The sequence below is a fragment of the Bufo gargarizans genome, chromosome 3 (genome assembly GCF_014858855.1).
Source record: "Bufo gargarizans isolate SCDJY-AF-19 chromosome 3, ASM1485885v1, whole genome shotgun sequence".
Lineage (NCBI taxonomy): Eukaryota > Metazoa > Chordata > Amphibia > Anura > Bufonidae > Bufo > Bufo gargarizans.
The window spans coordinates 20,191,615-20,252,562 of record NC_058082.1 but is presented as its reverse complement, the minus strand read 5'-3'; the positions used below and the strand labels follow the sequence as shown (position 1 = coordinate 20,252,562).

The 60,948-nt window shown below is 47.2% G+C and overlaps 1 protein-coding gene across 1 annotated transcript; it reads left to right on the top strand.

Moving 5' to 3' along the window:
- The first annotated feature begins 3,053 nt into the window (after window positions 1-3,053).
- On the top strand, window positions 3,054-59,023 carry CFAP300 (cilia and flagella associated protein 300). Its single transcript, XM_044287933.1, has 7 exons — window positions 3,054-3,181; window positions 12,245-12,326; window positions 15,394-15,469; window positions 23,981-24,147; window positions 27,561-27,733; window positions 53,321-53,387; window positions 58,651-59,023. The coding sequence occupies exons 1-7, from the start codon at window positions 3,081-3,083 to the stop codon at window positions 58,774-58,776; spliced, it is 792 nt and encodes a 263-aa protein (XP_044143868.1). The 5' UTR covers window positions 3,054-3,080; the 3' UTR covers window positions 58,777-59,023.
- Window positions 59,024-60,948: the final 1,925 nt, after the last annotated feature.

Genomic DNA, 60,948 nt, shown 5'->3' with positions numbered 1-60,948 from the left:
GGGCCCCACAAAAGCCTCCACACAGCCCTGGCGTCCAAACACACTGCGGGGGCAGGGAGTGCTTCATTGCAAAAAAGTGTTGGGGTCTGAGAAAAGAGGCAAGCCAATCCCAAAAGAAAAAGTTATTCTATCTACCCTCAAAGATCCCACTATTGAAAAGTTGGCAAATATGGGCATAATGCAACCTTAGTCTGGTCGTGCAACCTTCTCTTGCTTTGAATAGTCCTTTATGCAGAGGACTTACTAATGTTTCATTTTTTGCAGAAGTCCCATTGCATGCACCTCTGCTGCCCCTGTCTACATGTTATATTAGAACACATGGGTGTAATACGTGGAGGTGGGGGGGTCTTGTCATCCTCCCTTTTAGTCAGGGGCATTTTCCATCTGGAGGAACCCCCTCTCTCGGGGGATATACACATACGTAACTCATTTTTGAAGAGGTCGGGGTTTAATGAACCATAACATCAGGTTGGAACCATTTTATAATATGGTCACATAAGTTGACGATGGAAGACAAGTTGCTTCGGCCTGGTCATAGGACTTATGGGAAGACTTCTCACCACGTTACAAACATTTTATAGCTATATATATATTTTTTTTCTATTTTCAAAAGGTTTTTAAGGTCTTTTTTCTAGATGTAATTGCTAGAGAATAAGGTTTATTCAGACAACAGTATATTTGTGTCCGTATCCATTCCGCAATTTTGCAGAATGGATATGGACCCATTCTTTTCAATGCGGACAGCATACCATGTGCTGTCCACATCTGTACTTCCATTTCGTGGCCTCGCAAAAAAGATACAATATGTCCTATTCTTAGGGCTGGCCGTTCCATTCTGCAAAATGTGGAATGCACACGGCCGGTATCCATGTTTCGCGGATCCGCCATTTGCGGACTGCAAAACAGATATGGCCATTTGAGTGAGCCCTAAAGTTGCATGAAGGTGCAGTGTGCTGGCAGCTCACTGCTAAAAGGGGTTAATACTGTTTCTGCTTTATGTATCTGGGGAGCCACATACAGGGTTAACAGGACTTGGTGATAGTAGCTAGATGGGGCTGTTCCACCCTTCCCATAGGGACTGGTAAGTTAAAGGGGTTGTCTGCTTTTTACTATTGATGACCTATCCTTAGGACCGCCTCCATGAGTACTACTACTCCTATCCTCTCCACTCCCGTGTCTCTCCTGTGGGTCGCCGCAAAGGTCTTTATTATCTAAACAATAACTGGGCTTTAATGCTAATGACTATACACAAATGCACCCAGCACCATGGCTGTCCCCACCACATGATGTGCACCCAGCACCATGGCTATCCCCACCACATGATGTGCACCCAGCACCATGGCTGTACCCACCACATGAAATGCACCCAGCACCACAGCTGTCCCCACCACATAAGTGACACGGAAGGTGTACAGAAAACTAGAAGACACAAAATGAAGATCCGACTGACTGGATCCAAAACTAATGAACAAAAGGGAGAGCCCTGCAACAGACCTGGCTCTCTCCCTAACTGCTCAGCCTATGCAAAAATCTCAATGGTAGATGATCGCATATCCTCGTTCCTCGACTGTATAACACCTGAACACCCTATAATAGTGAGGGGACACGACCACCGGCTCCCTACACTTGATACGGAGGGAGTCAGGGTCACCTGGGATCCAGCAAACAGGAAAACACAAATGAATGAACAAAACTTATCTGTAGAAGACTCAGTAGTAGCATCCAGCATGCACACACTCCAGGAAGCTGTATAAACCGCAAAGTGATGCAGTATGGGAAGGGATTTAAAGGGATGCAATCAGTGCAACTACATGACAGCTGAGAGAGGCTAACGAGATGAGAAAACGAAATTTACCAACATAAAAGGAACCTCAAGGAGGAGGTTCTGAAGGACGTCTGTCAGAGCTTCTCAGATGTCTGGTGGTGACAATAAGATGCACGCAGCACCACGGCTGTCCCCACCACATGAAATGCACCCAGCACCATGGCTGTACCCACCACATGATGTGCACCCAGCACCATGGCTGTCCCCACCACATGAAATGCACCCAGCTCCATGGCTGTCCCCACCACATGAAATGCACCCAGCACTAAGGCTGTCCCCACCACATGAAATGCACCCAGCACCATGGCTGTCCCCACCACATGAAATGTACCCAGCACCATGGCTGTCCCCACCACATGAAATGCACCCAGCACCATGGCTGTCCCCACCACATGAAATGCACCCAGCACCATGGCTGTCCCCACCACATGAAATGCACCCAGCACCATGGCTGTACCCACCACATGATGTGCACCCAGCACCATGGCTGTCCCCACCACATGAAATGCACCCAGCTCCATGGCTGTCCCCACCACATGAAATGCACCCAGCACTAAGGCTGTCCCCACCACATGAAATGCACCCAGCACCATGGCTGTCCCCACCACATGAAATGTACCCAGCACCATGGCTGTCCCCACCACATGAAATGCACCCAGCACCATGGCTGTCCCCACCACATGAAATGCACCCAGCACCATGGCTGTCCCCACCACATGAAATGCACCCAGCTCCATGGCTGTCCCCACCACATGAAATGCACCCAGCACTAAGGCTGTCCCCACCACATGAAATGCACCCAGCACCATGGCTGTCCCCACCACATGAAATGCACCCAGCTCCATGGCTGTCCCCACCACATGAAATGCACCCAGCACTAAGGCTGTCCCCACCACATGAAATGCACCCAGCACCATGGCTGTCCCCACCACATAAAATGCACCCAGCACCATGGCTGTCCCCATCACATGAAATGCACCCAGCACCATGGCTGTCCCCACCACATGAAATGCACCCAGCACCATGGCTGTCCCCACCACATAAAATGCACCCAGCACCATGGCTGTCCCCATCACAGGAAATGCACCCAGCACCACGGCTGTCTCCACCACATGAGATATCTGTGCATAGACGGCGGAACGTTTAGAACTGTAGAACATTTCCGGGAGGAAACCTTTTGCCAGCGCACCGCCTGGTGTTTGTTGCTATGGAGACACAGACGCGGCAGAATACAAGTTGCTAGTGAAGCAGGAAGATGGCGCAGGGAGACGCAGCGAAATTTACATTTAATCACCTCCCGAATCGAACATTCAGCTTCCTGGAGAACAGAGACACCCGGGAGCTGCTGACCAAGTGGTAACTGACCCTCCTCACCCATCTGTGTCACCTGCTGCTGGTGTTATGTGTACATTACCTGCTGTACTGGATGATGGGAGTTATAGTACTACCACTGCCATCATCTGTTGTGGTGACCCCTGCTCTGTATTGTCCTGTCCTCTGGCCACTATGGGGTCTGCGCTGTGTATAAATTATAGGCAGATTCGCACTTAACCCTTTAATGACCAGCGCCGTCTGTCAGCCCTTTGATTCTAGGGGGTCAGATTGAGGCTGATGGATTCCTATGGACTCGGTGTAATGCTTTGTTTTCCCTTGTGGTGGCGCTGCGGGGTCACTGACCCGTATAGTCACACAGCACATTTTTCCTGGTAGGGCCATGTTCACACGGCAGATTTACCGGACTGACCATTGGGTTTCTGCCATTGTACATCCTGTGGATCCGCACAATGATTTTGCCCCACTTTAAGGGGGGGGGGGGGGGCAGCGGCGTGTCCCCACCATAATAGTCCCCCAACCGCCCCATGTGCCTCACAGCTCTGGTCATCCTGATGTTTTTTTAGGTAGGTCATCCGATGGATAACTTTGCTGCGATCCACTTTATTCCCCTCGCGCACCGTATGCCGTGGACTGTTTGAATGTGTGGACGCTCCGTGTCACGGTCACTGCGCCCCCATCCCGGCTCCTGACTCATGATGGACGTTATGGCGGTGACAGATATCCCTTTAAAGGGGCTCACCCCCATGTGGCCGCCTGCTGTGGTGTCTGCATGGAATGAGCGTACTACTTGTTTTCATGTAAATGATGTAGTAATCCACGCCGCGTCACTGACGGCGCAAATCCTCATTGATTGGAATGGGAGGCAGGTCTAAGTACGCCCACCTGGGTCACCCCTGGAAGCAGACAGGCCTAGAGGCTGCCCATACACAAGGGGGGTCATTTACTAAGACTGGTATGTTACACTGGTCTTTTACTCCCCTTTTGCGCTGGCTTTGCGCCTAATTTATGAGGGGGGCGTGCGCCCCTTCACTGATTAGGTGCGCGTTCAGCAGTCATTGGGGCACATTTACTAAGACCGGCTTTTTACTCCGGTGTTACTTTCGCCCCCTGCGCTGCCGTTAGATTCATGTGATTTATGAAGAAGTGCATCTGTGGCAGTCCTTGCTCCTGGCGTAAAAACGACGCCAGTCTCCTTGTCGCACGGCCGGTTGCAAAAAGGGACTTGTGACTATTTTATGCCTAGTCCGATAGTAAATGTGCCCCATATTGCCTGGCAGAAAAGCTGTGCCAGCCCCACGCTGGAGTGGTTTTTCTCCAACACGTACACCTGTTTCCAGGCGTAGATGTTGGTAAATTTGTCGGGGTCGATGTCCCTGCCCTGGCACACCCCTGCCACAACGCCATCACTCCTACATGTTGAACGCCATGCCAAAATGGGCATTTAAAAATTTGCTAAAAGGTTAGTTAAAAAAACTGGCCTAAAAAAGTTCATAAATGACCCCCAATGAATCCCTGCTGATTTTTCAGGATACTTTCACACTTGCGTTCTTTGATTCCGCTGTTCTGTCAGAATACTATACCTTATCAGAATGCTATACCCTCGTCACTTCCGATGACGCGGCTGCACCGGAAGTGACGAGAATCAGCCGGAGGAGGGGGTGTGCGGCGCTGCTCAAGCACAGATCCCACGGGTGAGTCAAAATGATAGCACCACCGTGGGAGAAGTGCCCACTTAATGCGCATGCGAGAAACCAGCAGGGACACACTACGCCCGGAGCCACGACTGGGTAGGAGAGGGTGCGCACGCGCGGCTATATACTCCCGTAGGCCACACACATCAGGATTACACCGCGCGTGCGCATTCAGCGGTAGGGAGATCTGATGGAACATTTTGCACTGACAAATCTACCTACCCCTGAGTGTGCACGCGCGGTGTAATCCTGATGTGTGTGGCCGACGGGAATAAATAGCTGCGCGTACGCACCCTCTCCTACCCAGCCGTGGCTTTGGGCGCAGGCGCAGTGTGTCCCGGACGGTTTCACGCATGCGCATTAAGTGGGTGCTTCTCCCGCGGCGTGCTATAATCTTGACTCACCTGTGGATCTGCACTTGCGCAGCGCCGCACCCCCCCCCCCCCCTCCAGCTGATTCTCGTTACTTCCAGGGCGGCCGCGTCTCGTTACGATCCTGATAAGTCAGAAAAATGTATTGCAATACCTGATCTGTTTTTTCGGTGTCATCCGGCAAAACGTATCCAGTATTTATTTTTTTCACATTTTTAAAGGTCTGCGCATGCGCAGACCGGAATACCGGATCTGTCAATACGGCAATTTGACTGCCTGATCCAGCACTAATCCATTCCTATGGAAAAAAATTGCATTCATTCAAGTGTTCATTTTTTGGGGGCTGGAGATAAAACTGTAGCATGCTGTGGTATTATCTCCGTCCTGATCAGTCAAAAAGACTGAACTGAAGACATCCTGATGCATCCTGAACGGATTGCTCTCCATTCAGAATGCATTAGGATAAAACTGATCAGTTATTTTCCGTTATTGAGCCGCTAGGACGAAACTCTAGTGCCGGAAAAGAAAAACGCCAGTGTGAAAGTAATTAGTCAGTGCAATCTGAATGACCCCCGACAGGAGAAACAGACCGGGGCACGTTTACTAAGGACGGCTTTTTACGCCGGTCTTAGTTTCCCCCCTGCGCTGCCATTAGATTAGTCTCGTTTATGACGAGGCGCATCTGTGGCATCTGTGCCAGTCCTTGCGGTTGGTGTAATAACGACTCCAGCCCCTGTTTCCAGGCATAAATGTTAGTAAATTCGCCAGGGCTGGAGTCCCAGGCCCAGCCCCTGACACGTCCCCATCCAGCCCCCGTCACACCCAAATGGCGGACAAGACGTAAAACCGGGCCTGTGACTAAATATCGTCGCACGGCCGGTTAGAAAATAGGATTTGCATCTATTTTGCGATATCTTTGGCGGCAGCTTGTCTCCCTTTCCACCGCTGAAATAGACGTGCACGCTTCATCAGTCGGTGTGTGCAGGTTTAGGAGTTGGGGCTCATGCACACTGCCTTGTTTTACGGTCTGCAAATCGCGGATCCCAGCCAAGGGCAACGTACCATTATTTTATTTTTTTGGAAAAATGTCCTATTCTTGTCTTCAAAACGGACAAGAATTGGACATGTTCTACTTTTTTGCCGGGCCACGGAATGGACCTGCGGATGTGGACGCATGCTTGTGCTGTCTGCATCTTTTGTGGCCCCATTGAGATGAAGCACGGATCGGATGCCGACCGATACTACAGCCGTGTGCATGAGCCCTAATTTACACAGGGCAGTTCATTGCTGTCCTGACGTGTCCTTATATTCCCCATGACATAACCGTTCTGGAGCGTCTTTCCTGCGTTGTGCCGTTCCTCTGTTAATCCTCCATAACATATGTGAATGAATAGACAGCCGGGTGTTGCGATTCTCCTTGCGATTTGTCCCTACTCAGCAGTGTTGCTAGCGCTGATTGGGCTGCGTCAGACTGTGCGCGGCCATACCCCCTTCTGGTAACACCCAACTGTCAAGGTATTCATAGTTTCCAGGAGGAGTAACAGAGGAAGGACACAATACAGAATTCTAAGAAAAGATGCTCCAATATTTAGACGGCCGTATGAATGAGTCTGCATCCGTTCCACAATTTTTACGTCCCCGTTCATTTCAATGGGGCGCCAAAGATGCGGACTGCACACGGTTCCACGGAAAAGATACAGCATGTCCTATTGTCCGCAATTGCAGACAAGAATAGGCATTTTCTATTATGGTTGCGGCTGTGTATGGTCTGCAAATTGCAGAACGATTGTGTCCGGTATCCGTTTTTTGTGGATCCGCAAATCGCTATGGCCGTCTGAATGAGCCCTAACAGTCCAAATATATGATCAGGAAAATCCAGGTCTGCGTGGGTTAATAGACCGGCGGTTCACATAGAGCTCTGAGGTGCTGGGTGAGATATTCTGCAGCTGATGGAAGGTAACACAGACTTGTCTGTTCCTCGCAGGCTCCTCTCACCCGTCACTTCAATCGCCCTGTTATGTGCTCGCTAATGACAAGTAAATAACATCACGCCGCTCGCCCCGCACTCGCAGTAAACACGGTAAATAGCGGGAACGCTCTGGGCCACTTCACGCTGGTCTCCGTTTTGCAGAGGTGTAATGAGAGACCCTGTAAATAGAGGATATGGCCACTGAGTAATTCCTACATTATTAAAGGGCATCTGTCAGCAGTTTTGCACCTATGAAACTGACCTGTTACATGTGCGCTTGGCAGCTGAAGGCAGCTGTGTTGGTCCCATGTTCATATGTGCCCGCATTGCCGAGAAAAATTATGTTTTCATATTCATATATGCAAATGAGCCTCTAGGAGCAGTGGGGGCGTTACCATTACACCTAGAGGCTCTGCTCTCTCTGCCACTGCTGCGCCCTCTGCACTTTGATTGACAGGGCCAGGTGTGATGTTTTCCTTGCCTGGTCCTGTCAAGTGCAGAGGATGCAGCAGTGGCAGAGAGAGCTGCGCCTCTAGGTGTAACGGCAACGCCCCCATTGCTCTTAGAGGCTCATTTGCATATATAAAAAAATCCTTTTTCTCAGCAATGCGGGGACATATGAACATGGGACCAACACAGATGCCTTCAGCTGCCAAGCGCACATGTAACAGGTCAGCCAGTGTCATAGGGACAGAACTGCTGACAGATGCTGTTTTAAAGAGGTTTTCCAGGCTCCTGAAATTGATGACTTCTTCTCAGGATAGGCCATCAATATCTGATTGGTGGGGGTACAACACGCTGCACCCTTAGGCCTTTTTTCACAAGTCCTTGATGACGTCAGTGATTTGTGAAGAATCCGTGTTTGGTCCACGTGTCCGTTTTTTTTTTTCCCCCTCCGTGTGTCATCCATATTCCACAGACCCTGCTAGGCCAAAAATACATATGGTCGTGTGCATGAGCCCTTATAGACTAAAATGTGCCAGAAAGGTCCATAATTAGAGACAAAAATAGAACTTGCTTCTGTGGTGTCACCGTGGACCCGCAGGCCGTGGAAAACCACTGATGTCATTGGGGCACATTTATTAACGGACTTGCAACTATTCTAGGAGTAAATAGTTGCAAGTCTCCCTTTTTAACTGGCAGTGCGACAATATGTAGTCACGCGGCTGGTTTTACGTTGTGTCCACAAGATGGGTGTGATGGGGCGTGTGGGGAGCCGTGGTGGGTCTCCAGGATCTGCAAATTTACTCCTGGAAATGGCTGCAAAGGCTAGCGAACAACAGCGCCATCCAGGGCTGGTGAGTTTTTGCACAAGGACTGCCACAGATGTGCCTCATTATAAATAAGACGAATCTTACGGCAGCGGGGGGGAGGCGAAAAAATCCAGTGTTAGTAAATGTGCCCCATTAAAGTCAGTGGAGCACATTTACTAAGACCGGCATTTTACGCTGGTAAACAGAGGCTGCAGAGCAATGGTGCCTTCCAACAGCTGCTTGGTGGTGATAGCGGAAGTTGGACCCCCACGATCAGATATTGATGACCTATCCTGGAGCCAGGTCATCAATATTTAACCCCTCTAAGGGATCGCTCTCTCTCAGGGAGTTGCAATTACAGATTTCTCCTCTGACAACGGGGTTCAAGTCCAAAATATGCTTTATTTTGGCACCTCAGCACCATCACACAAATAAACACCTGCCCGTCCGGGCTCTACCTAATACACGTGTTGTCTCTACCTCACCTATAGAGCGCCGTTCACACACTGGATTAGATCCGGCTTCCTCAGCCATATACAGTCCAGCAGCCTCCAGGCTGTGACCACAGCAGCACCTTTGGGAGGCGGGGAGATGGTCCAGAAGTCCTTCCGACTCTGACCGTGCGACCCTCTTTCCGTAGGCGTCGCTGAGCCCCCCAAACTTCAGGCTTTACACTGGTACTCCTAGCTGAGACCCCGCAGAGCCTCTAAGGCTTCCCCTCTCTCAGGCTTCCTCAGCCTTTCTCCCTCTAAGGCCTCATGCCTGCAAACGTATTTTCTTTCCGTGTCCGTTCCGTTTTTTGCAGACCACATGCGGAAACATTTATTTCAATGGGTCCGCAAAAAAAAAGTTACTCCGTGTGCATTCTGTTTCCGTATGTCTGTATTTCCGTTCTGCAAAAAAATAGAACATGCCCTATTATTGTCCACATAACGGACAAGGACAGGACTGTTCTATTAGGGTCCAGCTGTTCCGTTCCGCAAAATACAGAATGTACACGGATGTCATCCTTATTTTTTGCAGATCTGTTTTTTTGCAGACCGCAAAATACATACGGTCGTGTACATGAGCCCTAAGTCCTACACAGAGGGTTGTTTTATCCCTCTGTGATTACAGCAGCAGGCCTCACCTGCGCTCACCTCCGTCAAAAGACAATACATGTAGTAGAAGGGTGTGGACTGGCAGATCCCACTACCAAACCTATCCCCCAGTCCACATGAAATCCAGCCCAGAACAACATCCAGACAAAACTATCTCAGCAAACTATACTTTACTAAAACCACTGCAGCTTTCTGGATTTCAGTTCTCTCACCCAGCGGAGGTACCTGGGTGGGATATGCACACCTCGCAGCACTTATACTGTACACATCACCACACCCCTTTAAACATATCGAACATATCCATGGGTATGCTGAACTGTAAATGCCTGATAGCTGCGGGGCCGACCTCTGGGCTAGTTTTTTGTCGGCCTCACTGAGGTGGTCGCACTCTCTGTTTAAATCTGCAGCTGCCTCCAGCCGTATCTTCTGTTAGAAGAGAGCTGCAGCACAAAGGACCCGCCCCCCCCCCGAGTGGCAGCACAAAGGCCCCCCCCCCCGAGTGGCAGCACAAAGGCCCCCCCCCCGAGTGGCAGCACAAAGGCCCCCCCCCCCGAGTGGCAGCACAAAGGCCCCCCCCCCCCCCGAGTGGCAGCACAAAGGCCCCCCCCCCCCGAGTGGCAGCACAAAGGCCCCCCCCCCCGAGTGGCAGCACAAAGGCCCCCCCCCCCCCCCCCGAGTGGCAGCACAAAGGCCCCCCCCCCCCCCCGAGTGGCAGCACAAAGGCCCCCCCCCCCCCCGAGTGGCAGCACAAAGCCCCCCCCCCCCCCCCCGAGTGGCAGCACAAAGGCCCCCCCCCCGAGTGGCAGCACAAAGGCCCCCCCCCCCGAGTGGCAGCACAAAGGCCCCCCCCCCCGAGTGGCAGCACAAAGGCCCCCCCCCCCCCGAGTGGCAGCACAAAGGCCCCCCCCCCCCGAGTGGCAGCACAAAGGCCCCCCCCCCCCCTCCCGAGTGGCAGCACAAAGGCCCCCCCCCCCAGTGGCAGCACAAAGGCCCCCCCCCCCCCCCCGAGTGGCAGCACAAAGGCCCCCCCCCCCCCCGAGTGGCAGCACAAAGGATGGCCCCCCCCCCCCGAGTGGCAGCACAAAAGACCCCCCCCCCCCCCGAGTGGCAGCAGAAAGGACCCGCCCCCGAGTGGCAGCACAAAGGACCCACCCCCACCCCCCCTGAAAGGCAGCACAAAGGACCCACCGCCCTCTGCCCCCCCCCACCAGGAGTGGCAGTACAAAGGACAAGATAATCTAGCAGAGCAATGAATAGGGAGATCTCTGGATCCATGTGAGGTACAGGGCTGGTTCTAGCTGTGTTAGGCCCCATGCACACGGCCGTTGTTCACAGCCGTGTGCGGGCCGTGGAACCGCGGCCTGGATCCCTCCTGAGAGCAGGAGCGCACGGCGTCACTGGTTGCTATGACGCCGTGCGCCCCCTGCTGCCGCCGCAATACAGTAATACACTGGTATAGATCGTACCAGTGTATTACTGTACTGTGCCGGCAGCAGGGAGCGCACGGTGTCATAGCAACCAGTGACGCCGTGCGCTCCTGCTCTCAGGAGGGATCCAGGCCGCGGTTCCACGGCCCGCACACGGCTGTGAACAACGGCCGTGTGCATGGGGCCTTAGAAAGAGATTGTCATGTCCTATATGATGCCTGATTTTCATTTATTACATTGATCATTGCATAACCCCTTTAATGATAAGACCTTTTTTTAAATAAAAAAGGGTTTCTTGAAGTCGGCATATTGTGCATTAAGAGGGAATATGAGAAATAAAACATTTTTTAAGAAGTAGTACAATCCGCTTCAATTCACTGATTAAGGGGTGCATACACACGACCTGCAAATTGCAGATCTGCAAAACATGGACACTGGCCATGTGCTTTCCACATTTTGCGGAACACACAGGGCCGGTGCCATATAGAAAATGCCTATTCTTGTCTGCGATTGCGGACAAGAATAGGACCCACTTTATATTTTTTGTGGGGTAGCAGAACAGAACTCCAGATGCGGACAGCACATGGTGTGCTATTTGCATAATTTGTGGCTGCATTGAAATGAATATTTTGGAACGAATGTAGCCCATTCATTTGGTTGTGTGAATGAGCCCTAACATGTTCCATTAAAGGGGTTGAGTCACTTCAGCGAATAGCATTTATCGTGTAGAGGAAGTTATTACAAGGCACTTATTAATGTACTGTGATTGTCCATATTGCTTCCTTTGCTGGCTGGATTTATTTTTCCATCACATTATACACTGCTTGTTTCCATAGTTACAACCACCCTGTAATCCAGCATTGGTGGCCGTGCTTGCACAATATAGGAAAAAGCACTAGCCTATGTGCGCTCCCATGGCCCCGGCTACCAGAGAGGCTGGCGCTTTTTTCATATATTGTGCAAGCATGGCCACCACTGATGGATTGCAGGGTGGTTGTAACTATGGAAACAGGCAGTGTATAATGTGATGGAAAAATGAATCCAGCCAGCAAAGGAGGCAATATGGACAATCACAATACATTAGTAAGTGCCTTGTACTAACTCTCTCTACATGATAAATGACATTTGCTGAAGTGAGACGACCCCTTTTAATATCTGAAATCTGTATTTTATAGGCAGAACGGATCCAGAAACCGCTCCAGGTCGCAGGCTGTCAGCAGATGACGTATGCATTTAATTCTGAACTGAACCGGTATTCTTCTCTCCATATCAGGTCCATGAATGGCAGAATCACGGCCCAGGCCTTCCGCTATGACCAGTACTTCCAGTCCTTTCAGAAAGATGACTTTGTTCTGGTAAGTTAACAGATGAACGTGTGCCGGCCGTGCCAGTATTGCGGCCCGCAAACAATGGGTCCACAATATACGGGCACCATATCACGGAGGCAAATCCATTCACTGGAAGATTCACAGGAATAGAAGGCCGTGGAAGCGCTACGGAGAACTTCTGTGCCATTTTGTTTTTTGCCTCTGCACCGCATAAAAAATAGAACATGCGCTATTTTTTCACAGTGCGAACGGATCGCGGACCCATTCAAGTTGAATGGTTCTGCATTAGTCAGCACACAGATGGTGCCTGTGCATTGGGAACCGCAATTTGCGGTCCGCAATGCACGTCACAGGCAGCACGCGTTTGTGTGAATGAGCCCTCAGAGCACCTCCTTTTAGACGGTGGCCTAAAGGGAACCTCCACCTGCTGCAAGGTCTTAGTGCATACAAACAGAACAATGCTGGAGCCATGAAGTTTATGGCCATTTTCCTGGGCGGACTGATAAGACATTTATTAGACTAGCTCTCTGCGTGTTATCGAAGCTAAAGGCTATGGACACCTTCAGGGCAATTTTTTTTTAAGGATTGTATTTCTACTCATTTTGGGCTACAAATGATTTTTTCAGCTTCAGTCTTTGTTAAAAAATGTCAGCTGTTTCTGAGATACAAGGGTTAGAAATCAGTGTTTACCAGCTGTCACAGTCTGTTTTCTTTGAATTCCGTCATCTGATGGCTCATGTGTAGCCTTTATCTCTGACAGCTCAGAAACACTGTTTATAGCTCAAATCTTATCAAACTGATGAGAATATGACTTAAATAATTGTTTATGAGCTCAGGGGATCAGAGATAAGAGTCGTCAGATAACGGGATTAAACAAAAGCAGACTGTGACAGCCTGGAAACAGACAGATTATTATTTTTTTAACCCTTGTAACTCAGAAACAGCTGAACATTTTTAATGAAGGGCAAAATGAGTTAAAGGCAATCATAAAAACGCCCCCAGAAGGCATACACCGCCTTTAAACTGGCCGCAGTAAATGAAATGTAATGAAAATGATAATTTCCCTGCCTTTCCAGCGCTGATCCTGTGGGGGTGGAGTACTGATATGGTATGTCATTGGTCCAGACAAAAAAAACAAAACAAAAAAAAACTGTTATGGACAATCGGAGTTTTAGCATCTGCAAATGAGCTTCTAGGAGCAACTGGGGCGTTGCCGTTACACTGAGAGGCTCTGCTCTCTCTGCAGCTGCTGCGTCCTCTGCACTTTGAAAGGACCAGGCAGTGTAAACGTCCTCACACCTGGCCCTGTCAATCAAAGAGCAGAGGGTGCGGCAGTTGCAAAGAGCAGAGTCTCTAGGAGTAACGGCAACGCCCCCCATTGCTATATTAAAGCATCATATTTCTTTGCAATGCGGGCCATATGAACATGGGACCAACACAGATGCCTTCAGCTGCCAAGCGCATATGTAACAGGTCAGCCAGTGTCATAGGGACAAAACTGCTGACAGATGCCCTTTCAGCCTCCAGCAGTACAATCAATAAATCTTCTACCTTCTAATAAAAATGAAATGACTCTGCTAAACCTGTCACTGTCTATATAGCAAAGCAGAAAAGGGAGCGGAAAATCAGAAATGTATTTTCCACTGGGCATATTTTAAATGGATAATCACATAACGAAATATGTTTTAAAAATGGTTGTAAAATGGGATTGAACCCAAAGTAACTTTCGGATGATACGTCCTGTAATACCCCATTCAGGTGGAGGCCGGCATCAGGGTGAAGAGGAGGTGAACTGATATTAATCCGCAGATCTGTGGATGTAATTAGCGGCTGACTTACTACCCCTGACTATGAAATTTCATGTCAATGACTTTATCAGATGCCGCCGCTCGCGTCCAGCAGACATAACGTATGCTAATGACATTTCCATATATACTTGTGCCACTGTAAAGTATCTGGCTTTTAGTAAGAAAATGGAAAGGTTTGTCTACTGTAGGCCGTCAGACTGATCTGTTTAGCATGTTACAGTATGAAGACGCATAAAAAACTAAAATCATTTTCAATAAATGAATCGGTATTGTCCTTGTAAAGAATTTTCACCATTGGGCGTAAGAACTAGACGGGTGCATCGGAGCCATCCGCAGCGTGATGTGAGATAATCCAGATTTTGTAAGATCCCTCATTTTTATGATAAGACTTCATGGACACGACCGTGTGTTTTTTGCAGTGCGCAATTTGCAGATACAGACCGTGTTGCTTCAGCATTCATTTTAATTTTTTTGCAGAAGCTTTGGCTTCAATGGGTCCATGGTCCACGTTTTGCGGCCAAGTATAGGACATGTACTATTGGGGTCACTTATCAAACTGGTGTAAAGTAGAACTGGATTGGTTGCTATGGGCAACTAAGCCAGTTCTTCTTTACACCAGTTTGATAAATGACCCCATATCTGTTTGCTGAATGGACATACAAGCACACGGATTGTGCTTTCCGCATACGTATGTCCAGTCCGCAAAAAAAGATATAAAATGCGGACGGCACACAGAAAGCATCTGTATTTTGCGGATCTGACCCCACCCAAAATGGGGAAAAAAAGGCCATTGGTGAGTTTGGGTAAATATATAACATTTTGTCTAGTACTGAATACAATTTTTGAAGCTGTTAAGGTACGCAGCTCCTATGCAGTTTGACCCCATCTCTGTGGCCATGTCTACATGCAGAAGCCTCTGCCGTCAATATGACTTCATCACATCCACCATCTCTATAAACCTTTGTATATGTACGGGCTGGGCTGCGTCTCTGTGAAACGGTGCAGATGGCGGCCAGAAGGTCTGCATTGTGACAACTGACAACCCTTCATAAATCACTACGCACTGACGTCGGTGATGATGTCAGTATCCGATAATCCAGAAATTCTTTTAGTCTGGCAGTTGTTTCTAGCACTGCGCGGCCACTATAACCTAGAACAGAACATTAATCTGAAATATTTGATGTCTGGTTCTGAAGTTTCATGAAATAGATGGAGTTTACATTTTGGATCCAGCATGTACCTAAAGCCCATGTAGATAATGCATCGCGGCGTGTCCTTATTTACAGGCCTTCTTCCAAGATCCCAGCGTCGCCTCCCACCTGAAAGTACTGTCTGGCTCCTCGGGACAATGGACAACACTGGGTAAACTTATCATTTTTTTTCAATTTTAATGAAAAATACGAATGTTAGGCAGTGGCTCATGTAGATGTTCTTGAGATTGAAGGCAGATTCAGTACTTTTCCATTATGGAAAGAGCTAAAAAATAATACATTTTTATATAACTATTTTATATCTGTATTATTGTGTGCATTTTCTCTGTCCATTACTTCACTATGTGCATTCCCCCAGTTCTGTGACATCACTGTAGGCATTATCCATGTACTGTGACATCACTGTGTGTATTATCCATGTACTGTGACATCACTGTGTGTATTATCCCTGTACTGTGACATCACTGTGTGTATTATCCCTGTACTGTGACATCACTGTGTTTATTATCCCTGTACTGTGACATCACTGTGTTTATTATCCCTGTACTGTGACATCACTGTGTTTATTATACCTGTACTGTGACATCACTGTGGTTATTATCCATGTACTGTGACATCACTGTGTGTATTATCCATGTATTGTGACATCACTGTGTGTATTATCTCTGTACTGTGACATCACTGTGTGTATTATCCCTGTACTGTGACATCACTGTGTTTATTATCCCTGTACTGTGACATCACTGTGTGTGGTATCCTTGTGCTGTAATGTCTCTCTTTACTATGACATCACCACGATTATTATCTATATAGTGTAACACCACCTTGTTACTGTGACATCATTGTGAATAATCCATCTGTATTAACAAAATTCACAGGTGGAGAAAAAAAATAATCATTAACTTTACATGTTCTGAACCCTTTTTGGAAAGTGGAGAATTATTATTATTATTATTATTATTATTATTAATATTATTATTATTTTCTCATGGTTACTTATCCTGCCATTTATTTAACAATATAAAACAAGTGATACACAATCAGGAACTCAATCTATATTATGTGCATTTCTGGCTGAGGCGCAAAAGTTATTTACACCGCAATCTGTGACTTTTCTGCGCTGACCTCAAGTCTAAAAAAGTGGCCGGGGAAGGGGATCGGCCATCAGACCCATCTCATTCATCATTTTCTACGACTGTTTTAGGCGTAGAAAATGGTCTACATGTAAGCTTGGAAGTTACATGTAGAACTGGCGCTGGATGTGCCGAGGTTGTGTAGAGGCCGGCGCCTCTTCATAACTTCGGCGATCCACCGCCAAATATCGGGCTTATTAAGACCGGTGTCTAAAACGTCGGTCTTAATAAATGACCCCCAAAATATCCATTTCCTGCTGTGGTTTAATTTGTGCCTCTCTTGAGAGAATGCTCTCGGATTAACCATTTACAACTGCGGTAATTCATGAGAGATTTGCAGGGAGGGGAGGGACAGATAAGAATAGCAAACATTTCACTAAAACATCTATAAAAATGGTCCCTTGTTCAGAAGATGACATTTACGATTCGGTTATTTGCTGCAGAGCTTTTGCAGCGGCCATGACTTACGGCCGATCAGATTTCCCTTCGGAAACGTCCAAGGGTGTATCCGGCAGCCCCTTCATATCCATGAGATCAATATCGGATCCCAGCGGAAACAACAAACCTCAGACTCCATGTATTCAGTCGGGTTTAGTCTTTTTTCACACTTGAGCCAGTTGACTGCATTGCAGCTCCCCGCTTTATCATTTAAAGGGGTTGTCCAGGATTAGAAAACCTGCCGCTCCGGTCCGTAAGTTGTGCGTGGTATTGCCCTTCTCCATTCACTTCAGTGGCGTTCAGCTGCAGTACCAGAGACGGGCCAGGTGTGGTGCTGTTTCTGGAAGCCAGGTTTTTCTAGGGATTATCAGCCATGACAGGAATGACAATACTAAGCAGATAAATTGCACATGGAGCAAACCTTGAAGAAAGAGCTGGTATTTCACCTCCTGGACCAGTAGAAGGCATGAGGCTTGTTCTCCATTGTGACCGAGCAGGGGCGGGTCCTTTCTGCTGCAGCAAGCAGTGGAGCATCCTTAGCCTGTTGCCCTCCATGGAACCATGGAGCAGGAGTTGTTGCATTGGAGGAAGGTGAAAAAAGTGAAGACAGACTGGGGCATATTTACTAAGACCGGCTTTTGACACCAGTCTTAGTTTCCCCCTCTGCGCTGCCGCTCGATACCTCTAATTTATGATGAGACATGCGCCTCGTCCTAAATTAGGCGCATCTGTGGCAGTCTGTGCATTTGGAGTAAAAACTACGCCAGCCCCTGGCCTGTTTTGAGACGTAAATGTAAGAACATTTGCCGGGGACCCCCGGCGTGCCCCTGCCCTACCCTTGTCACGCCCAACTGGCATACAAGGCGCAAAACCGACAGTGCGCCAAAATTTTGTTGCATGGTCAGACAGAAAAGGGGACTTGCGACACTTTTTAATTCTAAAAGTGTCACAAGTCCATTAGTAAATGTTCCCTACTGAGTTAGGGTTCATAAACGCCAAACGTATTTTTTTTTTCCATGTCTGTGCCCTTTTTTTTTATTTATTTTTTTTTTTATTTTGCAGCCCGTATGCCGAACCATTCACTTCGATGGGAGCGCAAAAAATTGGAAATGACTACGTGTGCATTCCGTGTCCGTATGTCTGCATGGCCGTTCCGTAAAAAAAAATAGAACATGTCCTATTATTGTCCACTTTCCGGACAAGTATAGGACTGTTCTATTGGGGGCCGGCCGTTTTGTTCCGCAAATTTAGCGGTAAGCCCACGGCTGGTATCTGTGTTTTTGCGGATCCGCAATTTGCTGGACCACAAAACATCCAGCGTTCGCGTGCATGAGCCCTTATACCTAGTCCAGGAGGTTGTGCATGTCACAAGATTTCTAAAAGCACCATAAATCATGCTCGGCCCCCTCAGGCACTGGGCTGTGGATCACAGTGTATTACCTAGAGTGTTTTTTTTAATTAAGAGGCAGGTGTTGCCAAAAATGCAACAGGTCTGTGTGTCCCATAACCTCAGCTGTCTTTCTGGTCAGAGGCAATCAGTTTGTGCAGCTAGTACAAAAACGTTCATTCCCAATCATTGCCCGATCGTTGAACAGGTGATAACTGGATTTACCCGGGGATGGGGATCAACGATCACTAGTTCATTGTTCATCCCCATATTTATTGTTCGATAGCAGCAGGGCAATGTGCTGCCAGCAAATAATGAGTTATATATGCCGCACAAAAAGTGCAATCATGTTGGCTCGTTTCTCTGGTGATCAGTGGCCAATTTACACGGGGCCCTTATTGGAAACGAGCGTTTCTACAGACTGCCCTGACAGATCTGCCCATAAGTTATTATCACGCTTTATCATCTGCACCTCTAACTATCCACCACACTGTTTCCAAAATCTGACAAAATAATTTTTGTAACCCCCGTAGAAGGCAGCTACCTTCACAACCACCATAGAGAAGTAGTGTGAGGTCTGTAGTCCTAAACTGAGCTTAAAGGGGGTTCTCTGGGAATTAAGAAAATAAAATTACTGAAAATACTTTAAATATTACTTTATGATAAATATATTCCCAAATTTCTTTCATTATTTATAATGGCTCATTTTGTCTGGGGAGCAATCATTAGGAGAAATAAAATGGCCGCTGTCCTATTAGTACACACAAAACCTGTCCTAATCACACACGGGACAAGTTACTTCACAGCACTGAGGTAAAGAGCTGCCTCATCCTCCTCTCTGCTCTGCTTGTCAGGGATTATAATCCTGAATACAGATGATGAGATATTCTGCTGAATCTCTGTAGGAATGGAGTTTATGAGAAGACATGAGGTACAGAGAGGAGGTGTGGATGTGGTAATGAGCAGCATCTCTTGTACGCAGTCTCCATTACCACAGCCTGTCCTCTCTGTACTTCATGTCTCCTCATGAACTCCATTCCTACAGAGATTCAGCAGAAATTCTTATCAGTTGTATTGAGGATCATAATCCCCGACAAGCAGAGCAGAGAGGAGGCTGAGGCAGCTCTTTAGCTCAGTGTTGTGAAGTAACTTGTCCTGCTGTGTGATTAGGACAGGTTTTGTGTGTACTAATAAGATGGCGGCCATTTTGTTTTCTCCTTTTAAATATTAAATATATATATTAATTAAATGGAACCTGTCAATGATAGACCAGGCACAATGCCTTTAGGGCTAGATCAGCTGAATGTAATGATACCTTTCACGTTGCTTTATTCTGGAGAAAAAGTATTAATCCATCCTTAATTTATATGCAAATGAGCAGTTAAGTGAAAGCTATTATACATTCAGATGAACTAGCCCTACAAGGCACCATGCCCTAATGAATAGAAGTGATACATTCATGATATTAAAGTGGGTAAAGCTCAGTCGTCTTTTTTTTATGAGCACATCAGGGCTCATGCACATGGTACCAACCGCGTGCGTTTAGGCATTTTGGAGATCAGTACATCCTACCCTCTGTTAGAACTGCCTCTACTTGTCCACAAAACGGACAAGAATGGGACTTGTTCTATTTTTTTTTTTATTTTGCGGGGCCAAAGAACGGACATATGCATGCAGACGGCACATGGTTGCCCCATTAAAATGAATGGGTCCGCATCCCATGAGCTAAAAACGCAGATCGGATGTGGACCAAAACTACGGTTGTGTGCATGAGCCCTAAATGTGTGATGTCATTCTCAAAAACAAAACATCTCTTAAAGGGGATTTCCATATTCTAAATGTTGATGACCATCGATATTTGAGCAGTGACGATCTGAGGCGAAACCGTACAGTCACCACCATATATATAGTAGCGGCTGTTCTGGGTATTGGAGGTTTGTCCCACTCAATTGTCCCAGCTCCTCGTTTTTCATGGCCATCTTGCATTGCAGCTCCTCTTAAAGGGGTTGTCCGCTGTTTACTGTTGATGGCCTATCCTCACGATTAGTTACAGATCAGCACCCCTGCCGATCAGCTGTGCGGTGCTCGTATGAGCGCTACCTTCTCTCCTCTGTTTACCTGGCGCTGCAGCAATTGCACTGTAACTACAAGTATGGCGCCCCCTTCACTTCGATGGGAGGGCTCTGTAGTATTCACTTGAACAGACACAGCCGGCCCATAGAAGTGAATGGGAACTCCACATTTTTAATCACCCCTGCTCACTGCTGGCAGGCAGGTAAACAGAGGAGAGAAGGCAGCGCTCCTATGAACACTGCCTTCTCTTCAAACCGCTGATCGGCAGGGGCGCTGGGTGCCGGACCCCCGCCGATCTCATAATGATGACCTATCCTGAAGATAGATCATTGACGATAAAAAAAAAAAAAAAAGGCAAATAAAGGTGAGCTGTGCAATAGCCAAGAGTGCCGCTGTTTCTGGGGAAAAAAAAGGTGATTTATTTTTTATTTATTTTTGTTTAAATCCTGCACAACCACATCTTTGACCCATGATGACTGTTCCCATAGGCACAGGCTTGTTCCCCATAGGTCAGTATATGTATTTTTTCTGACTATCCGGTGATCCCCTCCACTGTTGGAGGTCCTCCCCCTCATTCTGTGCGGTCTCCTATTACTAACCTTAGACCGGGAGCACCTGTCGCTGTACCTGCAGGTTTATAGCTGAGCCCACACCTTGCAGATCCGGTGATTGATGAGTCACATTGACAGCCGCTCTCCCCACCCGTGTGATGAAACCCTGCAGTGGGTGTAATTCTGCCCCAGGACAGGCCCAGCCTTTCAGACACAATAGATAAAGATTATCAGCCAAGTCCCATTTTCTGGGTCAGCACTTTCAGAGATGTTAGGAAGCCGGCCATGATGTGTTTTGGTTTGGACACAGAGGATCCGGGGGATCCAGGCCAGCGCCTAACGGAAGGGGTTTCCATCTTGCAGCGGTTTTCTATTTCGTTGATTCCTGGGTGTTGTAGTAGTCTGTCCTGAATACATCTTATTTCATGAGTCCTATAATAAATATGGGTTTCCACGTTGTAGCCGAGAACCACTTGGTAAAACCGCAATGGTTTACCGCTAAATGCATGTACAGCAGAAGCAGATGGTTTTTATGTGCTTCACCCGTATATACCATGATACTGAGCGGTACAGCGTTCTACCGCTCCGCAGCTGCAGTGTGGAACCCCAGCTTCATAGGCTAAGGACCCCTTCACAAAATCCGCCGAGTGTCCCATGGAGGAAAACCTTACAGTTCCTGCTGCTGTTTTCCAATGTTAATGCTACAGACCTGCTCGCGGTTTATCCCCACTGAATGGAGCTAACGTGCAAGCTGCATCCGTCGGGACGCCGTGGCCGAAATGAGAGGTCCTCTCTATAAGGCCTCTTTCACACCTCCGTTTTTTTTTCCGTTTTGCGGGCCGTTTTATGCGTTTCGTATACGGTCCGTATAAAAAAATGAATGTACTCCATATGCATTCCGTTTCCATGTTTCCGTATCTCCGTTCCGTGCAAAGATAGAACATGTCCTATATTTGGCCGCAAATCACGTTCCGTGGCTCCATTAAAGTCAATGGGTCCGCAAAAAAAAAAAAAAAACGAATGCATCCGTATGTCTTCCGTATCCCTTCCGTTTTTTGCAGAATCATCTATTGAAATTGTTATGCCCAGCCCAATTTGTTCTATGTAATTACTGTATATGGCATACAGAAAAACGGAACAGAAACACAACGGAAACAAAAAACGGAACAACGGATCCGTGAAAAACAGACCGCAAAACACTGAAATGGCCATACGGTAGTGTGAAAGAGGCCTAAACCGCGGCCACAAGAAGTTCAGTGTGGGAGCCAGATTTAGTGTGACTGCCAGCGGCTTTTTGGTGTAAAATTTGCTACAGATTCTGCTGGCAAAAAGCGCCACGTAAACGGGGCCTCAGACCGGGTTTCCATGTTCAGGTTTTTGATGCAGTTTTTAAAGCCAAAGCGCAGACATGATAGTAAATGGAGGGAAGATTTACCACGACTGGTGTCAAAAGTCCATTGGCGTAAATTTTGGCTTGTGCGGGCGCCGCAGGAGCTGCCGTAGATTCGAGCTACCATTTATGCTGATTTTCTGGTGGAAATTATGATGCATCTGTTGGGTCAAGGAAGACAAACCCGTCCCGCTAAGTCACGCTCACAAGAATGGCAAGACATAGACCTTTCCGCTACAGAATCGAAGTCTTTCTGAGTTTATTGCATATATAACCGCAAAGCCATTCCCATCAGTGACACCCACCTGTAGCCTGCGTGGCCCAGGGTCCCAACAGGCAGACGGCTGTATAGGTCCACAGCCGGTTCCAGAGTGGAGCACTCTCCCTGTTGTCTGATGGCTTCTTTGCGCCAGTAATGGAACTTGTCCCTTCCCTCTGCTGCCTTAGGGCTCATGCACTCAAGCGTATTTTATTTCGTGTCCGTTCCATTTTTGTTTTATTTTTTTGCGGAACCATTATTTTCAGAAGTTACTCTGTGTGCGTTCCGTTTCCGTATGTCCATTACACAAAAAATTAGAACATATCCTATTATCGTCCCCATTACAGACAAGGATAGGACTGTTCTATTAGGGGCCAGCTGTTAAATACAGAATGCACACGGCCGTCATCCGTGTTTTGCAGACTTTAAAATACATACGGTCATGTGCATGAGCCCTTATGGGACTAATTCCCACTGCTCTTCCTTTTTTTTCCCCCCCAGTCTCTGTGTAATATCTGAATCTAAAATGAGCGCAATACCACCGCGTGCGGACACACGGATTCTATAATAGGAAAAAAGCGCCAAATTATCTGCAGCCAAGAATTCCCCATAAAAGTCAATGGAGACCCAAAATAATGGTATCGGGTATGCTCATCTGAAAAACGGATGGAGAGTGAAGGGTTTGACTGTCGGCCCTGATATGGGGGGGGGTCTGTGCCCGGCTATCCTTATGATCTGTCCTGACACTGTATAAAGGTACATTCACAATATGGATTTTGATAATCCAACTACAAAATTCAGTGTGGAATCCACGTTTAGTGGTTTTTCAACGCCCTTTTTATTTCACTCATGGGTGTTTACTTCAGTACAAAACTGCATTTTCAGCTTGTGGGTTTTGGCGCATATTCTCTCCAAAAAGCCCTGACACGTGTGGAACATTTTTTTTTTTTTTTTTTTTTCTCTATTCTTCCCATTCATTTCATTGGGAGATTCAGCGCGTATTCCGCTTACGATAGGGCATGTTGCTTTGATTTTTCCACATGGAAAAAAAAATGCTATTTATTGAAATGAATGCTGTTTAGAGGTGTTTTTGGAGCCGTTTTTGAGGCTGAAACGTGCCAAAAGCTGAGTGTGAAGTAGGCCTAAGTAGGAAACGCCCAGTATGTGCCCAATATGCATTATGCCCCCTCCTGTACTGGCCAAGGGCATCATATGATGTCACCCATGATGTGGTAGATTGACCACCTCTGGGTTTAAACAGGTTGTCCAGGTTCTAGATATGAACCCCTTTGAGGAACAGAAGCAATCATGGGACATTAGCGTGTAGTATGTGAAATAACCGTAAAAACACGTGTGTGCTTCGGGTTGGTGGATGCTAATTCTTCGGGTATTTTACACTTGTGATTGCGGTGATGATACGTATTCTTGCAGGGACCAACATTAAGAAAATTGAAGCCAGAGAAATCCCGTGCTCCCACGTGTCCATGTCGCTGTTTGACTGTTTGCACAAGGAGAACATTGTCAAGGAAAGCGGATACATCGCCAAATGCCTCGATGAATACGTCGACGAATTTGTGGTTTCAGATGAACTTCGTAAGGTAGGTGCTGCACCGGGCTGAAAACCTTTTGAAATCACAGGGGTTCCTATGAGCAGTCTTTCACCGGTCTCTGTAAAAGGGCCCTTGGGCCCTGTTCATATCATGTAGATCCTTCCGTCAGACGTATGTCAGGACGTATACCTCTCACAGAGCTTCTGATGTATGACGTTGCGTAGTCCTACAATAGCTTTCCCAGGATTTTTTAGCATGACAATAGCACAGTCGATTAGAAGAAAAAAGTATGTCAACGTAGACTGGTGTGTACAGGGCCCTACAGGTATTGGGGCCCTATGGTACGTTAGGCCTACAACGAGGGAGCTCTTCTCTATGTGAAGGGAGAGGGTAACCTGGGGCGATAAGAGGCTGATTGATTTGGGGGGGGGGGGGGGGGAGTCTTACCTCTACTGATCACTAGAATTAAATGCTTACAGCACTAGTGAAGCTCATTGGCACCTTGGGGTATGTTTAGACGGAGCATTTTGGGCGCAGGTTTTAGTGCAGAAAACTGGGCCAAATCTGCGCTAAAACCATCTCCCATTGTTTTCAATAGGAGGCCACGCACTGCAGTTTTTTGCTTGGTTTTCAGGACCACACCAAGAATGTTCAGGTCTATTCTTGGAGTGCTTACCACGTGGACCCACGCTCCGAGGAGCTAAACCTAGAGCAGGTCAACGTAAAAACCCATGGTAGCGGTTTCTGCAGTGGATTAGATCGCGTTTGACGAAATCTTCCATCTAAAACATACCCTTAGGCCTCATGCACACGACCGTTGTGTGCATCCGTGGCCGTTGTGCCGTTTTCCGTTTTTTTTCACGGACCCATTGACTTTCAATGGGTCCGTGGAAAAATCGGAAAATGCACCGTTTGGCAGCCGCATCCGTGAGCCGTGTTTCCTGGCCGTGAAAAAAATATGACCTGTCCTATTTTTTTCACGGCCAACGGTTCACGGACCCATTCAAGTCAATGGGTCCGTGAAAGAACACGGATGCACACAAGATTGGCATCCGTGTCCGTGATCCGTGGCCGTAGGTTAGTTTCATACAGACGGATCCGAAGATCCGTCTGCATAAAAGCTTTTTCAGAGCTGAGTTTTCACTTCGTGAAAACTCAGATCCGACAGTATATTCTAACACAGAGGCGTTCCCATGGTGATGGGACGCTTCTAGTTAGAATACACTACAAACTGTGTACAAGACTGCCCCCTGCTGCCTGGCAGCACCCGATCTCTTACAGGGGGATATGATAGTACAATTAACCCCATCATATCCTCCTGTAAGAGATCAGGGCTGCCAGGCAGCAGGGGGCAGACCCCCCCCCCTCCCCAGTTTGAATATCATTGTGCGGCCCCCCCCTCCCCTGTTGTTAACTGTTGGTGGCACAGTGTGCGCACCCCCCTCCCTCCCTCCCTCTATTGTTTTAATACATTGGGGCCAGTGTGCGCGCGCCCCCCAACCCCCCCTCCCTCCCTCTATTGTTTTAATACATTGGGGCCAGTGTGCGCGCGCCCCCCCCAACCCCCCCTCCCTCCCTCTATTGTTTTAATACATTGGGGCCAGTGTGCGCACCCCCCCCAACCCCCCCCCCCTCCCTCCCTCTATTGTAATCATCATCGGTGGCAGCGGAGTAGAAGATTTTCATACTTACCTGGCTGCTGGCTGCTGCGATGTCTGCGTCCGGCCGGGAGCTCCTCCTACTGGTAAGTGACAGGTCTGTGCGGCGCATTGCTGTCACTTACCAGTAGGAGGAGCTCCCGGCCGGACGCAGACATCGCAGCAGCAAGCAGCAGGTAAGTATGAAAATCTTCTACTCCGCTGCCACCGATGATGATTACAATGGGGGGAGGGAGGGGGGTGGGGGGGTGCGCACACTGGCCCCAATGTATTAAAACAATAGAGGGAGGGAGGGGGGGTTGGGGGGGCGCGCGCACACTGGCCCCAATGTATTAAAACAATAGAGGGAGGGAGGGGGGTTGGGGGGGCGCGCGCACACTGGCCCCAATGTATTAAAACAAGAGAGGGAGGGAGGGGGGTTGGGGGGCGCGCGCACACTGGCCCCAATGTATTAAAACAATAGAGGGAGGGAGGGAGGGGGGTGCGCACACTGGCCACCAACGAGTTAACAACAGGGGAGGGGGGGCCCACTGGCCACCAATGAGTTAAAAACAGGGGGGGGGGTCTGCCCCCTGCTGCCTGGCAGCACCTGCCAGGCAGCAGGGGGCAGTCATGTACACAGTTTTTTTGTATATTCTAACCTGAAGCGTCTCCATCACCATGGGAACGCCTCTGTGTTAGAATATACTGTCGGAAATGAGTTTCACGATGTAGCTCATATCCGACAGTATATTCTAACATAGAGGCGTTCCCATGGTGATGGGGACGCTACAAGTTAAAATATACCATCGGATTGGAGAAAACTCCAATCCGATGGTATAACAGAACTCCAGACTTTACATTGAAAGTCAATGGGGACGGATCCGTTTGAAATGGCACCATATTGTGTCAACATCAAACGGATCCGTCCCCATTGACTTGCATTGTAATTCAGGACGGATCCGTTTGGCTCCGCACGGCCAGGCGGACACCAAAATGACTTTTTTTTCATGTCCGTGGATCCTCCAAAAATCAAGGAAGACCCACGGACGGAAAAACGGTCACGGATCACAGGACCAACGGAACCCCGTTTTGCGGACCGTGAAAAAAAACGTCCGTGTGCATGAGGCCTTAGGCCCCATTCACGCGTCCATGGTGCTGCCATGCTATGTTGCAGACCGCAAGTGGTGGGTCCATAAAACACGGTCACTGGCCGTGTGAACTTTGCGTCGCTGTGTGGACACATTGCTTTCAATGAGTACATGATCCGCCAGATACATAAAAAGATAGGACATGTCCAATGTTTTGCGGAGCAGAACCACGGACGTGGAAACCCACAGAAGGGCTTCCAGGTCTGTGCCTCAGTTCCACAAAAGAGTTGTCCACAACACGGGCACGGCGGCCGTGTGAATGGGGCCTTAGGCTGTATTCAGGCGCATCAAGAACCACATGAGGTTTTTCCGGACTCCTTTTCGGGTCACGGTTTTCGTTTTTACATATGTTTCACCTGTAAGAAAAATAATAATTTGTACATCCAAAGACCGCATCCCAAAACTGCATCAAATCTTGGTAAAACCGCCTGTGGTTTTTGATACCGTTATGGACCGCTCGTTAAGCGCAGCTTCTGAATATACATTTTACAGCACAAAGGGTTATATCTGCAGAATTTCATGATTGAAATCCCCAGCAAAATTTGGTGCAGATTTCCGACACACACAGCGAACCCTCTACATGTGACCGTGCCATAAGATACCCCATTGTGGGCTCGTAGACTTCTCGCAGCTTTCTAGCATATTTAAGAAAATCTGAATCTTTTTGTTTAAGGTCCTTCTTCTGGAAGACTTTGAAAAGTACGAGATATTTAGTCCATCCGACAGACAAGAGTTTCTTTTCCACCTCTTCAAACACCTCTGTCTTGGGGGAGCCGTCTGCCAGTTTGAAGATACGATAGATCCGTATCTAGAGACTACAAAATCCATGTACAAAGAATTGCTGAGGTAGGACCGGATTTCTTTTTAGGTATTTTCCAGTTTATTGCGCGGTGTAATGTCTTGATGTTTTGTGTGCAGCAGTATAATGAGGTATACATCTTAAATAGGTTGTATCAGACTAAAAAGAATGGCGGCTTCCTTTAAGAAGAGTGTGACCCTTGTCCACGGGCTTCTATGGTATTGCAGGTGAGCCCCATAAACAGAGGCACTGGGCTCTCATGTTCTTCATGGAGACAGCAAACAAAAAACCTATGGCAGCACAGCATTACACATGCAAACAATAGAACTAGGGATTATTCTGGATTACACTGGTACTATACCAACTATACATGAAAAACGGAAGCTCTTTGCGCACATTTTTGAACGTGTGTCGGGCCACGGTGTCGAGGTGGCTTCTGCAGATGGGTACCTAACACTAAACAGAACTGCCTCTCCTGGGCCTAACCTAAGCCTACAATGGCTTCACAGTTTAGCGGAGGTCTCATTCATTTCTATGGAGCTGTGAAAAAAACCTGATAGTCCTCAGTTTTTTCTCCATGTCCGTGATCCGTGATTCCAGTCCGTCAAAAATAACCTGTCCTATTCTTGTCAGTGGAAAACGGAGGACGGACCCATTCAAGTCAATGGGTCCGTCCAAAAAAACGGATGCACAACTGGTATGTTGTCCGTGTCCTTGGTGCAATAAAATTACACTTTTCATTAACCTTCCTTTTTTTCCCCTGTCAGACAAAAAAAAAAGGAAGACACAAGGAAACACAACTAAAGCAAAATCGGACACGGACCACTGAAGCCAAATCACTGACAGTGAAAAACACTGTCGTGTGCATGAGGCCTAATACGGATAACATCCGCGTTGCATCCATTTTTCTTTTTTCAGTGGGTCCGCAGCCAAAATTAGGACATGTTCTCTCCTCTGTGGAACGAACATACGGATGCGGCATGCGCCCCGATGCAGGTAGACCTCATCTGCTCACTGTACTAGTCAGTCTGCAAAACTGAGTCTGTTTTATGAAAAATCCTTTCAGACACTTTTTTTTGTTTTTTATATTTATATTTTTTTGGGTTTTTAATCAATTTCAAGCCTTTTTCATATGATGTTTATGTGGTTTTGCAGCGAGATGCTGTGTGTGAAACCTTTTTTAGGGCTAGCTCACACGTAGGCTTTTGTCCATGGAATTTGTTTCAGATTCCGTGGCATAAACCGTGGGGCTCCTCGCGGTAAACTCCTCCTATTGTTTTCAGTGGGAGGCCACGCTGTTGTTTATGTGTCTGCGGTTTACCTTCTGTGACCGCGCCAAGAAAGGACCCGTTCACACGGGAGCCATAGGAAGCCACAGCGACAGAAACCGGAGCGAGTTTTTCCGAATATGCAGTGGGTTTTGACAAAGGCTGAATCCGCTGTGTGAACTAAGCCTTTTGCTAGTCTATAAACTGTAGAAAAAAACAATTAATTAATTAATTTTAATAAGTACCGCCCTGAACGTTGCGCACTTTCATCCACTAATGCTTTGCATTGACACGTTCCAGGCCTTTTGTCCACAATAAACTTTTATAAAAGGAAGAGTTTGCCGTTCACACAAGCAATTTCACAACTGCCCTTTAATAAATCAGTACAACGGGAAACAGATGGGGACGAGCGGGAGAAGCGGGGCCTTAAATGAGGACAATTTAGCTAATTAAAGCTCTAAATGAGCAGCAAGTAGACAGAATGGGGTCTTTGTGCCCGTCACGTGACCACACCACATTTCCAGCGTCTTTCCCTACGTGATCGGTTCCAGCGTTGCGCCGCGATGTTTGTTTTACCTACTATAGTTTTGGGAAGCGGGTTAATGTTAGAAATTGTTAAGTAAAGAAAACAAATCCACCGCCCCCTAGACGAGAGCCCCTCGTCTGCAGCAAACCTGCCCTCCAAGTGAACCAGGACGGGGCACGTTACTTTAATGCTGGAAAATGGGAGCCGAAAAAGAAAATCAACATGGTGTCTGTTCACTTTCAGCGCCCCCTCTCCAAACACTATTAAAAGAGGAAGAGGAAACAAGCCGTGCGAGTCCTGTGTGCGCCTATTATATCCGAGCTGCCTCGTACACATTCACACACACTCTCGCACATAATAGCTTCCATTCAGCTAGAAATGTTCCCAGCCTTGTGCAGCATCTGTGCTCCATAAGCCTCTGCTCAGGCGCTGCCGTCCCGTACCGTCTGTACATGTGCGGTGGGCAGATAGACTTCAGAGGAACCTCAGCGAGAGCTAGCGTCCTCCCCATCCGAGCGCTCTAGATGTGGATGGCAGGGTTTATTGCTGTTGGGTTCACATTGTTTTTTTTTTTAAATTAAACCAAACATTCTTGCGTTTTCTCCCTTTAGTTTTGATGAGTGATTCAGGACGTGTTCATTTGCACAATGGGCAATTGGACTGTTTCACAAGTTCTGGATTTGAGAAGGATGCAGAATCCCCATCAGATTCTCTCGCATTCCTCCTTCAAGGCATGTGAATTGGGTTTTTGTTACCCCGGGTGTCAGCCTCAGATTTCAGACATGGATCCTTTTATAAATACATGTTGGATATGCGTGAAATGCCGTGGACTTCTGTACCCGGACCCTGGATGTCTCCCTATCCCCATCCCAACCCAATTATTTCCCACTTGCTTTGGCAATGCCAATATGTATTAGGGGATAGGGGAGAGGTGGATGGGGAGAGGTGGGTGGGGATAGGGCGAGAGGTGGGTGGGGATAGGGCGAGAGGTGGGTGGGGATGGGGATAGGGCGAGAGGTGGGTGGGGATAGGGCGAGAGGTGGGTGGGGATGGGCATGGGGATGGGGATGGGGGAGAGGTGGGTGGGGATAGGGCGAGAGGTGGGTGGGGATAGGGCGAGAGGTGGGTGGGGATAGGGCGAGAGGTGGGTGGGGATAGGGCGAGAGGTGGGTGGGGATAGGGGAGAGGTGGGTGGGGATAGGGGAGAGGTGGATGGGGATAGGGGAGAGGTGGATGGGGATGATATAGTTAGATAAAAGATAGATACAGGGACATAGCTGTAGGGGAATGCGCTCCTGCTGCCAGCCTTACTCACTGCGCCTGCACTGAATAGTAAACGGGACGGAGCAGGCGCGGCGGTATTTACTGGACTAAGAGGAGAAATCGCCAGTCAATAAAAGGGACCTGGGCGTGCCAAAGGATGAGTGGACCGAGCCGCTAGGTGCTGAAGCAACGCCCTCTTAGCACCTAGAGGCTCATTAGCATATTTTAAAAGTGCTTTTTTTTTAAAGAAAACGGCGGCAGGCAGACACTTAGCAAGCCCACTGTTATGTACTGCTGACCTTGGCCCATCGGTAATGTCAGTCAGCTAAATAACGTTGTTTATGATGACAGAAACCCTTTAAAAGGGTTATCCAATATCAATAACTGCCCCCCCCCCCCCATGTGCTGGGCCCATTACAGGGAATATAGTTACCTGGGTTCCCGTTCCCTGCGCAGCTCCTGGTCCCCGCACCGCCGCTGCTGCTTCTTCCCATGCACGGATGATGACATCTGGGGCCGGGGAGAGGGGACAAGCCTCCCTAGCGGGGACCCAGGTAGGTATATTCCCTGTGAGGGGCATGGCACATGGGGGGAGGGGCAGTTATTTATACTGGATAACCCCTTTACCCGTATTATTACATCATATACAGTGACCCTGTAGGAAACGGACGGAGTGGCTGCCGGGCCTGGTGTGAGAGAGCTCAGTCTTGACTAGCCACAGGACTGGGGGTTGTAAAGAAGTTGCTGTGGGGCCCGGTCATTTGTAGTTACACCACTAGATAGATAGATAGATAGTATAAACCGTTTGTCTAAATGAAGTATTACATGCCATGATATAAATCTGACCATACACATGAGGTATCCTTGCTGTCAAAACATAGGGCACCATCAATGGACGGAGTCCATTACGCATGTTCAGATCCATCAAATGATAACATGTAGTGCTTCTTATAGAGTCAGTACTAGTGAGTGCTTTCATTATGGAAGCAGTCGTTCTTATGCAGGAGGCGCAGGGAGCGCTGGCTGTACTCGCTGCTCCCTGGTCGTCGTCTTGGCTCCTCGCTATGCTGGGTCCTGACTGTGTATAGCAGGGATCAGCAACCTTCGGCACTCCAGGTGTGGTGAAACTACGACTCCCAGCATGCTTGGCTGTTCTCAGGGCTCCCATAGAAGTGAATGGAGCATGCTGGGAGTTGTAGTTTCACAACAGCTGGAGGTTGCTGACTCATGGTGTATAACGTCAGGATGTAGGGCACCTGTGGCGTGCACTATGACTTGATGCTGTGCAATGTCAGGTCACAGTGCTGCGCGAGGCCGGGAAGACGACTAGGGAGCGGTGAGTGCAGGAAGAGCGCGCTGGCCGCAGCAGGAGAGGTAAGTTGTTTTTTTTGTTTGTTTGTTTTTTACTGTCTGATCTGAGGTCTGATGAAGATTGAAATTCTGTGCATATGGACTCTGTTCATAGTCCATATGATTTATCATTTGATGTATCTGACCATGTGCCATGGACTCTCTCCATTGATGGTTCCCTTTGTTTTGACAGCAAGTATAACTCATGTGTAGGGCCAGATTTATACCATGACTTAGCGCAGGTGTGAACAGACTCTTACATTACCAGCTTCAGTACAATAGAAAAATGGCAGTACTGATTGTAGTGTCAGATTGTGCAGTGTCACCCCCCGTCCCTTAGTTGGTAACACCCAGCTGGACCGTCATTGCAAACTGCTAGTAATGCATTCATAAACGTCTAGCAGGAATAATAGAGAGACCTCCTGTTGATACGCCATAAATGAGTGAGATGAGAACGCCCCCTTCAAGGGTTGATTCGGCAGGTGAGGAAGCTTTTCCATATGATTTCTCTATGAACGTCGGTCCCAGCCTTTAGATCTTCTCTTCTCCAGCCTTGTGAACGTCTCGTCCTGACAGATTGCAGGTACATGTGTTGTAAATGGGTGTGAGAAAGATACTGATTTGGTTCTCATGGCGAAAAAACAACAAAAAACTAGGGCAGATGCACCTGCCCTTTACATCCAGCTCACTGATTGCTCGGTTCCACGCCCTGCACTAGCGTGGCTTATTCGCACACAATGCTATTCACGGAGCTGCAGAACATCACTGACTGTGTCCTCTGGATAAACCTTCAGTCTGTGGGAACCGCTTGCTCCACAACGCTCTAATATTAGATGGCACTGTGCCTTATGACGGGGTCATCTGAGCGGATTTGGGGCTCCGCTGGGATGTGGTATATCACCTCACGGGATGATACCAGAGATGAACACGTCTAGTACTGAACTAGTACCAGAAAAGGGGGGGGGGGGGATCATTTCTCTACATACTTTCCATGCATGATGGATTGGTGTTTGGGATTGGGCCCTCAGTAACGTGGCCCTTGTCTATGTTCTGTAATCACTCCTCATGTGCCTAGCCATGTCCTCCTCTCTGGTCAGGACAACTGTGGTAACCATCTCCTACTGCATCAAAGACTTCTCTCGAGCTGCTCCTCTACTTTGGGATGTCTCCTCATTTCCGTAACACTGTCCACCAGCCATTCAAAGTTATTTCTTAATTTGTCCCGCTAAAGTAAGTATTGGCATCAGGGCCGGGACGAGGTATTTTGGTGTCCTAGGCAGTGCAGGCAAATAGCGCCCTGCAATCAAGTTAAAGTGACCCTACTTTCTAAGGGGTGCGGCCCCGCGGTCAGGTTTCCTGCTGCAGTTTTGGAAGCCAAAATCAAGAGTGGATAATAAAAGGAGAGAAAGTATAAAAGACCGATACACCTTCTTCCCTTTCTAGAATTCACTTCTGCTTTTTCGCTCTCAAAACTGCATCAGTAAACTTGACCGTGTGGCCGTACCCTAATAAAGAGATTATAACACATTTCCAGTGATTTACAGGGGACGTCTCCACGGATTTCAGTTCAGTTTGTCCAGATCATCATGGTCAGTTGTGCAGCCCCCTCTGCTACATATAAGAAGACACCAGTGTTACTATGTGGCACATGGGGGACTGTTACAGATTCTGCAGATCAGCCCACAAATTCATACAGACCCCAGATCAACCCCCAAATTTATACAGACCACTGTCATCCCGCAGCTACTCCCAATACTGTGCCCCCCCATGCCCACAAACACTAAACTGCCAGAAATAACAGTGCCTTACAGATAGCACCCCCAATACTGATAATACTCTCCAAGAGTGCCCCCATTAGTAGCAATGCCTACATATTGTGCCCAGTAATAATGAACCCCCTCCTGTAGTGCCCCCTGTAGTTATAATGCCCCCCCTGCAGTTATAATTCCCTTTTGTACCTCCTGTATTATAATGTTCGCTGTAGTGCCAATACATAAATCTTCCCCCCCCCCCCCCATCGTTCCAATGTATAATGCTCCTCCATCCCTCTCATAGAACCAGTACATATACTGCTCCCCTCGTAGTGCCAGTAGATAATGCCCCCCTCTGTAGTGTCGGGTGTATATAGAATGCTCCCCCTCCTCCTTTGTACCCCCAGTAGTGCCAGGTATGCACAATGCTCCCCCCTTCCTTGGTGCCCCCAGTAGATAATGCCTCTTCTGTAGTGCCAGGTATACATAATGCTCCCCCTGACCCATTCCATGATGTCCGCAGTAGATAATGCCCCATTCTGTAGTACCAGGTATACCCCCTCCTTGCTGCCCCCAGTAGATAATGTCCCCTTCTGTAATGCCAGGTATACATAATGCTTCCCCTCCCTCGCCCCCTTAGTGCTGGCGATTAGCATTAAATAAAAACAAACACTTACCTCCCTCATGTTCCCCTATCGCAATCTGCGATGCAGGCCACAGTATGATCTGTGGCTTGTGTTGCTGCATCCCGACGCAGGCGGTTCCGATGACATCACCGCTCCGGGTCTCACACAATGACTTGATCACGCGAGACCTGGCACAGGAAGTCGCAGTGATGTCATCGTAACCTCTTGCTCTGTCCTACTACCTCATAGGCTTTAGGCCAAGCAGCCTGAGGCCTATGAAGTTAAACGCCTGCATATGTGGTAGTGAGGTGGCGCGCTAGGTGAGTGCCTACTAGGAAGGCACAAGGGTCCGTCATTGACGGAAGGTATGTGTCACCGAGGTTCCTGGCCTCGGTGGAGTAAAAGCCAGTTTTCATGTGTCAGCAGCAGTTGCTGTTTGACACCTTGCTATTTAGTATAGCTGATCCGGGACGGCTCTTACTGGGAGTAGTCAAAGTACTGGGTGGGTGACTACTCTATGTTCCAGGCCATGTCTTGACTGGCCTATAAAAAAAAAAAAACTGCCGGCAGTGTCAGCTAGGTGTGATTACCTCTCTCTCTGACAGCGGAGCTTTGGCAATCGCTGGATTGGGATCTGAGCCGTGGGCTAGGCTGGAGGCCTCAGTTTGGGAGGTCTGCTTTGTACTGAGCAATGCCGATCGGGTATGAACTAACACCTAGTATAACAGGTGACTGTGTTGCTGTATGAACGGTCTAGATGTGAACGAACACCAAAACTGCAAATGGACTGTCGTACTGTTTTGTAGCCATAAGTGTGAATAAAACACTGAAGTTTTTTTCTGGTCTTTGCCTCTATACTGCGTCCGCTTGTCCTGTCTACCAGAGTGAATCCCCACACTACCCTCGCCTACCCATCATCCTGGCCCTGAATGGCATATCACCTAGATATGTTATCACTTACTCATCAGCGAGGTTCCAACTGCCTGGATCCCCACTGAACCTCAGAATGAAGTAGCGGCAGCTCTGGTTGAACGGGTTGTCCCACAAAAAATATTCTACATTTTTCAAACCAGCACTGGATCTAAATACTTTTATAATTACATCTAATTAAAAATGAAGTATAGGCCACTGAGTTTTTATTTTCATTATTTCTCTGTCCACCTCACTGAGGTGGTCGCACATGCTCAGTTCAATCCAGCTGGGTCATCTGTTAGAAGCTGTGACAGTTACAGAGAAAGACGGAGACACCCCCTGAGCTGTCATAGGAAGAGAGCTGCAGGAGAAAGGACACACCCCCTGAGTTGTCATAGGAGGAGAGCTGAAGGAGAAAGGACACCCCCCCTGAACTGTGATAGGAAGAAAGCTGCAGGAGAAAGGACACACCCCCTGAGTTGTCATAGGAAGAGAGCTGAAGGAGAAAGGACACCCCCCCTGAACTGTGATAGGAAGAGAGCTGCAGGAGAAAGGACACCCCCCCCCCCCTGAACTGTGATAGGAAGAAAGCTGCAGGAGAAAGGACACACCCCCTGAGTTGTCATAGAAAGAGAGCTGAAGGAGAAAGGACACACCCCCTGAACTGTGATAGGAAGAGAGCTGAAGGAGAAAGGACACACCCCCTGAACTGTGATGGGAAGAGAGCTGAAGGAGAAAGGACACACCCCCAGAACTGTGATGGGAAGAGAGCTGCAGGAGAAAGGACACACCCCCTGAACTGTGATAGGGAGAAATCTGCAGCAGAAAAGATACACACCCTGCACTGTGATAGGGAGGGAGCTGGAGCAGAAAAGCCACACCCCCTGAGCTGTGATAGGAGGTGTGTCCTTTCTGCTGCAGCTCTTTCCCTAAGCTGCCAGCCTGAACTATATCTAGCAGACCAATTGGAACAATGAATGGGCATCTCTGGATCCATGTGAGGTACAGGGCTGGTTCTAGCTTTGTTAGAAAGAGATTGTCATGTCCTATATGATGTCTGATTTTCATTTTTTACATTAATCATGGGATAATCCCCTTTAAAGAGGTTTTCCAATGCCATATTTTTTTTTACAAACAGAATAAAATGGTATAAAATAACAAAAAGAGTAAAACAAGCCTTAGCAATCCCCTGTAGCTTCTGTGCTGACACTCCCTTGGTTCCCCGCTGATCTCTGTCTCCTGGGCTCCAGTGATCATGTGGTGTCTCGACACATGGCTGCTGCAGCCAATCACTGGCTCTAGCGGGCATAGGTCAACACCACTGAGGTCACTGCTGAGGGCCGTGTTTGGCTGCAGCGATCACATGTCTTATCGACTTATCATGGCCGGAGACTGGGTACCAGAGAAGCATCGGCACAGGACCAGCCGGGGATGGGTAATGGGAGTATTACTGCTTTTGTTTATACCATGTTGAGCAATTTGTTGAAAAGAAGTGCATGGGGCTCATTAATCATGTTGTCAGGGGGCCGCGCAGGTCTAACAGATGGTCCTGTGTTGGTTATGACTGTATATCAGAGGGTGACTCAGCAATTGAAACCTATTCACCTGGATAGTCATGTATTTAGTACTGGAGTGGTCCTTCATTACTAACTTAAGAATCCTTGAAGGGTTGGGTTTGAGATCGCATGTAAAGAAGAGGAAATAAGGCGCCAGCGATAAGTTAAATGAAACTGGACATTATTTATCATGAACAGTCATCGATCACGTCGTGTCGGCCTCCCATTGACTGACAGGACTTTGGTTTCAGCTCAGGCGTGAGGAGCATTCCTGCCTTGATACTCCCACTACCTGTCAGCTTCTCTAGACATCATCTTAAAGGGGTTTTCCCCATTCAGGTGGATAAACCTTTTGATCTGGTCTTAGGCCTTCATGATAAATATGCACCCTGTACCATCTGGATGGTGTTGATCGGGTAAGGCTAGTTTTACATCTGCAGCAGAACTCTCCAGCAGGCTGTTCCATCAGAGAACAACATGCTGGAGTTCTCCAGATCAGACATTGTTGGATTCTGCCCATTGATTATCATAGGGTCCGGCAGAGATCTGGCCGCTACCCGCCAGGTAGGCCAAGAGTCGGCCAGACAAAAACCACTGAACGCAACGTTTTTTGCCCGGCAGTTTTCCAGCATTCTATTTCGGAACAGCCTGGTGTACAGCACAGTCGCAGATGTAAAACTACCCTTAGTGGGCTTCTTGTAGATGGTGGAATTGGTTGGGAAGGATCTATATGTGGTTTCCATATGCAAAATGATCGGTGATTTTCTGTAGAATCATATCCAGGAACTTCAGGCACGTCATCATTCATGAAAGTCGTTGGTTTGAAGAAGCACTTCTACAAAATTTGTGAGTTATCCTCTAGAGGGAGTGCTTCTTTCACCTTTAAGGCCAAAGGATTGGTGGTTGGAAAATTCATTGTCTAGGAAATCATGGACATTCCCATCAGGACTATTGAGTCCGGTCAATACAGTGCACAGGCTTGTGAGTGCTTGTATTTGTCCCCTCCTGGCTTCCTCGCTCTTCTCCCCGTCTGATTGGCAGCTTTATTTCTATATACAGTATAGGATGACAACTGTTGGCAGCTGAAGGCATCTATGTTGGTCCCATGTTCATATGTGCCCGCATTGCTGTGAAACATGATGCTTTACTATATGCAAATGAGCCTGCTGGAGTTCACCGGATCCGACCTAGCCAAATAATTCTGTACACCTTCGGACGCCATTGACTATAATGGGATCTGGCAGGGGTCCAGGGCGGACATAAACCAGTGCATGCACCAGTTGTTGTCCAGTCAAGATGCGCCGCTCATGCTGGAAACCGGCCAAATCCCTGCTAGATCCCATCCCATTATAGTCAATGGGTTCTGGCGGAGCATGGCCCTATCTGGCTACGCCCGTATACTGTGAACTCCGGCAGGCTGTTCTTCTGCTGTGCCATGAACCAGCGGGTGTGAACCCACTGTGCCACGTGTTCTACCTCTTCTAAGTGAGCCCCTCGTTCTTCGCAGTACCCCTGATGGTGGGGATAGACTTTCCTGAGGAGAACACCAGGTCACTCACTACCTCTTGAGAAGGATTGGCACACAAAGAAGCTGGTCCAGGAGGTACCTGAGCAAGGTACCAGAGGTACAGATGTAGTCAGCAGGCTGAGTCATAACCAGGAGCAACAGTGCAGGACCGAAGGATGAGGCAGAGGCGAAGTCAAACAAGCAATAGGTCAGGGCACACAAATACAGGTCAGGCAATCCGGATCGGCAACAGGAGAGTCGAGGCAAGCAGGGAGGGATCAAACAGGTAGCAGAGTCCAGAAACACAAGCACGGGTCAGGTAAACAAGAACACAAACAGAGATAAGAGCAACCTTTGCAGGACACAAGGACTTGATGCTCGGGCATCTGGGAAGGGGGCTGGACCACTTATATAGGTACAGGAGGGCTAGGATTGGTCAGCGGTGTCACATGAGCTAACTCCTTAAGGGAGTGCTACAGGGAACAAGCTGAAAGCATGCTGTTCCCAGGGCTGGAAGGAAACCGTGGAGTGGATTCACCGCCGAACACGGAGCTCGGGACCACGGTGGTAAGCAGGGGGACATCGGCGGACAGTAACTGCTGTTACATGCTGGGTACTTTTAGCGCATATGTGAAACTAACCTAAGAAGAAGGAGACAAATGGAAAGGAGTATGACTGCAGGTTCAGACTACACAGGGTTTATTTGTAGTCTGTTACCATAGAGACACCGTTCTGCATAAGAGCTGTAGAAAAAAAACAACTATTGTGGATTTTTCATAAATAGTTATTATTAATTATTTTGTAATCCCACTAATTTCCCTTTGTAATGAACATTTGGTCTTCAATGAAATCTAAATTAGCTTTTTATTTTTAGTAGCAGAAGCGAAGGTGTCTCACTTGCCCCCCCCCCCCCCCCCGATAATCTCCCGTTCTTCACAGCGGTCTCACATAACCTTTATTTCCCATAAAAGCGTTTTCTTCTGTTTTGAGTGGCCGGGAAGTATTTGAAGGGAAATGTTTTTCTAAGGATTGTTATTGGACTTTTCTCATTACTGGCGCACAAGTGGCGATCGCTGAATGGCTTCTGCTGTCTCTACTATTAGAATTCCACATGTGCAGCTCATTATATTCATATGGGCACCTTCATCTCCAGAGTGGTACTGACGTGAACCCAGCCGCGCTGTCAGGATGATTTACTCAGAAACTCTTGTAACAACATCTTGTTAGTAATATTAAAGGCTAGGCTGGGAGGAAAAAAAAACGGCTCTGTGTCCGGTTCATGCACGGCCAGTATTTCTGCTCTTCTTATCTTTATGTAGAATCTCAATAATTATGTGAGAAGGTAAAGAAAACCTAAAGAGCGGATCCCCCAGGAACAGAATCCACACCACACAAACTGCTGCAAATCATGAAGTAAAGTGTAAATACAAGTTAAAGGGGTTCTCCAGGATATACTTAGGATAGGTCATCAATATCAGATCGATGGGGGTTCAACTCCTGGCACCCCCACCGATCAGCTGTTCTGCTGAAGTGTAGTCCATGGCTATTCCATTCAAAGTGAATGGGACAAGGATGACCTATTTCTTGCACCAAAGCTACTGCAAAAAACTGACCAGTGACTGTGCCCGGAGTCAGACCACCACTGATCTGATATTGATGACCTATTCTAGGGATAGGTCATCAGTACAAAAATCCCGGAGAACCCCAATACAGCGCCCACACACCTTCAGTACTTGCTGGCCAAAAGCTTGTTTGGCCAACATCTATCTCTCCCGACTCCCCCATATGCATACATGCTTGACTCAACCATGCGTGTGTTTCCAGGTAGGGAGACAAGAAGTGTCTTGTCTCCCGGGAGAATAAAGGGATCAGGCATTGAAATTCAATGCTCCCGATCATTCTCTTCCCCCAATAAGATCTGTTGAGGGGGAATCGGTAGCACCCCATACACATTAGGGCTGATTCACACGACAGTATCTGCTGGAAAACATGACCCATTTGTCGGTCACGCCTCTCAGATTGACTGCAGCTCCCCTGACCCGCATCATAGTGTTTGATGCTACAGTCAGTTCATATGTGATCGCGGATCTATTATGTCGTACTCACATGATGACTCTCCAGGGAATAATTAGCAGCCAGAACAGCAGACAATTGGTTAAACCAGAGACAAGTCAAAGCCAGGAGAAATGGTTATTCAGGTGACAAGGGGTTAACCCAGAATCCAGGTCAATACACAGGAAGGTACAACAGAAATGCAGCGCTGTTCTGAGCATTTCGGAGACTGTTGTTACCATACGCCTGTCCTGACCCCCCCTTCCCTGTGCACTGGACACAGAAGCCGTGGTGGATGGGTGGTCTGTTCAGGTGCTGAGCGTAGAAATCCACTGCAATGACTGCTCTCCCCGAAGATCAGCGCAATCTCTGTCCTTTCTTTGAGTGTAAGGCTCCATTCAGACGTCCGTAGTGCATTGCGGATCTGCAATACACCCGGCCGGCACTCCCATAGAACAGCCTATTTTTGTCCGCAATTGCGGACAAGAATAGGACATGCTCTATTTTCTTGCGGAGCTGCGGACCGGAATATCGGGGCCGCGCTCCGGTAATGCGGATGCGGAGAGAACATAGTGTGCTCTCTGCATCTCTTCCGGCCCCATAGAGAATGAAGGGGTCCGCACCCGTTCCGGATTGTTGCAGAACGGATGCGGACCCATTCTACGGACGTCTGAATGGAGCTCTCGCAGCCATATCTGTAACAAAGAGAAAATTCTTAATAACTTTGGCAGGAATAAAGGTCACATTTAAGCACAGATTTGGATTCCTCATCAAATCAGATATATATGTCACATGCATCCCTTCCCATTTGAAAATATCGACTTGGTTCCAAGATTGAGGCTTTCAAAATACCCGCCATGTTGGACACCCCTATCACAGACCGTTCCCAACCACCGGTTTCCATTTATTCAGATGTCTCCATACCCTTGGACCACAGTGTAGATTTCTACCTGCTCACAAAGATTCACCTGAACAGCCAACATCGTGCTGCAATTTCCAGGATTCGAGTTGAATGAATAACTTATATAGCGCTACAATTGCGAACTAAATCGCCTCAAGGCGCTTTTGCAGCCCTTGACCGCCTGTGCCTTCAGAAGAGGTGGGTCTTGAGCTTCTTCCTGAAGGCTAGATGGTTTTCTTCTGAGCGGATCTCCGCAGGTAGAATGTTCCATAGCCGGGGTCCTTGGACTGCGAACCTTCGTTCGCCTTTTGATTTGTAGCGGGTCTTGGGGATATGGAGGAGGTTCTGGTTAGCTGACCGGAGGGGGCGACCTGGGGTATAGTGCTTTATTTTTTCGCAGAGGTATTGGGGTGCTTTCCCTTGTGTACATTTATGGGTAAGGCAGAGGGTCTTGAATTTGATCCGATCCTTCACGGGTAGCCAATGGAGGGTCTTCAAGGATGAAGTAATAGATTCCCAGTTTTTTTTTTCCAGTTATAAATCTGGCGGCTGTGTTCTGGACAACTTGTAAACGTGATATTTGGGAAGTCCTAGATAGAAGGAGTTTGTGTAGTCCAGTCGGGAATTGATGGTTATTCCAACTACTGCTGCTGCGTCTCCTTCAGGGATGAAGGGAATGAGTCTGCGCAGCAGGCGAAGAAGATGATGGGATCCACTGACTACTGATCCTATTTGTGCATCCATTGTCATGTCTGAGTCAAAGATGACTCCGAGGTTTTTGACTTTGGTGCTGGGAGTAATGGTTTGTCCGAGGATGGTGGGTGGCGTGCATGTCATGCTAGAGTTTTTGTTTCGGTTTGCATGAAGGAAGAGGAGTTCTGTTTTGGAACCATTGAGTTTGAGAGAGCTCTCAGTCATCCACTCGTCGATCAATGAGAGGCAGATTTCCAGGGCGTGGTATAGATCTTTTTTTCTTGGTTCTTGGTAATGCATAAATAAAGTTGGGTGTCATCAGCGTAGGAATGATAGAGCAGATGCTGGTTGCTGATGATTTTGAGGAGTGGTCGGAGGTAGATGTTGAAGAGCACAGGCGACAGGGGTGATCCTTGAGGGATTCGCATGTGATTTTACGTGCTTCTGAGGTGAAGGCTCCTAGTTTCACTTTCTGGGATCGGTTCTCCAAGAAGGATGCGAACCAGGGTAGATCTGAGTCTGCGACTCCGGCTTATTCTGTGAGACGAGTGAGCAGGGTTTGATGATTTACTGTGTCGAAAGCTGCGCTGAGGTCCAGCAGCACCAGGAGGCATGATTCTCCTTCATCTGCTGCTTCGAGGGCATCATCCCAGATTTTGAGGAGCGCCGTTTCTGTCCCGTGGCCAGGGCGGAATCCAGATTGAAGTGGGTCCAAGAGTTTGTGAGTGTCCAAATGGGGTTGTAGCTGTTGTACTACTGCTTTATCGATAATCTTGGAGATGGTGTTGAGGCTTGTAATCGGTCTGCGGTAATTTGGGCCTTTGGGGTCGTGATTGGGCTTCTTTAGGAGGGGTTTGATTATGCCTTGCTTGAGGGCGATCGGGACTATTCCTTCTTTTAATGACTGGTATGTGAGGTGTGTTATGGTGGGTGCCAGAATGTCGGTGCATTCTTTCAAAAGTTTTGTTGGAATAATGTAATTTGGGGATGTGCTGTCTCGAAGGCTTCTGATGATGGTTTTAGTGTTGTCAATGGTGATTGGGACCAGAGTAAATCTCGGTGATTGTGAAGTATTTGTGTGTTTTTTTGTTAACTCTGATCCAGTTGTTTAACCCCTTAGATGCCACAATCAGTTCAAAACTACAAGTGGTCCTGCAGAGAACAAGTCCTCATACAGGTCTAGTAGAAAAAGTTAAAAAGTTTTTGCTCTCTGAATGCAGTAAAATAAATTATATTTACAATGCAGTATCATGAAAAAACTGTAGCGCACTTGGTGTACAGAAAATGATACTGCCATCATGCAGAGGACGTGTCCATTCATTCAAAGCAAGTGTCAGTGACCGTAGCATGCACGCTGCTCTGGGAATTAACCGCCTCTCAAACTTTGCTGCCTGCAGGCATAGGCCTACTGTGCCCAATACCGAGAAGCACTCCATGTCCTGTGTTGTCTCTATAATACTGTCACCACCTTAGCAGAGTAAAGGTGATTAACTGTGTGACTGACTCCAGAATCTGAGCCCCAGGGCAATCAGATCAGACTCAGGCAGGGGTCAGTTTCTTCCGAACCGCAGGGGTCCAGTATACAGGAGTACCCAGGAATTCACTGATATAACTCAAAAATAAACTATAGAGAAGACCCCTTTATCTGTGACCTCCGGCCTCTGCAGGGGCAACGTATGAGGGGCACAAGCAGTGCAGTTTGTAGGTAAAATTTCTCTCAGGGCGAGTGTCAAAAAAACTCCCCCCCCTCTCATCAAAACTGCTCGATGAAATGATATAAGAAGAGTACTTGCAACCGTCTCACCATATATATATATATATTTTTATGCTTAACACAAGATTTTTTGAGAGCAAAAGAAAATCATATATTACTGCTTAAACTGCTAAAAGTGGCAGGCAGAGTGGTAGAGGAGAGCTGCAGTATAAAGGAAGGCAATACCCTAGAAGAGTAGTCATGAAATACAATCATCAATAATGTGCAAAACCAAAAACCTGTCATGTCAGCATTTAATAACTAACAAAAACCCAATCACAGCAGGTCTCAACTAGCACACGCAAGTAAATGTACAAAAACCAAGTAACATATAAAACCAGATTCAAAGGATAGATGGCGGATTACTGTATACTGTACATAAACTGTATGGAGGTTACACCATGTCGGACAATATAACCTCTGTGCCATGCTGTACAATAAACAGTATATCCCCAGCACAGTGTAGTGGTATACTGTATATTGTGGGGCACAGTGTAGCAGTATACTGTATATTGTGGGGCACAGTGTAGTGGTATACTGTATATTGTGTGGCACAGTGTAGAGGTATACTGTATATTGTGTGGCACAGTGTAGAGGTATACTGTATATTGTGTGGCACAGTGTAGAGGTATACTGTATATTGTGGGGCACAGTGTAGAGGTATACTGTATATTGTGGGGCACAGTGTAGAGGTATACTGTGTATTGTGGGGCACAGTGTAGAGGTATACTGTATATTGTGGGGCACCGTGTAGAGGTATACTGTATATTGTGGGGCACCGTGTAGAGGTATACTGTATATTGTGGGGCACAGTGTAGCGGTATACTGTATATTGTGGGGCACAGTGTAGCGGTATACTGTATATTGTGGGGCACAGTGTAGCGGTATACTGTATATTGTGTGGCACAGTGTAGCGGTATACTGTATATTGTGTGGCACCGTGTAGAGGTATACTGTATATTGTGGGGCACAGTGTAGAGGTATACTGTATATTGTGGGGCACAGTGTAGAGGTATACTGTATATTGTGTGGCACAGTGTAGCGGTATACTGTATATTGTGGGGCACAGTGTAGAGGTATACTGTATATTGTGGGGCACAGTGTAGAGGTATACTGTATATTGTGGGGCACAGTGTAGAGGTATACTGTATATTGTGGGGCACAGTGTAGAGGTATACTGTATATTGTGGGGCACAGTGTAGAGGTATACTGTATATTGTGGGGCACAGTGTAGAGGTATACTGTATATTGTGGGGCACAGTGTAGAGGTATACTGTATATTGTGGGGCACAGTGTAGAGGTATACTGTATATTGTGGGGCACAGTGTAGCGGTATACTGTATATTGTGGGGCACAGTGTAGCGTATACTGTATATTGTGGGGCACAGTGTAGAGGTATACTGTATATTGTGGGGCACAGTGTAGAGGTATACTGTATATTGTGGGGCACAGTGTAGAGGTATACTGTGTATTGTGGGGCACAGTGTAGAGGTATACTGTGTATTGTGGGGCACAGTGTAGAGGTATACTGTGTATTGTGGGGCACAGTGTAGAGGTATACTGTATATTGTGGGGCACAGTGTAGAGGTATACTGTATATTGTGGGGCACAGTGTAGAGGTATACTGTATATTGTGGGGCACAGTGTAGAGGTATACTGTATATTGTGGGGCACCGTGTAGAGGTATACTGTATATTGTGTGGCACAGTGTAGCGGTATACTGTGTATTGTGGGGCACAGTGTAGAGGTATACTGTGTATTGTGGGGCACAGTGTAGAGGTATACTGTGTATTGTGGGGCACAGTGTAGAGGTATACTGTGTATTGTGGGGCACAGTGTAGAGGTATACTGTGTATTGTGGGGCACAGTGTAGAGGTATACTGTGTATTGTGGGGCACAGTGTAGAGGTATACTGTGTATTGTGGGGCACAGTGTAGAGGTATACTGTGTATTGTGGGGCACAGTGTAGAGGTATACTGTGTATTGTGGGGCACAGTGTAGAGGTATACTGTGTATTGTGGGGCACAGTGTAGAGGTATACTGTGTATTGTGGGGCACAGTGTAGCGGTATACTGTGTATTGTGGGGCACAGTGTAGCGGTATACTGTGTATTGTGGGGCACAGTGTAGAGGTATACTGTGTATTGTGGGGCACAGTGTAGAGGTATACTGTGTATTGTGGGGCACAGTGTAGAGGTATACTGTGTATTGTGGGGCACAGTGTAGAGGTATACTGTGTATTGTGGGGCACAGTGTAGAGGTATACTGTGTATTGTGGGGCACAGTGTAGAGGTATACTGTGTATTGTGGGGCACAGTGTAGAGGTATACTGTGTATTGTGGGGCACAGTGTAGAGGTATACTGTGTATTGTGGGGCACAGTGTAGCGGTATACTGTGTATTGTGGGGCACAGTGTAGAGGTATACTGTGTATTGTGGGGCACAGTGTAGAGGTATACTGTGTATTGTGGGGCACAGTGTAGAGGTATACTGTGTATTGTGGGGCACAGTGTAGAGGTATACTGTGTATTGTGGGGCACAGTGTAGAGGTATACTGTATATTGTGGGGCACAGTGTAGGCTATGTGTGTATAACATAAACATATTTCACATGAAAACTTACAGTTACTTGGCTTGACCCTTGGGGATCTCGGATGCCACTTCCACACTTTGGCCGGGGGCTCGGCGGAGCTGATGTGTTTTATCCTAATGAGAAAGATTTCATAATAAGGATTTGGAGAAGGGGCAGAGGGATAGCAGAGCAGGGAGAGGCTGGTGCTGCTACTAGGGGGCTCATACCATGGGTGAGTAATAAAGCCCACCATAATGCCCCCCCCCCCCCAGTAGAAATAATTCTCCTTATAATGTGCAAAACATAGCCCCTTGTAATGCCCCCAGTTGACCTAATGTTCCCATAATGTGCCAATATAAAATACCCCTTCTCAGTGCACCCGTAGATGACCCCATAGTGCTCCTCTCCCCCCTTCCTCATAGTACCCACCATAATGTGCCCCAATATAAAATGCTCCTATACAGAGCCCCCATATAAAATACCCCTTCTTTTTAGCCTCAGTAGATGCCCCTATAGTGCCACCCAATAATGTGCCAGTAATAAGTGCCCCAATAGATGCCCCCCAATCATGTGCCAGTAATAAGAGCCCCCATAGATGCCCCCCAATAATGTGTCAGTAATAAGAGCCCCCCCACCATCATGTGCCAGTAGCCAGAGTGCCCCCCTATCAAGTGCCAGTAGCCCCCCTTATGTGCCAGTAGCCTCCTATCATGTGCCAGTAGCTCCCCTTATGTGCCAGTAGCCTCCTATCATGTGCCAGTAGCCCCCCAATGTGCCAGTATCAAGTACCTCTCTCCTTCCCACCCCCCCATGTGCCAGTATCATAGTGCCATCTCCTCCCCATCCCAATGTGCCAGTATCAAGTGCCTCTCTCCTTCCTCTCCATGTGCCAGTATCAAGTGCCTCTCTCCTTCTCCCCCATGTGCCAGTATCATAGTGCCAAATCCCCCCCCCCCCCACGTGCCAGTATCAGGTGTCAACCCCCCTCCCCCCATGTGCGAGTATCAAGTGCCTTCCGCTCCCCCCATGTTGCAGTCGGGTATTTAAAAAAACAAAACACACTTATACTTACCTCCATGTCAGCCTCTTCCGGCCTGTATGTCCATATATAGAGTCAGTGCTTGTGTATTCTAATTTAGCCTGTATTTCAGAAAAGTTTCTGCTGGGACTCGAACCCACAACCTTCTGTATCAGAGGCAAGGCACCTAACCACACAGCTATAAGAGCTGCATAACTACTGACTGAAAAAATATGAGACTTCTACTGTAGACTCGTTTATAGTTTTGATAGCTAGTGTACATCCATACACATGACAGCTGCCCCAGCGCACTCAGCTCTGCTATATCTCTATATATGATAGCTGCCCCAGCACACCCAGCCCTGCTACATCTATACACGACAGCTGCCCCAGCACACCCAGCTATGCTACATCTATACACATAACAGCTGCCCCAGCACACTCAGCTTTGCTATATCTCTATATATCTATCTACTGTATAGTAATACTTAGAGATATATAGATATAGCAGAGCTGAGTGTGCAGGGGCAGCTGTCATGTGTATAGATGTAACAGAGCTGGGTGTGCTGGGGCAGCTGTCATATATAGAGATATAGTAGAGCTGAGTGTGCTGGGGCAGCTGTCATCTGTATTAGATGTAGCAGAGCTTGGTGTGCTGGGGCAGCTATCATATATAGTTTCTAGAAAAAATAGTTACTCTTTTTGTTATCTTGGACAACCTGTTTAATTCCATGTCTGCACTGGGAAGATGTTTAAGGGGTTAAAGATTTAAACTTCTCCCCCATTCACTGGGACCCCCACCAGTCACCAGAATGGGGGTCCTGTGTCCAGCCGTATGGATGGAGCAGTGGTTAAACATGTGCGCTACTGCTCCTTTCATCTCGGCTATGTCCAGCAGTCCCATAGTCAGATCCACTGTGATCAGAGACCTGACCTCCATCCCTGTGGCTTATTGGGAAAAAGAATGGGCAACCACATAAGGGTTTGAGGTAAAGGCAGTCTGTCACCAGGAAACTCATTGATAAACCGGGCACAGTGCCTTGTAGGGCTAACTCAGCTGAGCGTAATGATACCTTTCACTTAATGATCCGTTGTTTTACTTTTAATCAATATGCAAATGAGCAGTTAAGTGCACTAAGGGTGGGTCCAAGTCACTCTGTGCACCCATGCTCCTTCTGCTTCCTCGGTCAGCCCCTCCCTCTCCTTCCTGATTGACATGACCATGAGAGAGGACTATGCAGAAACCTGATCCTGTCAATCAAGAAGGAGAGGAGAAGATGGCAGAGGAAGCAGGAGGAGCAAGGGTGCACAGAGTGGCTAGCGCCCACCCTCAGTGCACTTAACTGCTCATTTGCATATGGATTAAAAGCTTCTTTTCTCAAGAATGAAGCAAATGATTGGTAAGTGAAAGGTATCATTACATTCAGCTGACCGAGCCCTACATGGCATTATGCCTGGTTTATTAGTGAATTTCCTAGTGATAGACTCCTTTTATTAAAAGGCAAAAAGCTGGTCACAGGCTGTCCTGCTGCTCATACCGTGGAGAACCGCAGAAGTGTTAAAGTCCCCTGCAGCACCCCCACAGGTGAAATTAAGAATTACACAGTGCTCAATGACATCTATAGGTTGCCTGTTTAATGGGTGGATGCGCCATGTCCTCCAGAGCAAGGATTATAGCCATTTATCACTGAAGTAAAGTATGGGCTAAAGGTTAGGCTGCCCATACTCATAAGATGAAACTTGGCCAACTTTGCTCTTTTTCGTGGAACAGACTTCTCCACTGAAACTGTGATCTGCCAGGTTGGAAAATATTGTCCGTGGCCTGCTGACAGTACTAATGTATGGAAAGATTGGCCAAATCCGGCTGCTCATTTACCTCTTTGCTTAAGCCCCATGCTTATTCAGTATGCTGTATGGAAACTTACTGGAAGTACCCCATGGGAAACGAATGCAAAGAGATATATCTCTCAAGAGAGAGAACCATCTCACTAGCGCCACCTATTGGAAGTGACTCCCTGTGAGCCAAGATCCGACTTTCTCGAAAAGCCTTGGGATTTGACAAGAGAAGAAAGCCAAGCCATATATCCATCCGTAGACAGCTGTTTCGGGATACTGGCCCCTCATCAGTAAGGGTCAGGATTCTGAATGCGATGCCTTGGAAGGTCCCCAATGTCTGATAGGTGTGGTCCCACTTCTGGTTCCCACATCGATCTTTAAAACAGAGCCCACAAAGAAAAGTAGAGCGGAGTGCGTATGCGCATCCACTCTCTATTCATTTCTTTGGGAGTGCTGAAAATAGCCAAAAGGAATAAATGGGAGGCCCACCGCTCCATTCACCTATATGGGGCTGACAGAAATAGGAGAGCCAGCTTGGCTATTTTTGACAGTGTCATAGAAATGAATGGAGGGCGGCATACTCGATGTGTCCTCCTGCACTTTGCGGGCACCTCTGGGACCTGCACCTATCAAGCATTAGCGGCATATTCTAACGATACGCCCCCCAATGTATGAGATGACACAACCCCTTCAAAAAGACCAGTGCTGTATGGAGACTTACTGGTAGTACACCTATTGGCAATACTTCATGGGAAAAGAATAGGGATTTACTTTTTATACTGACTAGCTGATTGTCCACTTTTGTCTATTATATTGCTGGTGCGAGCGCTTGCCTGAAAAATCCCATGGACGATTGATCAACCATATTGCTGCCGATTTATCATCTTATGTCTATGGTTGGCCTTACCAATTACCCATATCATGCATAGAATAACTATAATAAAACCAAGTCTGTTGTAGATGTTCCCCTCTAGCGTGGATAAGGTTACATTGCCTTTAATCCATATTGAATATTATATTAATTTCTACATTATTATAGCCAATATTACGTATATAAAGTACGGAGAGCATAACGGCCATATAGCTTGTGGCTGGAAGCAGATGCTTACAAGAACTATGATTCTATCTGCTGGTGACATGACCAGGTCTGATCTTCACAGTACGGTATGTGGATTCCTCCTGAGCATTTGTGTTAACACTTGTACATTTTCGAGAGATAAAAACATGATATATGACATCCCCGCCTAGTGAAGCAGCCCCATGTACAGGTCCACTCCCCCTCACCTGTTCCCACCACAACCTCTAGAGCTGATATGTATGAATAATATGGTGTGGAGGCACCAACGTCAACAGTCTCTTCTCCCCGTTACATGTCCATCCTAAACAGTCTCTTCAGTTACAAGTGCAGTGATTGTAAAGTCACCCCTCCTCCCCGATGCTGGTGATCCTCTCTCCATTGATAAGCTTATGTTTACGGTGACTTTCAGATTCCCCGGGGGCATCTCCTCTCAGGGGGTTGGAATGGATGTAGGGGGAAGCAATCAGTTTTGTTGAGCTTTTCTTTGATGTTCCGTCCATAATGGAACAGTAGGAACCAGTCTACTTTGGGAGAGACTGCTAACTGATGTAAGATATATATATGATGATCCCCATAAACACTGTCGTCACAACCTTCCAAATCATCTGATCGCCATCAATCATAGTTACCAAATGTTGCTATCCATATAAAAAGTACTAAATTATTGCAGTTACATTAGCTGTTGAAACACACAATATAGGTTTACATTTCCTACTTTCTGCACTTTTCAGCTTTGCTGCATAGATTGGATCACGATCAGCAGAGCCATCTCATTATCTGTATAGGATTTAATGACAGATCACAGCTGTATTGTATTGCTGGCTCATTATGCAGCTCTCCTGGCATTTCCTAGGACTGTGCTACTTTCACGCTTCAGTGTGGGAGGCAAACACCACACCGAGCATAGGCGGGAAGGGGGGGGGGGGTGGGGGGGGGACAGGGAATCAGGCCTGAGAACTAGGGAACAAAAATGGACACCTCCTAGTGAAAACCCTAACCAAAATCCTGATTGACTACCATTATGAACAGACCCCAAAGGTAGGTGAGTTCATACGCAGGAATACCTAGAGTCCTATCAAGCCCTATAGGACCCTGGTACTAATGGCAGGGACGAAGGATTAACAGGAGTCTCCTACAGGCTTAATACAAACAATGGGGAAATGCAACACACAGAACCGAAACAAAATACAAAAGGGAAAGGAAAGACTTAACTTCAAAGGAGCAATGGAAGCACCAGAAACTCAGCCGAGATCCAACCACAATCTATCCGAAGGTTCAGACAGAAGCTATAAACCGCACAGCATTGTGGGAGAATCAACTATAAATAGAGAAGGTTAAATGAGCCTAATAGCCACTCCTGGGGAAAGAAGGTGTGACAAGCACCAGAAACAACACAGACATCATTTGATCCAAATGGAAAACCACGTGTTGCTAGTCTCACCAATCTCCTGCCACCTTTCCTTTCTGAGCATTAAGGAGCTGCTGTCACCTCTCCTGACATGTATGTTTTAGTAAGTGCTTGCATTCCCCATGTAATAACGATTCAGACTCTTATGACTCTAGGTTGTATCATTCCTCTATTATTCCTATTAGAAGTTTATGAATGAATTGTCAGCAGTCTGCAATAAAGGTCCACCTGTGTGTTACCAGTGGGGGGGGGGGGGGGTCCCTGCACAGTCTGACACTGGCAGAACTTATTGGATAGCATCAGACAGTGCAGGGGAACATCCCCCAACTAGTAACACTCAAGTGGACTTTTTTGCTGACTGTTGGTAATTAATTCATATATTCCTAGCAGGAATAATAGAAGGGATTGCACGACCTAGGGTCATAAGAATACATTGTTATTACATAGGGAATGCAAGAGTTACTGAATCAGACATGTCTGGAGAGGTGACAGCTCGTCATCTCACACATTGGTGGCATACTGCTAGTATATACCACCAATCTCAGATAGGTGCAGGTCCCAACTCTCCAGAAGCGTGGCTACGCCGCTCCATTGACCTATAAGGGACCTCTGAAAAAAGCCAAGCATGCTCACTCTACTATTTTCAGAACTCTCATAGAAATTAATGGAGAGCACACCACACATGTTTGGTGCTCCCTCATTCACTTTGGGGGGCCCACTTCTGAGACCTGCTCCTATCTGACATTGATGATATATCCTAGCGATATGCCACCAATGCTAAAGATGATACAACACTTCCATTCATTGCAGCTGCTATAAAGCACACCTTGCTCTGCTGTCTGTAAAGAGAATAGAGAAATGAAGTGTGTGCCTCCTATATGGGCGTCCCCCTTTCACCCCAAAAGTATTTAAAGAGGTTATGATTGACGTAAAAATCAGAAACAGACATCATATAGTGCATAACAATTTATTTCTAACAAAGCCAGAACCAGCTCTGTACCTCACATGGATCAAGAGATCTCCACATTCATTGCTCTGCTAGATTTATATCACACTGGCAGGGGGTGTGTCTTATCTACTGCAGCTCAGGGGGCGTGTCCATTCTGCTACAGCTCTCTCCCTATCACAGCTCAGGGGGCGTGTCCATTCTGCTGCAGCTCTCTCCCTATCACAGCTCAGGAGGCAGTTAAAGGATGAAACTGAGCATGTGCGACCTTCTCAGTGAGTCAGACAAAAAAAAAAGGCAAAAAAAGGCAGCAGGTGGCGCTATACAGATAGATTTTGTTAAATAACTCAGTGGCTGTACAATATTTTTAATGACATGCAATTACAAAAGTATTCAGATCCAGGTGCTGGTTTAAAAAATTTAGAATATTTTTCATGTGACAACCCCTTTAAAGAATAATAAAATAAAGGGCTACTGCGTTCACAAAATAATAAGACACATGATTTCTCTTCCTTATATTAATTCAGCCTGACGTGATCTGGAAAGGTAACGAGATCAGAGAAGGAGAATTATGTTTTTTGTCATGTTCAACAAAATGTTTTATTTCTGTCTTCTTTTTAGTGTTCAAAAGGATCCTGAGACAAAACAGATTAATATCATATCTTCTGTCTTCAAAGTATCGGCTTATGTAAGTCTCCATTACTGCATCTAGTAATTTCTGATCTCCCCCCACGTGCCAGGACGTGACCTAACACTGACTGAAATAGACAAAGAGAGAATCACTTTTCAACAATTATTATTTTTTTTTATAAAGATGTAATTTTCATAAATGAGATTTTTTTTTTATCTGGACCTTGGTCTAAAGACCCGCATACACATTAGTTTATAGTCGGCTAGACCCACCTTTTATGCTGGGAACGGATGACAAGTTAGGAGCTGTTCACATCTCGTTTTTGCTGTACTTCAAGTCCAGGGGATGGCCAACCTGCGGCTCTCCAGCTGTTGCAAAACTACAACTCCCAGCATGCCCAGATTGCCTACAGCTATCAGCCTACAGCAGGGCATTGTTGGAATTGTAGTTTTACAACAGCTGGAGAGCCGCAGGTTGGCCATCCCTAATTTAGGCCTATGCACACGACCGTTTTTTCGGCTCCTCATCCGAGCCGCAGTTTTTGCGGCTCGGATGCGGATCCATTCACTTCAATGGGGCCGCAAAAGATGCGGACAGCAGTTCGTGTGCTGTCTGCATCCGTTGCTCCGTTCCGAGGCCCCGCAAAAAAAATATAGCATGTCCTATTCTTGTCCGTTTTGCAAGAATAGGCATTTCTACAATGGGCCGCCTATTCGGTTCCACAAATTGCGGAAGGCACACGGGCGGCTTCTGTTTTTTTGCGGATCTGCGGTTTGCAGACCACAAAAAACGTAACTGTCGTGTGCATGTAGCCTTAGACATACAGCAAAAAAAATATAGAAATATATGCGATTTTGTGGTCATCTATCCTTTATTTTATTTTTTATGTATACATTTGATAGATGTGCATACATTTCAATACATTTGTGTATTATATTTTTTTTAACAATAAACGGATATGTTTTTGTGAAACCTTTTTTAAAATAAAGATTTGAAGTGTATCAAAGGAAGTATCTGGATAAAAACGGATACGTTTAAAGGTTGGAAACGCATTGTCTTACGTTTCCATCCGTCTCCCATTCACGGCAACGTAAAAAAAAAAAAACTACCTTTCTATAATTTTTTTATTTTTTTTATTTTTTTTTTACAAGACAGAAAAGCGTGGTATGCTACGTTATCCTGTTCTGCAAAAAAGGTAACAGAAACATAAACAGTCACAAAGGGAGTCAAATGTATGCAGTTCTGAACTACGTTTTTCCCAATTATCGCTATGGTTACGTCAAGCCATCCGTTTCTATAAAAAAAAAAATCTGTTTACAAATGTATCCCCTTTATGTATGAATAAACGATATGTGAAAAGCCCCTTACTTGACGTACCCATAAACTATAATTGGGCAAACATAGCTGAAAAGTGCGTGCTTTTTACATTTCTGTACTTTTTTTTTATTTGCAGGACAAAATAACATAGCATGCCACGCTTTCTGCCCTTCAAATAAAAACGTACAGAAACGTATACTTTTTTTTACATTGCAGTGAATGAGAGATGGATGAAAACATAAGACAATACATTTCTATCCGTTAGGGTACTTTCACACTAGCGTTTTTCTTTTCCGACATAGAGTTCCGTCCTAGGGGCTCAATACCGGAAAAGAACTGATCAGTTTTATCCTAATGCATTCTGAATGCAGAGCGATCCGTTCCGGATGTCTTCAGTTCAGTCTTTTTGACTGTTCAGGACAGAGATAATACCGCAGCATGCTACAGTTTTATCTCCGGCCAAAAAAACTTGCCTGAATGCCATAATTTTTTTTCCATAGAAATGTATTAGAGCCTTCAAAAATACCGCAATGCCGGATCTGTCCTTCCGGTCTGCGCATGCGCAGGTGACACCGGAAAGACGGATCCGGCATTTCAATGCATTTGTAAGACGGATCAGGATTCTGATCCGTCTTACAAATGTCATCAGTTGGCATAAGTTTTGACGGATCCGGCAGGCAGTCCGGGCGACGGAACTGCCTGCCGGATTCATTTGCCGCAAGTGTGAAAGTGCCGTAAAACGTATCTGTTTTTATCCAGATAGTTCCTACTTCCTTTGATACACTTTATATCTTTATTTTAAAAAATATATAAAAAATGCATTTAAACATATGCAAATCTGTGAAACGTATACATTAAAAAAAAGGATAGAACCACAAAACTGCATACATTTCTATACTTTTTTTTGTTTTTTGTTATTTTTTTACTATATATCTAAACATATCCGCTTGACGTACAGCAAAAACGAGATGTGAACAGGTCCTAATGTGTATGAAGAGCTCCTGACACTCCCCTGACCTCATCTGGGGATCGGTGAATTATTTATTTATTTTTTCGCCTGGTGCTTTTGTTCTCCCAGGAGACAAGGAGTCGCCATAGGTGTCTATCAGCGCCCCCCCCCCCCCGAAAACGCATACACATGAACCAAACGTCTATGTGTACGCGGGAGTCACGAGAGAAAGCTGAAGGCCAGGAGATCGTTCAGCCGACAGCTGTTGGAGGTGTATGGCCACCATAGTTGTAAAAGGCTTCTAGGTACGGCCATTGACATTGGATGTAGTTACATTATCTCCTGTACCAGATCTGAAGGTCAACGCTGTATACAGCATTACATAATAGTATATATTACACACTAATAACACTTTTTGCGTATCCCACACTCGCTCGCAGTGTCGATTTACTCACTGCAACCATGTTCGGAATGGCCAAGTGACAAGAGTCCCATCTGAATGCAACCCTCTGCTTGGCTGCGTTGCAGATTCATAGTTTGACTGATTGCACAAGTAGCCATCATGCTCTAGCCTTAAAGGGGTTATCCGACTATTTGTAACTGATTACTAGGTCATCAGCATTTGATCGTTGGGGGTCCGACACCCGATTCTAGTAAATCGGGCTGAGCTGCGCCCAGGGACAGACTGGGAACTTAAAATGGCCCTGAAAAAAATAAAAATAAAAGTGGCCCCCATGTTGTAGGCGGATCAACACAAGTAGGTGGGGTCAACACAGGTAGGTAGGCAGTAGCAATACCACAGTGCAGCACAATATACTGCCCAAGAAGCTGCCCTTCTGCGGTAGCCATCAATAGCTGCCTATTGTCTCTAATTAAAGGGGTTCTCCTGGCCTTTAATGTTGATGACCTATCCTCAGGATATCAGATCCCCGGCAATCAGCTGTATGAGGAGATGAGCACGTGCGCACCGTCTCCTCATACAGCTGATCGGCGGGGGTGCCAGGTGTTGGATTCCTGCCGATCTGATATTGATAACCTATCCTGAGGATAGGTCATCAGTAGTAAAGGCTTGGACAACCCCTTTAAAATATGGAGCAGGGGGCTTAGGAGCTGAGATGCAGACCACAGCACCAAGCCAGCCCTACCTTCAGCATGCTGCGTGGACTTCACCTAGTAATGGCCCCCAGTAGTATGCTCCCCGAGTGGCCAAGCAAAGAAGAAACAAATAAAACACCTGATTGCCATTCCAAGTTGCCATCTTTGTGCAGGCCTTTTCCAGCCTACGTCCAGAGACACCCGTCTCCCTGCTCCATTTGTACACTGTGTCATATAGTGGCCTATGAAGGTGAATAGCAGAGAGCCATAAGTCCCTTGCCCCACCGCAGTATTGAAATGTATATCCTGAGGACTAAGATACAATTGAATTCAGGAGGCAACTGCCAGCCAGGTTCATAAGTCCCTGATGATCCCAGCATTAATTACCACTCAAGCCATCAGATCATTATGTACCCAGCCAGCAGCAGCGAGGAGGGCTAGGGCGGCCCCCTGGGGTTTTCTCTGTAGGTTCTATGGCTGAGTCTAGGCCTTCTGATCGATTGTTGTGATGTCACTGGCCTCGGGTAAGCCACGCCTTCTCAAGCAGCTGATTGGCAGAGGTCCCGGGTGTCAGACCCCCCACTGATCAGATGCTGATGATCATCTATTAAAGGGGTTGTCCAGGACTCAACAATCGATGACCAATCCCTAGGATAGGCCATCAGTATCGGTTCGGCGGAGGTCTGATACCCAGCACCCCCGTCGATCAGCTTTGGCGCCAGAACTACACAGTTCTGCTGCAGTTACCAGCTGCGTACACTACATAGTGGACAGGGCTGCGTAATTTCACCGCCAGAGCTACCCCCAACAGCTGATCGCTGGGGATGCAGAGCGTCGGACCCCCACCAATCGGATATGGATGATCTAGGAAGCTGTCTTACATTTAAACTGGCGCTGGATACACTGAAGTTATGTAGAGGGCGGCGCCCCTTCATATATTTGGCAGATCCACCGCCACATATAAGGGTTATTAAGACCAGCTTTATAAACACCGGTCTTAATAAATGACCCCTATAGTTTAGAGGGAAAAGGTTCAGTAAGGCCTTTTTCACACAAGCAATATGGATTGTGTCAGGATCTGTTCAGGAAAAAACGGATGGTCGGTTTTGTCTGCGATAGCGTTCAGTGTGTGCGTTTTTTTCCATCCTGATTGGATGCGTGTGTGAAAGAGACCTAAAACTTGTAATTTACACATTTATATCTCTGCTTTTTTCACTTCCTGTGACGCGCTATCGGTACAGGAGGGAGGAGTTATCAGTGACTGGTACACACAGTGCTGTCAGTCACTGAATAACCCCCCCTCCTGTAGCTGTTCACAGGGCTGCAATAAAGCGGAGATATAAATGAATAAATGACAGGTTTTACTGAATCTTTTCCCACTCAGCTCCTCCTGCTCTATAACACGGTGCTGTCAGATTAGATCGCATTTATTGCATTTTGTGGTCACAAGTCCTCTTCACAGGGATTCTCTACTTTTGGACAATCCCAATTTGTTAGAGGGGCCCCTCTTATAATTATATTTGGCTATGACATATCAAAAGTTTATTGAAAATACGGGGACCCTTTAGGTTTTATTGTATGGTGCATTATTCATAGACTCTGGTGAATATTAGCGGGGACTTGACTGCTGCCCAATTTCGGTCCGGTTTCTCCATTGTCAGCAGAACCATTCGCCTGTTGTCCTATGTGCATGACCGGCTTTATAGGGCTCCGCACTGGAGGATTCTGCTTTATATATTATGTCAAGTGTAACCTTTCTGGCGCATTTTGCGCCATTTTTGGCAACTGCTTCCGAAACTATTGGTAAATCCCCTCCGTTATGTCAGGTAGAAAAAAAAAAGAAGGGGGTTGTGCATAACTGAGAGTGACGTACGCATTGTGGGGGGGGGGGGGGGTGTTGGAATCTCGGGTGACAGCAGTGATTCTACTTTCTTTGGTGTTCTGTTGTCTTCCTTGCAGGATGAGAATGGATTATGCTATCCATCAAGCAAGACTCATGAGCAGACGTTTGCCTATCTGATCGTGGACCCACTGAAGCGTCACGTTGTTGCGCTTTGCCATTGTTTTGGTGGGGGAATCTTTTAAAGCTCCAGGAACATTAGATGGGGTCTAGAAGGCTGTGGTGCTGGACAAAGAAGAAGAAGAAACCATGGTGCTCCGAAGAGTAGTCTCTTCATTCCTGCAAGTGGTGGAGGTCCGAAGGATTGGGCATCCATGATGAGGAAGTGCTGACTTATACTAGCAACCGCCACATGCTGCGGTCAGAGTCATACGTTTGCGATTTATTTATTTTTTCATGCGTGCATCTCTCAAGTGATCTCCCATTATATGAATAGAGATATGTGTTATGCTACTTTATGTATCTTCTTTTATTATAAAAAATTTTTTATATATTGTGGTCTAAACATGAATTTATTACCAAAATGTGCAATTCTATGTTGTCAGAATGTTGGATATTGCAATAAGGGCCTTTTCAAGGCCTCTAAAGGGGTTCTCTATGGACAATCTCTTCCTATTAGAAGGCTCCTTTGACAGTAAGCTGAAGTACCCCAAACTGTAATCTGTGGGGAACCCTAGTAGGTAATTTATTATGTTTCCCTACAGCGCCACCCCAGGGAGAATGAAGCGTTACACGGTATCCATTCTCATCAGTGGGTTTTCTGTGTAATACAGGACAGGATAGGTCCTCCAGGGCAAGAGACACTCTTTACACTGGCCAGGAGATGAGGATCCTGAACAGAGGACCCCTTCTATTAGCTCTGAATTCCTAAATAGGGAGTATGGAAATAGGTTTTCAGAACTAGGCAACCTCTTTTAAGAGTTGTCATCCATCTGTCAAAACTTCTGAATGGTAAACCTGTTTTGTAGTGATAGGTAATCCCTTTCCTGTACATAAATCAGTAAATCTGCCTGTTTTATAAAGCTGGTTAGTAATCCCAGCTCAAGCTGTAACAGAGGCCATAGTGATTAAATTAAGGGGGTATTACCAGCTGGGACATTTAGGCCATATCTGAGACTCGCTGTGAACGGAGAGCACACTGAGCGTGTGCAGCATCGATTGGAGGGCACACCGAGCGTGTGCAGCATCGATTGGAGGGCACACAGAGAGTGTGCAGCATCAATTGGAGGGCACACCGAGCGAGTTCAGCATCGATTGGAGGGCACACCGAGCGAGTTCAGCATCGATTGGAGGGCACACCGAGCGAGTTCAGCATCGATTGGAGGGCACACCGAGCGTGTGCAGCATCGATTGGAGGGCACACCGAGCGTGTGCAGCATCGATTGGAGGGCACACCGAGCGTGTGCAGCATCGATTGGAGGGCACACCGAGCGTGTGCAGAATCGATTGGAGGGCACACCGAGCGTGTGCAGCATCGATTGGAGGGCACACCGAGCGTGTGCAGCATCGATTGGAGGGCACACCGAGAGTGTGCAGCATCGATTGGAGGGCACACCGAGCGAGTTCAGCATCGATTGGAGGGCACACCGAGCGTGTGCAGCATCGATTGGAGGGCACACCGAGCGTGTGCAGCATCGATTGGAGGGCACACCGAGCGTGTGCAGCATCGATTGGAGGGCACACCGAGCGTGTGCAGCATCGATTGGAGGGCACACCGAGCGCGTGCAGCATCGATTGGAGGGCACACCGAGCGCGTGCTGCATCGATTGGAGGGCACACCGAGCGCGTGCTGCATCGATTTGGAGGGCACACCGAGCGTGTGCAGCATCGATTGGAGGGCACACCGAGCGTGTGCCTTGCTCTCCATTAACTTCAGAGCCCTGTCCTTGAGATAGGAGGTGGTTCCAGGTGGAATCGACACCTATCGAATGTATAGAAGTGAAGGCTGAGCTGCATTACCAAGCACAGCTGCTATACGATGTACTGCGCTGTCCTTGGAAAGCTCTGGTGAGAGCGGCAGATCCCTAAAGGAGCTGATCAGCGGGGATGTTGTGATCGAGACCCTCGCCCATGTGATAATGATCACCTATCCTGAAGATAGGTTAGCATTATCATTTCCTCAGCTAATCACATTGGGTGTGGCTTCAGCTGAACAGAAGACAACCCCTTTAATTAACCCCTTTAATTAGCGTACATTTACTGATGATTTTATGATTAAGGACTGTAGGATATACATTTAGACTGTTCACCTTCAACTTTGGAATATGCTTAGAAATATATTTAAGGTGTTGTCTAAAGGCCCCCGTACACATTGGTGTATTGTAGGCCGAACCCGCTAATAGCGGCAGGTTCAGCCG

Bases quoted from the DNA above. Each gene is read 5' to 3' on its own strand.
- CFAP300 (XM_044287933.1), top strand. From the start codon at position 3,081: ATGGCGCAGGGAGACGCAGCGAAATTTACATTTAATCACCTCCCGAAT. The intron at 3,182-12,244 runs GTAACTGACCCT...TCTCCATATCAG, and splicing joins CGGGAGCTGCTGACCAAGTG to GTCCATGAATGGCAGAATCA. The intron at 53,388-58,650 runs GTAAGTCTCCAT...TCTTCCTTGCAG, and splicing joins TCTTCAAAGTATCGGCTTAT to GATGAGAATGGATTATGCTA.